General features: G+C 35.9%; 1 protein-coding gene across 1 annotated transcript; it reads left to right on the plus strand.

The window, feature by feature from the left end:
* Positions 1 to 285: 285 nt before the first annotated feature.
* LOC121467782 (putative inorganic phosphate cotransporter) lies at positions 286 to 13,992 on the plus strand (the record flags this gene model as incomplete). The annotated part of the gene is made up of 3 exons (XM_041710028.1): positions 286 to 512; positions 572 to 1,645; positions 13,635 to 13,992. Coding segments are annotated over 3 exons (1,520 nt in total), but the record flags the coding sequence as incomplete, so codon positions are not given.
* Between the last annotated feature and the right edge of the window lie 58,097 nt (positions 13,993 to 72,089).

Genomic DNA, 72,089 nt, shown 5'->3' on the forward strand with positions numbered 1-72,089 from the left:
GAAATTTCGTCTTTAAAACATTAAAATTAATCTTTCGCACATTTAACAAATCAAATCTGGTTAAACGAAAATATTTCTTTTTTTTAAGTAGTCTTACCTGACAAATTTTAATTTCGCATACTACATGCTGCTAAAGGTTTTGCCCTAAGACTAGACACTTACCAGAACTGGTATTCTGTTCTAAAGCCTTAAACAGTTTTTAAAAGCAAATATTTAAGATTTTAAACAACAATTGATAAAAAGTTTAGTTTTAGGATTAGTGTTCTGCAGATAAAATCCTTTTAGAATCATCAGCATTTAGTCTTGGGGTAAATAAGAGTGCAGAGTTTACGAACGATGTTATTAATAAATTTTTTTTTCTACGTGTACACATAGGTCCTGTGATCGGCATCCGCCACCTGCAGGCCCTGCTGCTTTTTCTGGCCATCGTCGTGAACTACACAGCCCGCCTCAGCGTGAGTGTGGCCGTGGTGGCCATGACGGATGCAGCTACTACCAATCCGGTCTTTCCGGTGAGTGCGGTTCGATAGGCGGCTGAGTGACTCAGTTCTCACCGAAATCCTTTCTGCAGGAGTACGATTGGACCGGGGCTCAGAAGTCATACGTCCTATCCAGTTTCTACTGGGGCTACATCGTCACCCAGTTTCCGGCCGGATTTCTAGTTCGCCGTTTCGGGGTCAAGGTAGTGCTACTCATTCCAACGCTAGCCACAGCGTTCCTCAGCAGTCTCACGCCTTACTGTGTGGCCTGGGGCGGCTGGCAGGCCTTTAGCACCATCCGCTTCGTGGAGGGCCTCTTCCAGGGCTTAATATTTCCGTGCATACACGAGCACCTGGCGAAGTGGTCTCCGCCTGAGGACCGCAACCGGTTGGGCGCCTTCGCGTACTCGGGAGCCGACTGCGGGTCGGTTTTGGCCATGGCCAGCAGCGGCCTAATTGCGAACGGGTCCATGGGCTGGCCAGGAATCTTCTATGTTTCGGCGGGCACCTGCGGGCTGTGGTGCCTTCTCTGGGTGACACTCGGCGCAAACAACGCTCCCAGCTCGCGTCTGATCGGCGCAACAGAACGGGAGCACATCGAGCGCTCGATGAAGCGGCCTGATGGCTTCCACGCCCAAAACATACCCATCCCGTGGCGGGCCATCTGGACATCAGTTCCCTTCTACGCCCTGCTGATCGTGCGAAGTGCCCAGGGCTGGGCCAACTCGACAATGCAGCTGCAGACACCTTCCTACATGCACGGCGTCCTGGAGATGGACATCAAAAGTAACGCGCTCTACTCGGCCCTGCCCTTCCTGGCCATGTGGGGCATGTCCTATGTTTACCTGGTCTTCGCGGATGTGGCCCTGTCGCGGAATTGGATGTCACTGACCACGCTGCGCAAGTCAATAAACACAGTATCCTACTGGGGACCGGCGGCGGCGCTCATCGGAATCGGGTTCCTGGACAAAAGCCAGGCCAGTCTGGCCATCGCCCTGATGACAATCAACGCCGGATTAAACGCCGGCTCTGGGATTGGTAGCATCCTGACAATCATCGACATGTCGCCTAACCACTCGGGCATGCTTATGGCCATTGTAAACGGCATTGGCAACATCTTTCCGCTTTTAACGCCGCTCTTAGTGGGCGTTATTGTCACCGAACCGGTGAGTACTCCGAAAAAAAACCGTTACATTTTTCCCCTTTTGAGTATGAGTCTCTAATAATAAGATCATCAAGGCAAGACCTACTGGGTTCAAACTGATATTTTGAAATTATGTACCTTTGGGTGTCAATATACCATTACCCATTATGCTTCAAGTATTAATATTGTGCTGATTTGAGGAGTTTCTAGGATATTTTTTGAGTCAAATTGATACATGCCCCAAATAGATTTTATGATCAATATGACACCCAAAAAAATGTTTGATATTCCTTAAAGGTGTGCTGTCTTTGCTTAGTCATTATCAAGCCGCTCAAGTATTACATAGTTTATGAGAATCGTGAGTCTCTTATGCATTCTTGAAAAACGTTAGAGCAAGCATAGGATTACAATATTTCTGTGTAAAAATATATTGTTTAGTAAACTTTATATGCAACCGAAACTAAAGGAAAAAGGAAACCAAATACTGAGCTGCGGAAGCAAAACCTTAGACCAAAATATCGTGTAACACGGCATGGGAGGTATGATGACTTGGGACTGCATTTCCACAAAAGGAGTACAAAATTTAGTATTTTTTTGATGACATAATGAAACAACCCAAGTTCTTAGAAAATTTGAAGAGTCGGATGAAAAAAAGGGAATTGGCAATATATTTAATTTGTATCAGGACTATTACTCTAAGTGCAAAGCCCACAATGGCAAGTTCTGGTTGCTTTTTAACTGCCCAAAAGTCTTGGAAACGCCGTCCAATCGCCTGATCTCAATCCTATTGAGTATTTGTGAATTGAGTAGCACCGCCGTGTACACAAAACGCTAGGATCGGCCGTTTCGGACTAAAAGAAACTGCTTCGGGAAGCGTCGGCAAAAATGCTAAAACATGTATCATACCAAATACTAAATAAGAATAATAAGAAAACAAGAAAGGAAGCAAACTTCGGCAAGCCGAAGTTCATATAGCCTTGCAGCTATTGCAAGAATTAAATATTTTTGAAAACATTAAAATTAAGATTTACTTGCGTATATGTTTAAAACATTGAAGCTATGATGATTTGCAGCTCAATTATTAGATATTTGTTTTATATATTTATATTATTTCTATGGGAGCTATATAATATAGCCGTCCGATTTGATGAAATTTATACCGTAATTCTGAAATATTTAACCATTACTATATGTCGAAGAACTAATAAAAAACTATAATTTTTTTGTATTTTTTTCCGATTGTTCCTATGGGAGCTATATGATATAGTCGTCCGATTTTGATCAAATTTTACCGTAATTCTGAAATAGTTAACCATTGCTATATGTCGAAAAACTAATAGAAAAATTTAAAAACGGCAAAGTTATAATTTTTCTTGTATATTTTTTTGTATTTTTTTTCGATTGATCCTATGGGAGCTATATGATATAGTCGTCCGATTTTGATTAAATTTAAATCGTAATTCTGAAATATTTAACCATTACTATATGTCGAAGAAATAAAAAAATTAAAATACAGCAAAGTTATAATTTTTTTTTATTTTTTTTTTCGATTGTTCCTATGGGAGCTATATGCTATAGTCGTCCGATCCGGCTCGTTCCGACTTATATACTACCTGCAATAGAAAGACAACTTTTGGGAAAGTTTCATGCAGATAGCTTTAAAACTGAGAGACTAGTTTCCATAGAAACGGACGGATAGACGGACAGACGGACGGAGAGACGGACATGGCTAGATCGACTCTGCTAGTGATCCTGATCAAGAATATATATACTTTATAGGGTCGGAGATGTCTCCCTTCACTGCGTTGCAAACTTCTGGCTGAAATTATAATACCCTCTGCAAGGGTATAAAAACGAGTATTAAAATAACCCAACATTTGAGTTTTTTTAATTATATTTTTACTTTTAATTTTAATTACAACCTTAATATATGTACCTACATGAATAGGTGCATAAACAAACTTTAAATTTCCACTTTTAAATTAGTTTCTGTTAGGTTTAAACATTTTATTCGCTTTTGAAGCAACGTAATCAGGCTACAAAAAGAACTTCAAAAAACAAGAAAACATTTTTAGACAATTATTTCTTAAGGGATCTGCTAGGTAATTTCATTGTTATCGGTTTACGGCCACACTGGGTAAACCGAAACAAGAAATGGGGATATTTTACTTTTAAAACGTATAAAAACTAAAGATATTATGAATTATGTTTCTACAGTATTATTATTAATTTATTGAATTGTGCATTTTGTTGGCTATGACTTCCCAATCCCCTTTGATTGCGTTATTTTCAATATGTTTGCGCTATGACTTTCAACGCAATAGACTAATGAAAACAAGGAAAGAATCAAACTTCGGCAAGCCGAAGTTTATATACCCTTGCAGCTATTGCAAAAATTAAATATTCTTATAAAACATTCAAATTATGAATTACTTGTAGCGTATATGTTCAAAAACATTGAAAACAGGTAGTAACATACGTCGGAACGAACGAATATAGCATATAGCTGCCATAGGATCAATCGGTAAAATAATTGAAAAGAAATTATGTCTGTTGTTTTTTTTTCAAGTTAATTCCTAATAATTTAAATTAAATCTTAATGTATTAGGGATAATTGTTTACGACAGTAATGCTAATATGCAATATTTTATGTTTGAATTTTCCGTGTGAAAAACATGGTGTGCTCAAATCTAAAGCACAAACCGACATCGTTTGACTTTGGGACTTATTAATAGTCATTGCAAACGCCAATCTAATCGCATACTAAATACGTTTAAGTTGAATTGGCACATCTGTAGTTATAATAGGGATTCGTTGTATTAATATAATTTCACCTCCGAACTTGTAATTTACACATGCTGTCTTCAATAACGTTTTTCATTAATTTTCGTATGACACCACGTTTCCGGCAACAACTATTTTATCTTCCAATTTAAATTGTCAACGTCCACATTTTTTGCTGGATGTGTGCAACAATTCAGTCAATAAGGCATCCAGTTCGCCAACGATCCGTCTGGCAAAAAATGAATCAATGTTATTGTAGCCACAACGTGCATCCACACGATTGGCAAGTGCGCTTCCCGAATCCTCGCCGCCCATAAAGTAGTAGGTTGGCATTGGCAGCAATGGGCCCATTTTATGATAAACTTGACTTCTGATTTTGAATGTAGAATTATATTGTTGACCATATGCATTAGTGTTTTGTACTATTACTGCTGCTCCGAATGATGTCATTTGAAAGCAAGAATTCAATTTTAGAATTGGCTTAAGTAAAAAATAAGAATCTGGATCCGTGCCGTTAAGTAAATCATTTAATTTCTCATTTTGTGCTTAAATTTTAGATAGTTTTAGAGCATTCCTTGTTAATAGCACCAATTACCACTTTTGAATGAGCATAATATTCAATATCGGGCTGATACTAAGTGCTCGATGTACCTGTTGGCGTTGTTGGTCATTTGTTTTCCGTCTATTGACTGTGAAATGTCGTGATTGTCGTTGTTCTATGCGTCTTACGTCATTGCATTCAGCTCGCGTATCTTTTGATTGTTCTGGAAGCACTTGCGTAATGCTCGCACGCAGGATTTGGCTCTTCTATTTTGCATGCTTCTTGATATACTTGTATTACGACTCAAGTTAGCAGCTTTGCTTTTTGTTCAATGTACAAAATACAAACAAAAATAATTAATCGAATTACCTAATGATGAAACAAATTATACAAAAAGCGAAATCATGTAAAAATTTATTCGGTGAAGCGATAAAATACAAGAAAGAAAGCAAACTTCGGCAAGCCGAAGTTCATATACCCTTGCAGCTATTGCAAGAATTAAACATTTTTGAAAACATTAAAATTTTGATTTACTTGCGAATATTTTTAAAAACATTGAAGCTATGATGACTTGCAGCTCAATTATTTGATAGTTATTTTATATATTTTTATTATTTCTATGGGAGCTATATGATATAGACGTCCGATTTTGATAAAATTTAAACCATAATTCTGAAATATTTAACCATTGCTATATGTCGAAGAACTAAACAAAAAATTAAAAAACAGAAAAGTTATAATTTTTTTCATTTATTTTTCCGACTGTTTCTATGGGAGCTATATGCTATAGTCGACCGATTTTGATGAAATTTAAATCGTAAATCGGAAATATTTAACCATTACTAAATAAAAAATTAAAAAACAGCAAAGTTATAATTTTTTTTCATTTATTTTTCCGATTGTTCCTATGGGAGCTATATGCTATAGTCGTCCGATCCGGCTCGTTCCGACCTATATACTACCTGCAATAGAAAGACAGCTTTTGGAAAAGTTTCATGCACATAGCTTTAAAACTGAGAGACTAGTTTGCGTAGAAACGGACGGACAGACGGACAGACTGACAGACGGACAGACGGACGGACAGACGGACATGGCTAGATCGACTCTCCTAGTGATGCTGATCAAGAATATATATACTTTATAGGGTCGGAGATGTCTCCTTCACTGCGTTGCAAACTTCTGACTGAAATTATAATACCCTCTGCAAGGGTATAAAAATAAAAAAAAAATTTACCCTTCGGTATAGAAATGAAACTACAAAGTATAGGCCTTATTTCATTTAGTATTTAATTAATACTCATAGTTTAATACTGTCAGTTTATTTTAAAACGCCCTCTTTATCTAACGATCAAATTGCCAGCAAAATTTGTAACGTACATACAAAAAAAAAAATACTAACAGAAAGTAAACTATTATTACAAGATTTTTCAACTGTTGGGTAATACAAATTTTCAATAAGATGAATTAATTTAATATTCAATACCACAAAAGTAATATAATAAAACTTATGTGGCTTAAAAGTAAATCCTCAAAGACAAAAGTATAGGGGCTTATTATTAGTATTGAATTAGTACTTATACTTTAATACTTTCTGTAGTTTAATAACAAAGGTTTCCGCAAACTTATTGAAACTAAACTTTCTTTTTTTTGGGTTTTTATTGACACTCAGAGATTATTTTTGGGTTATACAGAACACAAACTGCGTTGTCATTGGTGCAATTTTTTTTAGGATTATGGTTTTGAACAAAACAACTCTGTTTCAAGCAAAGCTATTGCAATCAATCTGGATTACTTTTGGGACAAACCTTTAAATAATGCAATTAACGTAACCATCTTTCGGGATCAACTTTTTTCCTGTAGCCTGAAATTTTTTATTATTTTTGTATTTTTTTAACAAAACTTTTTACGAATTGAGGCATGACGTTTAAAAAAGAAATATTTTACCACCATGTAGATGGATCATGCCGTCCCGATTCAAAGAAAAACCTTGTCATTTATATGTATTATATCGAACTGTTTGTTTTTGGATTTATTAACAGCACTTTAGTTGACTTCTTACTAAATTGTAAATAAAAACATTTGGAATTGCCTCATCAACAGGCTGATTACAGCTGGGACATTTCGGTTTCAAATTTCCACTTTCACCATCTTCAATGTCATTATTTTTCAAGGAATTAAGCCGCAGATATTTACATGATTACATGGTCGCAGCCAAAACAGATTTAGACGTTTGGACAATAGCAGTATCCGACAACTGACTTAAATTAAAAGCAACTGAGGAAATAGATGATATTGAAGAATTAAGCTCAGCCGAATTAGTTTCCGTGTCATCCACACTGTTAAAGATATCCTGCTTCTGAAGAGGATCGTTTAGCGAAACCGTGCGAGGTAAAAATCCCTGAATATATACATATATATATATTCTCCATTCTCAAACAGTTCCATTGCACGGTTGCGCCCATAGGCCAAAATTCAAAAAATCGACAGTACAAAAAATTATCGAAAAGTATACAATTTGTCTCAAAAATGACCATGCTTCTAATGGCAAACCGGATTTATCTGGAAATCTAACGGGACTTTCTAAAAATAAATCACAAAGCGTGAACACTTGTTAAATTTTGCAGAGCAGCGGCGTTACTTTAGCATTTCGTCAAAACAAAGTTGCACTTTAAAGTGGTCAAACGTTCGCAAGAGAGGTGCGAGTTAGTTTATTTAAAATTAACTTTAAAGTTTCAGGTATTTACTTTAAAAAGTTATTTTTGTGAAATTAATGTTTGATTTGTTTTTTTTTTGTGTATGTTTGAATATTAATTTTTTATTTATGTATTATGTGTACGTCATTTTCATGTTTATATAGACTTTTAGATATGTTACCCCCTGATCCCCCCTTTAGGAGTGTTATCAGCGTATTTGTCAATGTTTGAAGGTAATAAAAACGTTAAGTTTATCTGCTAATACTTGCTAATTTGTGTGTATTCTATTCATTAATAAACTTATGCTGTCTTACTGTTTTCAGAGTCTGCTGCTCTTCCTTTGCTTTTGTGATGTTACTTTTCTGTTCGTCATTTGTGTCTGTAGACAATTTTTGATATTCTTTTTTTCGCTCATTTGTATATTATCATTTTCCATAGGCGCTTCTTGTAACTGCGAATTTTCACGCATGTACATCTTTGATCTTTGGTGCACAGAAGAGGGAAAAATGCCGAAAAAACTCGAAGAGTAGAGAGCATTAAGAACAAGGGATACGCAGTTGACATGATAACACATAAGAACTGCATTAGTTACATTTGCAGAAAATTATTCCCTTTTCGACTAAATACAAGCGTATTAAAAGTTTAATTGTTCAATATCACTCTAATTGGCTGAACACTATTGAAACAATTATAATTGAGCCTCCTCATCGAAGGGTTTACGGTGCTGAACGTGGACGACCCAAAACTGATTTTGCCGAGTCCTCAAAAAGGACAAAACGTCGTCGGCTAGCCCTACTAGAAACACATGATGAGTTAGCAGCTTCTGTTTTGCGCTCATCCGATTTTCCACCGATCCTAAAGTCATCCGAACCAAATATTGAAAAGGTTTTATCGCTTTTAATGAAAACTGGAATCACGAAACACCAATACTTGCTCATTCGTGAAATCATAAATAGTGAAGCCCCATGCAATATATTGCCAAGTTATGAGAAAATTCTCAAATTTAAGAATTCAAGATATCCGAAAGACATAACAGTAGCTGAAACATGTGCAGAAGTCGAGCTGCAGAGTCTACCAGACAACACATCTTTAAGTGTTTTACAGCTCCAAAAAACTGTAACTGAAAATTGTCTTGACAAAGAGACACATTAAAATTAATTGGAAAATGGGGATTTTATGGCAGTACTGGGCACAGTGAATACAAGCAAAAGTTTTCAAACTGTAATGACGATGATAGAAGTCTATTTTAACATCGTACGTCCCACTTCAGCTAATAATAATGATAATAATGAAAGTAACTCCAAAATAATATGGAAAAATCCTAGACCATAATCTACACGCTATTGTAGGCCAATCAGACTTCAATTTAAAAAGGAAACAGCCATACTATCCGTTGAAGAAGAAGTCTACTTCAAAATTAAATACACAACTTAATACCAACCGAATTTCAAATTCCCGATAAAAATTATTAATAAATCATGACCTGCACCTTACTATGGTGGATGGTAAAGTGTGCAACGCGTTAAGGAACACGTCGTCTATGAAATTCTTTATTTGCGGTGCGAAACCCACCGAAATGAACGATTTGGAAAAATGTCTCCAAAAAAAAAGTTAATAAAAAGTATTTTGAATTTGGCTTATCACCACTTCATTCTTACATACGCTCTATTGAGCACTTTTTACACATTTCATTCAGAATTGTTATTTTTACAAAAGATTTTTACTTTCAGAAACTGTCAAAATATTTATAACTTTAATTGGTTTCCAAGCACATCATATAAGTATCCAATAAGAATGAGCCTGATGAAGAAATATGAAGGCTTTTTACAAAAAAAATCGATAATAATACACTGTAGAGCAGCGATCTAAAAATTACTACACAAATATAAACAGAATGTCATTATGTATGTGTTTGCCGACCGCTGCTTCATTGTGAACTATTCCACGTACTATTCTATGTACGAATGTACAGTGGCTCACAGCTTATTTGATGCAGAGCCTATTTAAAAATGTATTCGGCTGTTACTTTTGAACATAAAGATTTATGTTAAACAAGAAAGAAAGCAAACTTCGGCAAGCCGAAGTTCATATACCCTTGCAGCTATTGCAAGAATTAAACATTTTTGAAAACATTAAAATTATAATTTACTTGCGTATAAGTTTAAAAACATTGAAGCTATGATGATTTGCAGCTCAATTATTTGATAGTTATTTTATATATTTTTATTGTTCCTATGGGAGCTATATGATATAGTCGTCCGGCTTTGATGAAACTTAAACCGAAAATTGGAAATATTTAACCATTACTAAATGTCGAAGAACTAAACAAAAAATTAAAAAACAGAAAAGTTATAATTTTTTTTCATTTATTTCTCCGATTGTTCCTATGGGAGCTATATGCTATAGTCGTCCGATTTTGATGAAATTTTTACCATAATTCTGAAATATTTAACCATTGCTTTATGTCGAAGAAGAAAACAAAAAATTAAAAAACAGCAAAGCTAAAATTTTTTTTCAATTATTTTTCCGATTGTTCCTATGGGAGCTATATGCTATAGTCGTCCGATTTTGATGAAATTTAAACCATAATTCTGAAATATTTAACCATTGCTATATGTCGAAGAACTAAACAAAAAATTAAAAAACAGCAAAGTTATATTTTTTTTTCATTTATTTTTCCGATTGTTCCTATGGGAGCTATATGCTATAGTCGTCCGATCCGGCTCGTTCCGACTTATATACTACCTGCAATAGAAAGACAACTTTTGGGAAAGTTTCATGCAGATAGCTTTAAAACTGAGAGACTAGTTTGCATATAAACGGACGGACAGACGGACGGACAGACGGACATGGCTAGATCGACTCCCCTAGTGATGCTGATCAAGAATATATATACTTTATAGGGTCGGAGATGTCTCCTTCACTGCGTTGCAAACTTCTGACTGAAATTATAATACCCTCTGCAAGGGTATAAAAATTGATTGGCTAATAATAGATTTATAAATCTAGTGTAATAAAGGAGCATCATTTATTACATACGAATATGTCAATGGGTTAATATAACAAAAAACAAACATTTTCCAATAGTATTAGGTCACAGCTTAAATGATGCACTTCATATTTAGTCTTAAATAATTAACATAAAAATCTTAAAAATATTTTCAGTATTTTGTATGATATCCCTTGGCTTTAATGACCGCATTTAGGCGTGATGGCATTGAATCACCAGTTTCTGGGTCGTTTCTGAACCTATTTTGGACCACTCATCCAAAAGGGCCTTATTTAGCTGTTCCTTGCTGGAAAATTGTGTTTCCGTATGTTGTTATCAAGTAAAGCTAACAAATTCTCTATAACATTCATATCTGGTCACTGTGCAGGCAGCGTCTCTATATGAGGACAGTTATATACCAGCCACGTACTATTCTATGTATGTATTACTCACTAAGCAAGAACATCATTTAACACTTATTTTATGTCCGAATTTGTATAATCTTGGAATTTTTGTTTAAATTCTGATAGCGCACCGAGTTTTGTCATTTCGCAACTCTGGGACGGATGATTAGCACCATATTATTAGCATTAGAAAAAGCATGTGTTTTATCTGAACTTAAATATTGTCTGGCTTTGCAGCTTTCCACGCGGCAGACGTATGCTATATTACCGAGCTACAATATTTTATTTTTCACAAATAACTGCTCATTACACATCGAAAACAAAAGTTGTAAGCCCTTGCGTCTTCCTTCCCGAATTTTTAAATTTAATGTTTTCAAAGTCTATTATTAGGTCAACTGCTCGCTGTGAACAGAACGGTAAAATGCAATTTTGGCGAGTGCCACATCACCTCTCTCTTCATATAGTACAGTGATACAAAACATTTCGATTCCCAAAAATGGAAATATATTTATATTTGTATTTAATAGTAACTTTTAAAATTATTAAAATATTTTTTTGTTTTTTCATAATGATTAAAATATTTGTATTTGAACTAGATTTAATCCAAAAATAATTTTTAATTTGCCTTTTTTTCACTGTTTCACACATAGGATATCAAATTCAAAAGGGAAGGTGACAAAATATATATGTGTGCTCTATAATCTGTCCTGATTTTAGCACAAATATGAATATGTATTAAACATGAGTATGTACATATATATAAAAAAATCAACTTTGTAGGTATTAAAACTTACCACGGAGATGTCCTTCTACAAGCGACATATCTCCGCGCAGAGATAAGACGTTTGAAAACGACATATCTCAGCGCGAAAATATTTCGTTTTTAAACGACATGTACATATCTCCGCCGACTAAATAGACTGGGCGGAGATATGACGGCGGTAATATTTCGTTATCCCGACCATCCCATCAACGGTTGGTGGAAGGTCGATGGATCTCTTTGCAAATAGACTATAAGCCGTTTACAACTGGTTTTACAATTCAATTTGACACGAAAGATTTAATTATCGTTAGACAAATGCAATCACAACTTTTCAAATAAGAAAGTTATATGAAATCCCCTTGTCGCTCACCACACCCAATTGGATTGACTACCCAATACGTTCTCTAGTGCGTCGACATTGCACATATTAAGATTTTCATCGGATTTTTCTTGTCTTTAACTGTTTTTCGCCGATTAACTTCTCTTTCTTTAATTTACTTTCATCTAACTCCATCGTAGATGGTTCCTAATGTTTTAACGGACAGTTATTTTAATTTTTCTAGGATTTTAAGTCCCGGACGAGCCCCCAATTATTTGTAGGGTATTACAAATTGAATATGGTTTTTTTTTTATTTCGGGTGTTTCTCAAGGATTCATATTAAACAATTAAGGAACAATATTCGGGTTTAACGACTTTCGCCAATCAATCAGCACAGACATAGAGTATGAAATATTTGGAGACATTATATGTTCTCTTGATGCCGCTCTGCCAGTGATGCCAAATTGTTTTTCAAAATATAAACTTACTTAAACTAAACTTAAAGCATGATAATGACATGATTAAGATATTTCATTGGATTATCCAATAGAAAAATTGTAGATTTAAACTTTTTTTAAATTTAAAACTAAATTTTTGCATGCCCAAAAATAAAAATGAAAGTTTAACACACTTTGATTTAAATATAATACCCCTCGAGGCTAAATCAGAACCGAAAATATTTATTTCAAAGTGAAAATATTTAGATTTACTATAATTTTTCTCTGGGTGTAGTCGAGTTCTGCGACTATTATATAGCCGGTTACTAGGTATATTGATTTCGTTGAAAAGTATGCAACAGGAAAAAGGAAGCGTTTTCGACCCTATAAAGTATATATTCTTGATAAGGATCAATAGCCGTGTCGATCTAGCCATGTCCGTTTGTCTGTCCTTATAAACGTCAATCTTGGCCAGAGATCTGAGACTTGGCATCCTGATTCTATTTATGCCTAAGCAACGCAACGTAACGCCAATAAATCGCAAGACTTTGGACAGACGTTGTAGAGGCCAGGTATTGGGCGGAATATGTTTATTTGGTTGATATCTATTGACGCACCAAACAGTTTCCAAATCAAACAAATATTACAGAAGCTGTTAAGAAATTAAAGTCAAACTTAATCAGTGACGTCTCTATTGCAAGCGGTTGGATTTGACTAAATGGTTTGCTGGCGAAAATAATTGCTGAAGCCATCTCCAGGAGGCAATTGTAAGCAATTTCTTATGCATTGAAAGACAATACCTTTTTAAATATTTAATTATTAAATATTATTAATATAAAATATTTAATTATTAATATTTGTGCCTCTTAATGCAAACGATAATTAATAATAATATAAATCCCCTCGAAAATTAGTTTAATTAAATTTCCCTGTTAATAACTTTTTGAAAAGCAAGAACATTTTACCAATTACATTCGTATTTTATAAATACAATATATATAATAAATTGCTGCTTATATCCTTGCGCCACTTTCACTTAAAACGTAATAAATTAATTCGTGTTTATTTTTTATTTACGCAGGGTTCGCGGAGCCAGTGGCAGATTGTGTTTGGAATGACCGCCGTGGTTTTCTTCTTTGGCAACCTGGTTTACCTCATTTGGGGCACTACTGAACAGCAGGTCTGGGATGCCGAAGACTTTCTGACTCCCCGGGACTCGGAGTGCATACCAAATGGCCCCCAAATCGATCTCAAGCCCATGGCGAATACAGTTGCTAAACCAGATATAAAGACAACATGATGAACTCAGGAAATTCAGGATTGCTGGCAACGAGTCGTATGCGCAATAAGTGTGGAATGAAAAGTTGATTTGACCAGCACTGATTAAACGAGTATTGGGCCCAGCGTTTGCCGTTTTAATTAAAAATTCTTAAAATGTCCGTGGCGCCCTTGTATTTTAATTTCTTGTTTGTACGCATTTCTTTTCCTGGCCGCGGAAATTTAATAGAAAATTCTGGCTGTTTCTTTGAATGAATTCATTTTCTATTTCTGCCCGCATTTGCATGCCACCAGCATAGCATAGTAGAGCAAAGCAGAGGAGAGCAAACCTACACTCATCGCCTACTGAACCGGTTTGGAATTTAAAAAATCTCAATAAAAATCGAAAAAAATGTTAAATTTTGTTTTCTTTTAAATATGTTTTTGCATTATTAAAATTATTTTCTAAGGTTAAAAACCTTTAATAAATCAATCCTCTTATTGTGCGTGTAAGTGTTTAATGACAACGATTAAATTATTTTAATAATGTTCAAATAAATTTCTTTATACAAATTAAAAAACATATTTGTATAAGTACACTCATAGAAAAAATTCAGTATTTCGGTGTCAAATCAAGTACAAACGGTGTCAAAAGTATTCCCTTTTATTTTCATTCAAGTACGAAAAAAAATATTCAAGTACAAATTATTCAATCCCGAAATGTAGAATTTGAGAATGAACGTTCTCAGTCCAAGTACTTAAAAGTGCTGGAAGGAATTAGGAAAGATATTGGTTAGAGTACGAAAAATTATTTATGCAATTATAAAAGTTACTTAATTTAAGTTGTGTAAGTGAACAACTTAAGCACACAGAGGGAAACATTTTTTTCTGGGAACATTTTTGTACAAAAAAATGTACATTTTAAGAACGGAATGTTCTTGTTTTAAATTAATAGTAATTTTTTTTCTTTCTTAAATTAATAGTTTTCAATTGATTTTACTAATAATTCTGGTATTTTTTATAAACACTATACGCAGGATTAAAGCAAAAAAGATCGTTTTGTCTGTGTATTAAAATAAATTTAAATATTATTATCAAGTACGATCTGTTCTTAATCTGTACGTTCGTCCGATTTTCAAGTGCGTCCGTACTAAAATTTAAATATTAGTACTACATTTTTCTGGGTGTATGTAATTTAACAAAGTAAATATCAAATTAAAACAATTCTGACGTGCTCCTGTTTCTACTTTCATATTATCTTTGTGTTTTAAGTTTCTAAACAAAAAAAGTGCTTGGGAAAAACGAGAGGTTATTTGTGTATTAAAAACGGCAAAGTTGTCTTACCGTTCTAAAAAGTAGTTTGCCCTTCCTTTCTAAAATCGGAACATATATGTAAAAATATATGATTTGAATTGATGATGATCTTTTTCTAAAATACAAATCGAACTGTGCCAGACTTCGCCAATTATCAGATATTTATCGCTATTTTTGTTTTCAGTGCAGTCAAGGCAACAGACTCCAGCTCCGGCTTACCAATCGTACGAACGCCCCCCTCGGAACCTTAACTTTATTCCCATCTGCATGCTTATCCTTGTCCTCGTCCTGGGCAGTCAGTCAGCGCTGAGCGGCGGCAGGCAAACAACAAGAAAAAAACTTTGCACACAAATCAGAAAAATGGACACTTGGTAGAATTTATGCACGAACGCGTGCGCCCAGTACGTCGCATGGCCATATTCGCATGGTCTTGCGGTGGAATTGTTTGCCACCCGACGGCAGAAGGCGACTGGCCGAAGGGGCAGAGGCGCGGACTGCGAGCCAAAAGAGGCTTATGGCCAGCAAGTGGCAGCGGCGCGTATTTCTGGACCAGACAAAACCAAAACCGAAACCAAAACGAAAATGTTTTTCAATTAAAAACGCTGTGGAGCGAGCGCAAAAATTCATTTGAATTGCCCCATCGCTGTCGTGTCCCGCGTCCTCTACCTTCTTCTCCCCACTCCTCGCAAAAGCCACCAAACGGCGCTGCCTCAATGAAAAGTCATAAATGGCCTTCGCACGCACATCCGGGAGCAGATATGTACATTAGGGCGGTCCAAATTTGGATAAAAATTTGGTGTGTGATATAGTGTGTGATTTTCTGCATTTAAGGCATACGAAAAAAAACTGGTTGAAGAAAAATTTGTAATTTCAAAATTAAATAAAAAACTTAAAATTATAAAAGTTCAATTTTTTTTAATATTGCTCCCATGGGAGCTATTTGATATAAATCAAGTTTAAACCATAATTTAGAAATAATAAAGAATTTCTCTTTCTTGAAGAACTAAAACAAAATTAAAAAACAATGTTACAGTTTTTTTTGCCTTTTTCTCGTCGATTACCATAAGGTAACCTTAAATAATAATAAATAATTGTATCGGTCAAATTTAATTTGCGAAAATATTAAGGTACTCATTTAAACAAGAATATTAAAATACATATTTATTATGTTAATTCTATTTAATAATTGTAAAATTAGTCTTTCAATCTTATATCGATACATAAATGGTCTTTGTGAAACTAGTTTGGCGCTTTCTGAGACAATTTGCTTGAAAATCCCGAGCCCATTTCGTTTTCAATAAAATTTTTTTGCTCCCCAAAATCGATTTTATTGGACCACCCTATTGTTCATAAATATGTGTGTACATGGCTCGCTGACCAAGGAGCAGATGAAGCTTCTGAATCGGACTGTGGGGAGCCACTCCATCCATGCGCTGAGTTCATATGCAGAAACAACTCTTTAAAATCATGGAAATTAATACAATCATGTACTAAGCGGATAAAGTTGATCTGCTCACGTGGAGAGGCTTTATTATGTTGCGACTTTTTTTTTAATTGTCCTAACTTTTATAAATGTATATAAAGTAAATCGTAGTGGTATAGCCGGATTCCATTGGCGCATTAAAACGCATTTAGCCCAATTCGCTTTTATTTACACAGGGAAATCCATAAGGCTAAATGCCGCATTTAAATATTTGCGATAAATAAATGCGATTAAAAATCATTCGCCCCGAACGTATTAAGAAAAATACTAGAAAATACCGATATTTAACGATATTTCCTTAGTGTCCCCACTACAACATCTGGCTTTTTTTGGCGCAATTGTTGATTTCTTTCGAAATTAAGATCTATTTTGCATTAAAATGGCTGAAAACAAGAGCACACGCAGCAAATCCTGGTCGCAGTACCACACAACAATACATTACTGCAGGATCTCTGGCAGGAAATTATTCCCACATATAGGGGGATCCTTGCTCTTTTTCAATACTTTGGTGGTCTCCCATCATACAACATTATCAGCTTTCCTTTCTTGTCCCCCATGTTGGCAAATGCCTCGGTCGCATTATGGATGTCCTGCTGAGCATTAAAGATATTCGTAAAACTCGCTTATATTCATGATTTTTAATTCAGTTCCTTTTTATTTGCGACAATTCAAAAGTAAACAAACCCAAATCAGCTGTTCCTGCCACTCACATGTCGGAGTAGCATTAGCTAAGTGCTAATGCGCCAAAAGAATCAGGCACATTTAAAAAGTCAACTATGCGGCAATGGAATCAGGCTATTATACTCTGTATTAGATTGGTCGCATTGGTTAAATCCGCTAATAAAACTTATCGATTCTTCAACGCACTTAATAGTAAATCTACCCACCAAATCGTTAATGGATAGTGGATAATTAGCTACGTCATAAATATGTGCATTGGCTTCAGAAAACAACAACAACGCAAATATTTGTTTTTATCGGCCTGTTGCCACGTTCGTTTTTTTGTAATTATATTTTGTCATTAACATATTTTATGAGCACGAATTATAGTTATTTTATTTATTCTTGCCTTTGCTGCGGTCTTATAAATTTAAAAATTTAACTTTTAGGTCAATTTGTTTAATTGTATTGGATTAAAGTTCCACGAACCATTCCTTCTGAAAAAAGGCCAAAGAATATTAAATATTCCCCTTTCTCGTAAAGTAAAAGAGTAGCGGGACCACGCACACTTAAACGCCAACCAAAAACAAAAGCCTGACATTTCACTCTGAGACATGTTAGACCTTAGTTATTGAGCTGTGTGCGTGGGTCTCGTTCATATCTATCAGTAGACTCAAACAACTTTTTAAAATCGACCTATTACACTAGTTTAATTCAAATCGATGAAATCTTCCAGAGATCAAACCTTGATAACATCAACATTTTTTGTTTGGTGCCATTGTATCAAAAGTGTAAATAACGTTTTTCCCCTGTTTTCATGTCAATAAGGATTGGTTTCCTTATAAAGATGCTAGAACTCGACAAAGTTTGAATAAATTGCCAAAACGCATTTTCATCATAAAGGGGCAGAATTTTAAAATATATTTATACGTTTATTACAAGTCAGTCAAACCTATAGATGTGTTAAAAAAATAAATGTTTTGATGCTGTCTTTTTTTCCACTTGTTTACACCGGCTACGCTGGTATACATGACTTTATCTTTATAAAAACGTAAAATGTTCGCCGCTAACTTTAATTAATTTATACGGCTTTCACAGAGGTTGTGCCAACTTGCATGCATTTTCATTAGAAGGGTCACAATTTTTACCTATTTATATATTTATTACAAGTCATTCAAAACGATAGATGTCTCAGAAATAAATTGTCTTTAATTGTGGTTTAGCCGGCTGCGCCAGCTGGAAATGTTGCCATCCATGAAACATCATTTTTAATTTTAAATTTAAATTAATTACTGCGGCTTTCACAGACGTTGTACCAACCTGCACGCTATCTCATTTATGCGGCGCCCAAAGCTTTAAAAACCAAACCGCGTCGAGCATGATAATGGACTTATACGGGTATGACAGTACAACTCATTCATTGACGGTTTCATTGGAGCTTAGAAAGAGTCAACTATTTATGACGATATTGAGATTTTTATTTTAAAGCGTACGGTCACATTGAAACGAAACAGCAAGAGTTTTCAGATGAAATGATGATGTGATGAATGTGATTCCATCTGGAACCATGTCAGGCCCCATGTATAAAATTATGAAAGTGAAAGTGGATTTTTGGCACCAAGTTGCGGAGGAACTTAATTCAATGTTCTCGCCGCTAGTTCCCGTCCAGTCAGGTTGGTCAGGTTTTATATAAAATTAGTTAAATATGAATTTAATGTACTACCAAACTAATAGCTGACTGTAGCCGCAAACGGAACAATTCAAAAACATATTTCAATCATGAGAGTCAAAAATGGTTGAAAGCAAAGTAGAGCGGTGTCGATGCAGAAAGTACAGGGCCAAAGTGGAGTTTTTGGAGTTTTAACACAAGTAAGAATATTTTAAATAACTAACTGATAGATGCTCAACAATTCCAACTCGGATCTGGAGGACTCGCTTATAGATGCGGAGTTAAGTTCTTTGTCAAGTGGGTTTGCAGGCCCATCATCCAGCTCCACTGCTGGAAAACACTAGCCACAAAGAAAAGTCGGCCTTGAAACGAAAATGAAGAGACCGTTGCCAAATCTTTTGTGGAATCAACCAAAAGCAAAAAAAAGAATCGGTCGATAACAGTCTACTCCATTTTACGCAGTAAGAGAATCTTCTCTGACAACATTTTGGAGTTGGAGACCGATCCGGAAAGGAATCATGGAAACATTTTCAATAATTAAAAAGTCGTATATATGTTATAAACTTTTATTCAAATAGTTGATTTGTTCTGAACTATCGGTGAAATATTTTTTAAATTGGACTCTAATATGCTCGGCTTTTTTTGTAGGCCCAACTCTTCTACCATTAAGGTAGAAGGTCATTTTGATTTAAAAAATTTGATGTCATCTGGTCTTCTACGTTCTCCTCCATTAAAAAGTTGTGCAAGCAAACATAAGAGATGACAATCTGTGCAGATTCCTTAGGTGTTCGGTGGATTGGTTGAAAGAAAACTAAAAACCGATTTGCCAGGATCCCAAAGGCGTTTTCGACCACACGACGACAACTTGACTTCATATAATTATATTTTATTTCATATAATTATATTTTATCTATCAGTAGACTCAAACAACTTTTTAAAATCGACCTATTACACTAGTTTAATTCAAATCGATGAAATCTTCCAGAGATCAAACCTTGATAACATCAACATTTTTTGTTTGGTGCCATTGTATCAAAAGTGTAAATAACGTTTTTCCCCTGTTTTCATGTCAATAAGGATTGGTTTCCTTATAAAGATGCTAGAACTCGACAAAGTTTGAATAAATTGCCAAAACGCATTTTCATCATAAAGGGGCAGAATTTTAAAATATATTTATACGTTTATTACAAGTCAGTCAAACCTATAGATGTGTTAAAAAAATAAATGTTTTGATGCTGTCTTTTTTTCCACTTGTTTACACCGGCTACGCTGGTATACATGACTTTATCTTTATAAAAACGTAAAATGTTCGCCGCTAACTTTAATTAATTTATACGGCTTTCACAGAGGTTGTGCCAACTTGCATGCATTTTCATTAGAAGGGTCACAATTTTTACCTATTTATATATTTATTACAAGTCATTCAAAACGATAGATGTCTCAGAAATAAATTGTCTTTAATTGTGGTTTAGCCGGCTGCGCCAGCTGGAAATGTTGCCATCCATGAAACATCATTTTTAATTTTAAATTTAAATTAATTACTGCGGCTTTCACAGACGTTGTACCAACCTGCACGCTATCTCATTTATGCGGCGCCCAAAGCTTTAAAAACCAAACCGCGTCGAGCATGATAATGGACTTATACGGGTATGACAGTACAACTCATTCATTGACGGTTTCATTGGAGCTTAGAAAGAGTCAACTATTTATGACGATATTGAGATTTTTATTTTAAAGCGTACGGTCACATTGAAACGAAACAGCAAGAGTTTTCAGATGAAATGATGATGTGATGAATGTGATTCCATCTGGAACCATGTCAGGCCCCATGTATAAAATTATGAAAGTGAAAGTGGATTTTTGGCACCAAGTTGCGGAGGAACTTAATCCAATGTTCTCGCCGCTAGTTCCCGTCCAGTCAGGTTGGTCAGGTTTTATATAAAATTAGTTAAATATGAATTTAATGTACTACCAAACTAATAGCTGACTGTAGCCGCAAACGGTTGAAAGCAAAGTGGAGCGGTGTCGATGCAGAAAGTACAGGGCCAAAGTGGAGTTTTTGGAGTTTTAACACAAGTAAGAATATTTTAAATAACTAACTGATAGATGCTCAACAATTCCAACTCGGATCTGGAGGACTCGCTTATAGATGCGGAGTTAAGTTCTTTGTCAAGTGGGTTTGCAGGCCCATCATCCAGCTCCACTGCTGGAAAACACTAGCCACAAAGAAAAGTCGGCCTTGAAACGAAAATGAAGAGACCGTTGCCAAATCTTTTGTGGAATCAACCAAAAGCAAAAAAAAGAATCGGTCGATAACAGTCTACTCCATTTTACGCAGTAAGAGAATCTTCTCTGACAACATTTTGGAGTTGGAGACCGATCCGGAAAGGAATCATGGAAACATTTTCAATAATTAAAAAGTCGTATATATGTTATAAACTTTTATTCAAATAGTTGATTTGTTCTGAACTATCGGTGAAATATTTTTTTAAATTGGACTCTAATATGCTCGGCTTTTTTTGTAGGCCCAACTCTTCTACCATTAAGGTAGAAGGTCATTTTGATTTAAAAAATTTGATGTCATCTGGTCTTCTACGTTCTCCTCCATTAAAAAGTTGTGCAAGCAAACATAAGAGATGACAATCTGTGCAGATTCCTTAGGTGTTCGGTGGATTGGTTGAAAGAAAACTAAAAACCGATTTGCCAGGATCCCAAAGGCGTTTTCGACCACACGACGACAACTTGACTTCATATAATTATATTTTATAGCCGGGTTCTATTGTCGCATTAAAACGCATTTAGCCTAATGCGTTCTTATTTACACAGGGAATCCCATAAGGTTAAATGCCGCATTTAAAATAAACGCGATTAAAAATCATTCGCTTCGACCATTTTTAGAAAAAATACCGGAAAATACAGATTTTAAACGATATTTCGTTAGTGCCACCACAATAGCAGCTGTGTTTTATGCAAGAATGGCGCAATATTTGATTTCTTTTGATTATTAAATCAATTTTGCGTAAAAATTACTGAAAACAATAGCAAGCGTAGCAAATCCTGCTTGCAGGTCGACAATTCATTACTGCTACATCTATGGCAGGAAAATACTCCCACATATACTCCCAAATGCTCTTTTTTTAGAAACTGTGTTGCTCTCCTTTGCAAATCCGTCAAACAACACCATCAGCTTCCCTTTTTTGATTTCATGATTTTTAGTTCTATTCGTTTTGATTTGCGACAATTCAAAAGAAAACAGGCCCAGATCAGCTGTTCGTGCCACTTATATGTCGGAGTAGCATTAGCTAAATGCTAATGCGCCAATGGAATCATGCACATTTAAAAAATTTACTAATGCGGCAATAGAATCAGGCTATAAATCGACTAGAACAATACGAAAAAATATATCAAAATTGAAATGAATTGAGTGGAACAAAAAACAGCTAAAAAGGTCTTATGTCGGGTTTGTAACAGAAGACTGCATTCTTTTTGATGTTTTAAATTTGTCAAATACGAGAAACATTCTTGACCCAATTTGTAAAGGCCTCAAAACTACAGATGACAAAATAATAACATTGCATGCAAACTGTTCGTACCACTCACATGTTTTAAGAAAAAATCAAAAACATCGTTAGGTTTGGTTTATTTTTGGGCATTCTTCATATTTTTGCATGCTCTGACAAAGATTTGGTTGTTCACTGGAATATCAGTTTTTGGTTTTCTTCGCCGAAAAGTGCGAAAGAATTTGTAATTTAAAACATAGAGAGTTTACATTTATTTGACAATTCATGATGAGATAATGGACCGAAATTAAAGCATTGACATATTAAAAAACGTTATGTTGCATATGACAGTTAGAATACGCCCTTAAAATGCACGGTTCAAAAGGGTAAGAAAACAAAAAACACTTGGAAATAAGAAAAAAGAGGTTTTGCATTTCATACCATTATGGTCTTTATATAAGAATTAATTTTTTTTTAACTAACAAGTGCCCATTAAGTGGAAGTACAGGGACAATAAGTCTGCAATACAACTATTATTAACATTTTCTAATAAGTGCATCGCAATGTTATTAGCGGCTGTCGTGCATTTTTGAAAGGAATCAAAAAAAGTCTATTGGATCAGAAAGATGACGTTGGAAATCAATCCTAGTAATTCCATTAGGCACAAAGAAATTGGGGTGACCCAGTAACTAGGGAATGAGCAATGAATGAGGCCAACATTGTAGTGTCATAACCCCATTATAACACTACATTGTTAGCCTCCTTCCTTGCTCATTTTTTTTAACTATACGATTTAACTAAGGTACGAGCAGGCCAAACGTACGACGATTCCAATGAACAATGAATGAAGAAAATTGACAGAATCCGATACCCGATAGCAAAATACTAGACGGAATATATTCGATAGAGTAATGTATACTTTCTTAGGACCTTCAATTGTAAAAAAATCTAATCTGTTTTGCTGAAGTTTTTTTTAAAAACATCCACGAAAGGTTTCAAAAAAACCTCGCTTCCATATTTGTTTGTTTAGAATAGGCAGCCACAAAAAAATTTGGAAAGTAGACGCTGCAATGGTACGGGTGTTATACACCCACAAACGTAATCAACGCCTGCGTGAATTGAAAATATAAACAAAATTTCGGTAAAACAATATTGTATTCGAAGTGAGTGACCCTTTCTTTGAAATAACTTCATTTACAAAATTAATTATATTCATGAATGGCCTTATATTTTTTAATGTGGTCTTTATTTGTACTAAGAATACTGCAGCAGGCAGATCGAAAAATTTATATGAAGCCGCCTTTTATGTTGTTTTTCATTATTGATGTTAAATACAGTATGCATTTCAAAACATATATTAGTACTCAACTACAGATGTCGTCTAAATCTACAATTATATCATATTCAACATTGTTGTCGCTTGAAGTAATTATATGTACCCTTTTGAGGTGGGCCCTAAATCTATGAAAGGAGTACTGTTGGTCGCAATTGACTTCGGCATACTTACAGATATATACAGTGGGCAAATCCAGCTTACGAACATTTTATAAGAAGATTAAGTGCAAAGTGTACTTAAACTTTTTGTGCCCATTCTATCTACTTCCTTTAAACGATGTTGATGCTTTAAATAACATGATAAATAATAATAATACCTTATTCTAAGGTGTTATTATTATTTAAGATAAAAATTAATAATCTTAAAAATTAAGATTTGTAAAGCAATTAATTTGTCGGATCAAAAAGTGGGCGGAAAAAAACAAAAATACTCCGAAAAATGTTCAACAATAATAAAATGTTGACGACAAAATATTCCCGATTTATTCAAATGCCACTGTTGTTGAACGCGCCCCAAAATAATTCTGAAAACATTTATAAAGATTGTTATTCACAATTTTAAATTGTTAAATATTACATATACATAGACAGTATATATATTTGTAGGCTGGCGGGCTTATTTTGAATTGGTTTCTGTTTGTTAATAAGCCCATCAGACTGACAGTAAGACAATAAGAGCAAAGCTTCAGTCACACTAGAAAGAATAAACGCTGGCGTATTCCCGATTTATTCAAATGCCACTTTTGTTGAACGCGTCCCAAAATAGTTCTGAAAACATTTATAAAGATTGTAATTCATAATTTTATATTATTAAGTATTACATATACATTGACAGTATTGACAATGATTAAATATATTTGCAGGTTGGCGGGCTTAATTTGAATTGGTTTCTGTTGGTAAATAAGCCCATCAGACTGACAGTGAGACAATAAGACCAAAACTTCAATCACACTAAAAAGAATAAACGCTGACGTAACTATTCGTCAATCTGAGTACGCCGGTTATTTGCCTCTAGCTCTCTCTCATAGCTGGCGTACGGATTTTGTCGATCTGAGTACTAGGCTTAAAGCCTAGGCTTAAAAAAAATACCAGAAAATTGCAAAGCGTTGCCAGATTTCTCTGGCATAAAAAATTTAATTTTTTTGAGGTTTGAGTTGGACCAAAAAATGAACGAAAAATCCCAAAAAACTCAGCAAAATATATTCTAAAATAATACAATGTCGGCGATTAAACATTCCCGATCCTTTTATATGCCACTTTTGTTGAACGCGGTCCAAAATATAGCTGAATAAATTTATAAAGATTGTTATTCACAATTTACATTGTTAAATAATACATATTCATTTACAGTGATTAAATATAGTTGCAAGCTGGCGGCCTAAGGTTGAATTGTTTTCCGTTTATATAAACGACGCCAGAGTTAAATTTGGTATTATAATGGTGGCAGATACGCGTCGTTTTCGTGTTTTTGCCGTTTTTCCCTCCATCAACAACACCAACGAATAAATTTTTTATTCTTTTCGCCAGGACCTGATAAACATTCATCGAGAGTTTATCCCAGACGTCTGGCAACATTTCTAGTATTGTTTTCGTCGATCTGAGTACCGACGTGCAAAAAGGCAATGTGGAAAGTTTCCACCGGTTATTTGCCTCTCGTTCTCTCTCATATGCGGCGAACGGTTTTCGTCGATCTGAGTACTAGGCTTAAGAACAAAACTTCTGTTACACAAGAAAGAATAAATTATTTGCGCTGGCGTAACTGTTCGTCGATATGAGCACTAGGTTTTAAGGGGGGAAGTACCCAAAGACGTTTCAAAAAATTGATTTTATTTTATTGTCTTAATCAATAAGAATTAGCTTATTCTGGCATAATTTTAAAAGCCTATCTTAAAAATTATGGAAGATATGGTACTTGACAGTTTTTGGCGCTTAGGTTCCTTTTTTCTTGACCGTAAACTTTAAACGGCATTTTTTCAAAACCATGTTTTTCGTATTGGCGTAAAGAATTGCAAAAAAAGTATTGAACCGATTTTAACATAGATTTAGATATTTCGGTGTGATGGTCTTATAACCGCGTGCAAAAGGATGAATACAATTCAGACTATTGAGCCTACGATAATAAACAAAATAATATTATAAGACCTACGCCCAGAAAAAAGTAGAACGAATAATTTTAGCACGAACGTTCTTGAAAATCGGCCGAATAATTCTTAAAATTTTTAGGACGAACGTGTACAGAATAATACTTGATAATAATATTTTGAAATTTTTTTTTTAATACACAGAGGAAATATATTTTATAGCTTTAATTCTGATTATAATGTCTATAAATAATATCAGAATTATAAAAAAAAACATTTAAATCTATAAATTAAGCATTGTTTCACTAGCAGTCGTACGATTATACGTTAATTTTATACAATCGAGCACATTTGTGTATATCGATACACATCAGTGCTATCGGTCGATATCTTCTTTGGGCTAATCGATCGCAAAGCTGCCTTACTTTAAAAACATCGCGTAAAAACAATGGAAAGAAAATCGCCCAATGGTTTAAGTTTACAGAATGTTATGCGTGGCGCAGTGTTGTTAAATGCAACCGTGTGTGGTTGCTACATAATTTCAGTTACGTTAAATTCAAATTCAAAACTTAGAATTATAACAATAGATCTCCTCCGACAAGCGCTTTACCGTTCCTTTTTGTTTTCTATTCCTCTTTTTCGGAACTCAGTGCGGTACAGTTGCAATTTTTTTCTTAGTAAAAAAAGAAGGAGTTAAAAAGAACTGTAAATTCGCGTGCACACATGTACATGCATACGTTTGCTGTTTGTTGCTGTTTTTTTTTAGTTCGTGTATTGGTATTTGCTTCTTAGAAAAATCATTTTAATTGTTCTTATATTAATTTCATACAGAAGCTGGAATGACTTTGTCACTATTAGAAAGTGTGACAGAGGAAGCTTAAAGCTAAAGGAAGCAGTTCCCCAATTGGAACTGCGTATGCTGTTCAAGCGGAAACTTACAATTTGGAGAGAAAAAAATGTAAGTTTAATAATAGACATTTTTTAGAGTAGTTGCTAACACACTATTTTATTTAGAAAATTTAATTTGGAATATATAAAATGAACAATTTATTTTTGTTGCAGAGCATTCGTTCGATTATAGAGGCGATGGAGCATGGAAAAAGGGAATAAAGGGAATCTTGTTGAGGTGGATAGAATCTGGCTGATCAACGCAATAGTTGAGGAAGCCATCAACAGTAATTTAATAATTTTAATAATTTGTTAAAGGAAAAGTCTTCGGACTGCAACAAATTCCATTTGTATGATATCTTAATTTTTAAAGGAACTCGGTACAAAATCAATTACTACTTGGTGTCATATAAAGTGTCTTTGATATATTTAAAATTAAATTCTTTACTGTCTACAACAACGAAGCTTACGTTATGTGCCAACAAATTGGAATTACAAACTTTGATAAACATTTTCTCGCATACGTAATTGGCTCTGCTAATGAGTATTGTATTAGAAAGTTAAGTGAATTCGACACTGCTCCTTTGCATTTATATCCTGTAAATAATGATAAAACTCTTGTTCGTATTAAATATGTATAAGCTTCTTAAGACAAATTGTTCTTATGTATGTCAAAATATACAATACAAAAGTTGAACTTTTAAATATTAAGAAGTGAATCAGATGTAATACTGAAATACCTTTCATTATGAAATTATATTCTTAAGATAAAAACGTTTTGTACTTAAGAAAATAATTGTTTATTCTCCAAATAAATATTAATTTCTTGAATAAAAAATGATTTGTTCTTAAATTAAAAATATTCATAATTCGTTATTGAAAATGAGAGTATTCATTCTTTAAATTAAAACTATTCGTACTTAAATTAAGAACTGTTCATGCTTAAACGAACGTTTTTTATACTTAATTTGTTCACTTGCACAACTTAAACTAAGACACTTTAATACTTGAATAAAGAATTTTTCGTACTCAAACCAATATCTTTCGCACTTTCTTCAAGCACTTTTGAGTACTTGAACTGATGACGTTCGTTCTTAAATATAGAACTTCGGGATTGAATATAGTCTTTCGTTCTTGAATCAAAAAAATTCGAATTTACCCTACTTTTGACATCGTTCGTTCTTGATCTGACATCGAAATTCTTGATTTTTTCTATAAGTGTACTTACTTGGACTAAGAGATTTTTCATAAGAACTTAAAAGGTTTTTTTTATAAAACTTCTCCTTCACATAAGTGCATAAATAAGACGCAGTTTAGGGACTGTTTCCTCCCACTTTGTCGTTAGACAAGAATGACGATTTGGATACAATTCGTTGAAATCCTGTTCCAGCTAAAAGTGTAAGTGAAAAGTAAATGAATAAAAACAATAAAAGTGATTTTAAACATAAAATACAATTACGAAACATCACAAACAGCTAGAACCCTGAATTTGGGCATAATGCTTACAAATTCCTTAACAACTGCATCTGAACAGTTTTCTGGACTACCGAGGAAGTTCTTAATAAGCGCATAGGCAGCGGCCCATAGCTCCATTGCGTCCTTCTCGTTTCCAACGCAAAACTGTAATTTTGTAACGCAATCTAACATTCCACTGCTTGCTACGAGGTTTTATTGTCATCTGCTACTGAGCCAATATTTTTGTGGATGCCGTTTTTATACCCTTGCAGAGGGTATTATAATTTCAGTCAGAAGCTTGCAACGCAGTGAAGGAGACGTTTCCGACCCTATAAAGTATATATATTCTTGATCAGGATCACTAGCAGAGTCGATCTAGGCATGTCCGTCTCTCCGTCCGTCTGTCCGTCCGTTTCTACGCAAACTAGTCTCTCAGTTTTAAAGCTATCTGCATCCCAAAAGTTGTCTTTCTATTGCAGGTAGTATATAAGTCGGAACGAGTCGGATCTGACGACTATAGCATATAGCTCCCATAGGAACAATCGGAAAAATAAATGAAAAACAAGAAAGAAAGCAAACTTCGGCAAGCCGAAGTTCATATACCCTTGCAGCTATCGCAAGAATTAAATATTTTTGAAAACATTAAAATTATGATTTACTTGCGTATATGTTTAAAAACATTGAAGCTATGACGATTTGCAGCTTAATTATTTGATTGTTCTTTTATATATTTTTTTTATTTGTATGGGAGCTATATGATATAGTCGTCCGATTTTGATGAAATTTAAACCATAATTCTGAAATATTTAACCATTGCTATATGTCGAAGAACTAAAAAAAAAATTAAAAAACAGCAAAGTTATAATTTTTTTTCAATTATTTTTCCGATTGTTCCTATGGGAGCTATGTGCTATAGTCGTCCGATTTTGATGAAATTTAAACCGTAAATCGAAAATATTTAACCATTACTAAATGTCGAAGAACTAAACAAAAAATTAAAAAACAGCAAAGTTATAATTTTTTTTCATTTATTTTTCCGATTGTTCCTATTGGAGCTATATGCTATAGTCGTCCGATCCGGCTCGTTCCGACTTATATACTACCTGCAATAGAAAGACAACTTTTGGAAAAGTTTCATGCAGATAGCTTTAAAACTGAGAGACTATAAACGGACGGACAGACGGACAGACGGACGGACAGACGGACATGGCTAGATCGACTCGCCTAGTGATGCTGATCAAGAATATATATACTTTATAGGGTCGGAAACGTCTCCTTCACTGCGTTGCAAACTTCTGACTGAAATTATAATACCCTCTGCAAGGGTATAAAAATTATTACTTTGCTGTTTTTTTTATTATTTGTTCAGATCTTCAAAATTTAGTAATGGTTAAATATTTCCGATTTACGATATAAATTTCATCAAAATCGGACGACTATAGCTATAGCTCCCTTAGGAACAATCGGAAAAATAATTGAAAAAAAATTATAACTTTGCTGTTTTTTAATTTTTTGTTTAGTTCTTCGACATATAGCCATGGTTAAATACTTCAGAATTATGGTTTAAATTTTATCAAAATCGGACGACTATATCATATAGCTCCCATAGAAATATTAAAAATATATAAAATAACTATCCAATAATTAAGCTGCAAATCATCATAGCTTTAATGTTTTTAAACATATACGCAAGTAAATCATAATTTTAATATTTTCAAAAATGTTTAATTCTTGCAATAGCTGCAAGGGTATATGAACTTCGGCTTGCCGAAGTTTGCTTTCTTTCTTGTTTTAGAAATGATTCAAAAGGTGAGGGGACAATTCTGTCAACCCGAGTGCACATTTAAAAATATGAATTTTTTAAAAATAAAAAAACAACTTATTTATTGATTGCAACCCCGCGCGTTTGATGCACAATCGCAAAGTATTTTCAAAAAGTTACAGTATAACCTCGGGAAACTGCGCAATTAACTGATGTGTACAAAACATTCTGCAACCTTAGATTTCAATAATCTGTTTTTACTGTCACTTAACCTTTTCCAACTGCTCTTATTACGTTGTTATCGGCAAAAATAATGTCCTCCACCTTGAACTAACAAACCATGTTACACGGTCCTATCTTTATTTTTTATATTTTTCTAAACTTTTTATTTTGTTTTGTTGTTATACTCTTGCAGAGGGTATTATAATTTCAGTCAGAAGTTTGAAGTGAAGGAGACATTTTCGACCCTATAAAGTATATATATTCTTGATCAGTATCACTAGGCGATTCGATCTAGCAATGTCCGTCTGTCCATTAGTCCGTCTGTCAGTCCGTCCGTTTCTACGTAAACTAGTCTCTTAGGTAAAAATCTATCTGCATGAAACTTTACTAAAAGTTGTCTTCGTATTAAAAGTAGTACATAAGTGGGAAGGAGCCCGATCGGACGACTATAGCATATAGCTCCCATAGGAACAAAAAGTTATAACTTTGCGGTTTTTTAAATTTTTTTTTGGTTCTTAGAATTTAAATATTTCCGAATTATGGTTTAGATTTCATTAAAATCGGACTACTATATCATATAGCTCACAAGAAAACAATAAAACTATAACTTTTTTTTTTTTTAATTGTAACTTTTTTATTTTTTAATTCTTTTAAGAATTATTTTTGACTTATTAATAATTTAAGGGTTCAGAATTACGCTTTTTATTCTATTAATATCGGGAAAACGATGTCGTATAGCTGTTATAACAACTATCGAATAATTGAGCTGCAAATCATCATAGCTTCAATGCTTTTAAACATATACGCAAGTAAATAATAATTTTAATGTTTTCAAGAATATTTAATTTTTGAAAAAGCGGCAAGGGTATATGAATTTCGGCTTGCCGAAGATGGCTTCCATTCTTGATTTTAATAAATTTTGATTGAATTTAAAACAACTCAAAAATAAAGAAACCCAGATCAGCTGCTCGTGCCATTCAGACGTCGGTGTAGTCGGTCAATGGAATCAGGCAAACTTAAAATGTTCACTATTGCGCCAAAGGAATCAGACTATAACACTGTTAAACTTTGTGCAACCGAAGCTTAAACTATTGTGCGACCTGGTTTTGGGGATCGCTTGTTTTCTAGCCCTTTGAAGTTTTAAAGTTTGTCAGCCAGCTGCATAATTAATGTACTTTGCAAACAAGAGGCCCATTTGAGTGCCTGCTGATTGATTTACCTGTAGCCCTAGCAACAGGTTACTATTAGCAGCCCAGCCAGCGCACGGTTGATTAGCTTTAAGCACTTTAAACACAAACAGTACTTTGGCAAATGACATTCTGCAAGGACCCAAAGAAACAGAAGCAAGTTGTGAAAAGGAGCACACACAGCAGACACAGAAAAAAGAAAAGACTGGAAAAATGCAAAATTAATTACCAGAATGCAAATTAATTGCTGTCCGTTTGCTTGCTTGCAGCCTGGCAAGCGCATAAATCTCTTGTCTGGGCTTCAGCCATCGCTGACGATTGCCTCCAGGGGAGGATGGCAACTACGCAAAACGTATCATGCAAAAGAAAACGGAGACGCCCCCATACCCACATATGTGTACACTGTAAAAAACCGGTTACTGGTAAATAATGTCAACTGACGTTTATAACTGGTATGTCACTAAAAACTAAGGCCTTTTTCAGTTTTGACTTAGAAGAGGGTTTCGTAAAATTTACGGATTTCCCTTTTGGAGGCAGTGCTGTGTAACAGCATGCAGGAGGAAAATTTTGTCGAGGCCTTTATTTAATTTTCCTAGACAAAGCTTTTCGGACAAATACGACACTTGATTTGGCAGCACTCGCCAAAAAAACGCTCTTTCAGTCAAATGCAAAGCTGATTTTAACAATGCGGTTACAGGAAGAACATAGATTCGGCAATGTTCTTTTGGAAGTGAGCCTCAGAACAATTTTGGGCCTTGGGGTAGTTCTGAGTAAAATAAATCCGATAAATCCTTGAGCTGGGCCGACATATATTGTTTCTTAATAATATGCACATATTTATTTAATTTTTTTTCGATAAAATAATTACTCTGTCTTAAATGTTATTTCCAGGTGAAACAATTTAAAGGTTCACCATTTACATAATTTTGTTCAAAATTAAATCTTAGTTCAAGCTGAACATATACTCTTTCTAATCTAATTAATTTAATTTTTAATTTTGTTTCTGATTTTCCTGTGCGGAAAATGAGAAGCATATAAAAAGAAACACTTTACTCCATACACACAAATGGTCATTTGAAATTGTAATCGAGAATTGTCTCTTTATACTATTATACTCTTTATATTATAAAAAAGTTATGAAACACAGTGAAGGAGAAATTACAACCTTATAAAAAACCAGACGATATATATCAAATATACCGTACCGAGTTCAGGCTTTAAGGCTAGAAACTTGAAACTTTTGCAATCGTATTATTATGCGTATACGCAGATCAAGTTTGGAAACGGCGCAGATGGGACGCCTATATCCTATAGCTGCTATAAGAATAATCGTATTATTAGCTTATTTAGGTTGTTTTCGAAAAACTATAGGATAAGATAGTTTTATATATTTTAATTGAATGCATAATATTAGGAGGTCTATATTTTTCAGTGTTTCAATACATACACCAAACACACACGCATTGCAATGACAAACAAATTGCCTAATGCCGCAGCAGCAGCTGAAGCAGCAACGAACCAACCAAAAATCTAGTTGTGGCTGGCGGCTCAGTCTGGTATGGTGATGGGTGATGGGTGTAGGGGTGCGCATGGACTGGCAGAGCGGACAAATGAATTGCGTGCCGTACGAGCTGCACATGAAATGAAGCAACGCAACTCCACTTCTAACCACCGCGCTAGGCAAACCCAGATCCGGCACTGGCACTGGCACTGGCGGCAGCTCACGTCCGTTGTCAGCGCTAAAAGTGCCAATTGTGTGGGGTTATTTGCCAAAAACTTGAAAGGAATTAGCTGGGGAAGTGAGATTTTTAAAAGCCAGGAATGCTTTATCGGAAAGAGCAGATAAGGAAAATGAATGAATGGGACGGGATGGGATGGTGCAGAGAATAAAGTGGATGTAACAAGAAACAACTGAAATCCTCTTAGCCATTAAACGGAATCAATTTATTTTAAGCTGAATATTTAAACATTCAGGCATTTTGTTGATTGCAAATTGAAAGATATTTTAATTTACGGTTGCCTATGAAATGTATAACTGTTCATATTTTTTTTGATCTAATCACTATTTATACTGACTTAAATAATAAAGAAGAGCACTGACTATAATGGCGACATTGTAATTTCATAAAATCGTTTTTTGTTACTGAAGAGCACGAGGTATGATTTAAATTACTAAAGACTCTAGAATGGGGTCGGTATATAAAAGTGTTTTTATACCCTTGCAGAGGGTATTATAATTTCAGTCAGAAGTTTGCAACGCAGTGAAGGAGACATCTCCGACCCTATAAAGTATATATATTCTTGATCAGCATCACTAGGCGAGTAGATCTAGCCATGTCCGTCTGTCCGTCCGTCTGTCCGTCCGTCTGTCCGTCTGTCCGTCTGTCCGTCCGTTTATATGCAAACTAGTCTCTCAGTTTTAAAGCTATCTGCATGAAACTTTCCCAAAAGTTGTCTTTCTATTGCAGGTAGTATATAAGTCGGAACGAGCCGGATCGGACGACTATAGCATATAGCTCCCATAGGAACAATCGGAAAAATAAATGAAAAAAAATTATAACTTTGCTGTTTTTTAATTATACCCTTGCAGAGGGTATTATAATTTCAGTCAGAAGTTTGCAACGCAGTGAAGGAGACGTTTCCGACCCTATAAAGTATATATATTCTTGATCAGCATCACTAGTAGAGTCGATCTAGCCATGTCCGTCTGTCCGTCCGTCTGTCCGTCCGTCTGTCCGTCCGTCTGTCCGTCTGTCCGTCTGTCCGTCCGTTTATATGCAAACTAGTCTCTCAGTTTTAAAGCTATCTGCATGAAACTTTCCCAAAAGTTGTCTTCCTATTGCAGGTAGTATATAAGTCGGAACGAGCCGGATCGGACGACTATAGCATATAGCTCCCATAGGAACAATCGGAAAAATAATTGAAAAAAAATTATAACTTTGCTGTTTTTTAATTTTTTGTTTAGTTCTTCGACATATAGCAATGGTTAAATATTTCAGAATTATGGTTTAAATTTCATTAAAATCGGACGACTATAGCATATAGCTCCCATAGGAACAATCGGAAAAATAATTGAAAAAAAATTATAACTTTGCTGTTTTTTTAATTTTTTGTTTTGTTCTTCGATATAAAGCAATGGTTAAATATTTCAGAATTATGGTTAAAATTTCATCAAAATCGGACGACTATAGCATATAGCTCCCATAGGAACAATCGGAAAAATGATTGAAAAAAAATTATAACTTTGCTGTTTTTTAATTTTTTTTTAGTTCTTCGACATATAGCAATGGTTAAATATTTCAGAATTATGGTTTAAATTTCATCAAAATCGGACGACTATATCATATAGCTCCCATACAAATAATAAAAATATATAAAAGAACAATCAAATAATTAAGCTGCAAATCGTCATAGCTTCAATGTTTTTAAACATATACGCAAGTAAATCATAATTTTAATGTTTTCAAAAATATTTAATTCTTGCGATAGCTGCAAGGGTATATGAACTTCGGCTTGCCGAAGTTTGTTTTCTTTCTTGTTTTTTGTTTAGTTCTTCGACATTTAGTAATGGTTAAATATTTCCGATTTACGGTTTAAATTTCATCAAAATCGGACGACTATAGCATATAGCTCCCATAGGAACAATCGGAAAAATAAATGAAAAAAATTATAACTTTGCTGTTTTTTAATTTTTTGTTTAGTTCTTCGACATTTAGTAATGGTTAAATATTTCCGATTTACGGTTTAAATTTCATCAAAATCGGACGACTATAGCATATAGCTCCCATAGGAACAATCGGAAAAATAAATGAAAAAAATTATAACTTTTCTGTTTTTTAATTTTTTGTTTAGTTCTTCGACATTTAGTGATGGTTAAATATTTCAGAATTATGGTTTAAATTTTATCAAAATCGGACGACTTTATCATATAGCTCCCTTAGAAATAATAAAAATATATAAAATAACTATCAAATAATTGAGCTGCAAATCATCATAGCTTCAATGTTTTTAAACATATACGAAAGTGAATCATAATTTTAATGTTTTCAAAAATGTTTAATTCTTGCAATAGCTGCAAGGGTATATGAACTTCGGCTTGCCGAAGTTTGCTTTCTTTCTTGTTTTAACTCAAATGGTTACTTTACTTGCAGCTAATGCAAAAATTAAGTGTTTTTTATGTTGACGTTGATGGACTATAAGTCAGTACAAACAAGTGGTCCTTAGAGCTTGGAGTTTATTATAGTTTATACATAGTACTCTAAAAGGTTCATGCTTATCATAGATTGATCGACAATGGTTTTTTAAATAAGAGGAATATAATTTCGAGTAATTCTGTTAGGCACAGAGAAATGTGGGCGACCCAGTAACTCGGGACTCTCCTCTTCTTCGCGATAAGTTTACGAATAAAAGTAAAACCAAGCATCGTTCTAAGGTAAGCTTAAGTTGGTAAATTTATTAGAAGAAGACTACTAGGGTAAGATGTTATGATTAGGTTTGCATCCCAGTTAAGGTCCAGTTAAGTTATTTTGCACAGACTCTATTCGGTCTATATGAACACCATAATGGGGACTCCAAACCGGAGAGCAATACTTCAGGATTAGAAGAACTTTTGGGTCTAAAAGAACGCCAAGGTCATCAATATGTCTAATTCTATTCAACTCACGTGACATCATGTGGGTTAACACGATAAAATATTATTACTTTGCATTTTGCGCTATTTAACATTAACGACAAAAGCTGCATCTAAGAAGATGCTCAAGAACCAGAAGTGTACGGCAGCACCATAATTGCAAAGCTTCTGATTGAGCCTAAGAGAAGTTTTAGACGTTTAGATAGCTGAGAGTCTGCGGTGACCTGCAAACATTTCGGCTTATCCTATCTGTGTCCGGTCCGAAAGTTATCAAAAAATTGTGTTTTAAGGATTTATAACCAACTATGACCTCGAGTTTTTCACTTCGATGTATGTAAATGACGTATTACCTAATGCTCTAGACTTCAAGCCTAACACCCAGCCTGTATATCCCATTACTCCATTTGTCAAATAAAACATTCCAGTGCCTACTATAGGAGTTATTCAAATCAATCAGACATAACATTAGACATGAACATTTAACACGCTTTTACCAACGACAGCAGACATAAACAAATTATAAACTTTTAAACAAATGGTACAGCATGAACACCCATTCATCAGCATAAGAGCTTTGACCAATCACAATTTAATAAAATAAAGATGCAGTCTAAAAGCCCATTCATCAGACCACCATTTCAACCAATCGAAATCTTCTGATCGAAGTTCACTTTCGCTGCTAGCGTCGCTGTCACCGATGAAAACTATAGTCATAAGAATAATGCAATTGTAAAATCAGTTCAAATTTGGGAATCTAACTATATAGACTAAACCAATAAAACTCCACTGAACATGAAAATAAAAACGTTTTTTTAATATATTGTAACGAACATTGATAAAATTTTGTTTTGCGGCCTGATGTTGGGTTTGATCACTGAGCGCACGCAATGTCTACCTCGGCTCTGGCTCGTCAGCAATTGGGGGTGTTGTTCTTGCTCAGAAATCAAGGCGGCCTAACTAATTATTAACAAATTCAATTTGCGTGCTGCGACAAGCAAAAAAAAACTACTTCGAACACATCCTACATTTTTGGGCTATTGCAGTTGGCCAAGAGAGGCCAGGCACTTAACTCGATCTACTACCGCATCTCCACCTCTGCTGTTAATGAGGCTGGCTTTGCCCACCCTTCCATCGGCCGTTCCCCCTTCCCTTCACTCCCGGAACAGCCCCTTGCGGCATTGGTTAATTAAGGCATCGTCCGCCGAGGACAAACATTAAAATTTAAAACATTATAAAATTTTATTTATCGACTAGAAAAACAGTAAGCTAACGTTTGGGAGCACTTCATGATTTCTTAATAGATACACACATATATTAATAAGAGACAAATAGCAAAAATTATAAAATGTAAGATAAGGTATAATAGACAATATAAATTATGATTTGGGTGCAGATCTTAATAATAATGTGATGTTCTAATTTAATTTAGCTCGTAATTACCTAAGGTATTTGATTTATCAAAATTAAATATATCTTTACGGAGGAGGCAAAAAAATTAATTTAGTTAGCTAAGAACCTGACCATTTACGATATTCGCCTACCAGAATGCAGGGTGACTCGAGTTACTTTGTCTCTTCCCACTCGAATTCCACTCAATAGTTTTAGTTATACTTTTTCTTCCATTTCTTTCTATCTTCCTTTTGAAAGTTAAAAAAAAATTACCTTTTCTATTTTTTTCTTAAATCTATATTCTCTTTGCTTTTCTTTTACTCCTTTAATAGCTTTCCTCGCGATTTTGTACTGCACCACGAAATCATTATGCTTTTCATCTTTTTTCAAACAATTAAATAAAAATGTATATGTTTTCGCTCACCATTATTGTCGCTGCGGATCCAACGAAGAAAGCGCTTTCTTGAAGGTCGCTGAAACGCTGCAAAAGAATTCACTTTTTTTTTGGTAAAACAAATCGTGGGGCAGACAAGTCTGGGGATTATTTCTCCTCTTTTTCTTTCACTTTCAAAAGGGAACTGGAGGCGAATTAAAATTTTTTTTTTACATCGGCGTAAAATGACCAACAAACTCAAATCACTCTCACATGTACAAATATAAAAGAAATATTAAAACTGAATCTTAATAACTAAATTTTATAACTATTTTTTTTACACATGCTTTTTTTCTCCTTCTTTTTTTTTTTTTTTTTTTTTTTAGATTTTCTTTTATCTCGTTTTTCTCTTCTTTTTTTTTTTTCCTCTTGAACTTTAAATTTTCTACATTTCTGGGTTACTTTCTTCCCTTATTTTTTTTTTGCTTTTCGTTTCCCTTTTTTACACCGCCGAATTTGCACTGCCGATATTTCTTTTTTTTTCTGCCACCACGGGCCACAATTACTTTTAACGCCTTAGTTCGGGTCGGGACATGGGGAATTACATTACATTACATAAAATTCAATTATTTAGCACTTTCCGTCGATCTCCTCCGCTCGCTTTGCGAGGCGGTCGCGTTACCACTGTTTCCCTTCCCTCGAAGAACTCCAGGCGTAGGTGGATTTCGACGATCGGCTTGAGTGTTCCCACTTCGTTCGGGTGTTGCAAAAAAAAAAATACAGCAAAGCTGCAGGCCTAATGTGAACAAATAAATTTCTTATATTTTTGCCATCACATTTTTTTTCTTTTTTTTTTTTCCTATGCAAGTGTCTACTAAAAAAAAATCTTTTTAACCGCCCTTTACCCCAATAACTCACCTAGTTTCGTTGCCTTTATCTGCACTTTGAATTATTGGCTGTGTGCTATACACCGCCTCTCTTCCTTCCGATCGAATATTTCTAGCACCATAAATAAAACTTTTCACTGTGGTAACAACCGCTCTGGTGGAAGGCTCAAAAGGAAAAGAACGCTGATGCCGCCCAATTATGGCGAAAGAATAGAAATGCTCTCTCCAGATCAGTGCTTGACACTTAGCCCTGTTGACCCGCCACATTTGCCACGAACTGATACCGCCACCTGCTCGTAGATGGCGCCAGAAACTGGGTTCAGTTTATGCTACCAGCGCTACAAAAGCCCCCCCTTAAGATCTGGACTGGGGTCCGACAACCCCAAAACAGATCCAACCAAAGCTGGTAGCAACGCTTCGTTACTGTTTTAGATCTTTGGCATGGAAACGTCCTACTGATCGCCCTTGCAAATCCTCTAACTCATAGCAGGCATTTACAAGTTTTTTTCGGACTCTGGCCTTAAGATAAGCGGGCCCTAACTTAGAACTGTATCCTCCCATGAAACTGCTTACCTTCCTGGTAAGACACCTTAAGTTATACTGCCGCTCGTTCTTCTCATTCTGTTTCTGCATCACCTCCCGGGCTTTTCGACGCACCAATTCCAAGGAGTCTTCTTGCGTAAATCTCGCGGTTCTTTCCTCCAACATACCCAGCGATCTCAATAATTGATATGTTGAACCGGATGAAATAAAATGTTGCCCAAACACCATATAACACGGCGTAGTCCCTATTCCAGAATGCACTGATGATCGCTCAAAAGCTCATCCCAATCTTTCTGGTCGTCCCGAATATAAGACCTTATGGCCGCAATAACTGAACGATTGACTCGCTCAGACGCATTAGCTTGTGGCGCATAGACTGCTGTCAAACTATGGTTAACCCTATATTGCCTCAACAACTTTTGAAACGGTTCTGATTTGAATTGAGAGCCATTATCTGACACAATTGTTTCGGGAATTCCAAAAGTATGAAACAAGTCTTGTTGCAGATACTTTATTACGACGTCGGCCGTCATTTTCTTCACTGCCTTTAGGAACACAAACTTTGAGTAGTGGTCCAGCACTATAAATATGGCCACATTACCAGATCGAGACCTAGGGTATGGCCCGAGGAAATCAATATAAAGCCGCTGGAAAAATCTCTGCGTCTCGGGAGCGGTACCCATCGGCGGTCGCTGTACTCTATTTGGCGCTTTTGTACTCTTACAGACATCGCAATTACCAATGTATTCTTTTACATCTGCCACTAGTCCTGGCCAAAAGTAATACCTACGTATTCGTTCTAAAGTCTTGTGTACGCCTCCATGCGATGCAAGTGGGTTGTCGTGTGCTTTCTTTAAAACCTCTGGAATCAAATCGCTTGGAATCCAAAGCTTCCACGCGAAGGTGTCATGCATAAGCTCTCCTGTCTCATGCTGAGTCCTGCGGTACAACAAACCATCCACAACCCTTAAATCTGGAAATTTATCGCTGTTGGCACTGACTTTTTCCTGCATTTCCAAGTAATCACTTCCCTTAAACGCCGGAGATTGCAAATCTACTAATAATCCGTGGCTGGCATCTACAACCGCCACTTCCTGCTCGTTCACTCTGGACAACGCGTCGGGAACAACATTTAGTTTGCCACTACGATGCTCAATCTTAAAATTAAAGCCTTGGAGCTTTAATGCCCACCGAGCCAGACGACTATTTAGATCCGTCTGAGACATAAGCCATTTAAGGGATGCGTGATCGGTGATCACCGTAAACTCATGTCCTTCTATGTACGCGCGGAATCTTTTGATGCAGATAATTGAGGCCAAGCATTCCTGTTCAGAAATCGAGTACGCTCTCTGACATCTATTTAATTTCTTTGACACGAAGGCAATTGGATATTCATCCCCTTCATCCGTTTTCTGAACCAGGACTCCACCCACACCGGACTTGCTGGCATCACACTGCACAAAAAACGGTTTTGTAAAGTCTGGGCTCCGAAGCACTGGTGCGGAACACAGCATCTCTTTCAGTTTCTCAAATGCTTCCTGGCCCTCAATAGTCATTTCAAACTTTTTCTTTGGCTTTAGCAGATCAGTAAGCGGAGCTGCCACCGAAGCGAAATTATTAATAAATTTCCTATACCACCCCACCATGCCGAGAAAACTTCTGAGTGCTTTTAAGGATTTGGGCAATGGGAAATCCTTCATGGCGGATACCTTTTCAGGATCTGTGCGAATCACGCCTTCTCCAACTATATGCCCCAAATACTTGACCGATCGCATACAAAATTTGCTTTTCTCAACATTTAGAGTTAATCCAGCGGAGCGAACATGATCAGCAACTGTACTCAAAACCCTCATATGAGCTTCAAATGTATCTGACACAACCAGCAGGTCATCCAGATACACAAAGACTTCATTTCTCAGCGATGGAGGAATTACCTTATCCATGAGCCGGGTCATTGTTTGGGATGCGTTTGTCAACCCAAATGGCATGACCTTTACTGATACAGCGGCTTTCCGGGAATGGTAAAAGCTGTCTTCTCTCTGGAACTAGGCTCTAGCGGTATTTGCCAATAAGCATCCTTTAAGTCCAAGCTGGAAATGTATACTGCCTTGGGTAGTCTGCCTAATATACCATCGATTTGTGGAAGAGGATACGCGTCCTTTTTCGTCACAGCATTGACTTTCCTGCTGTCGAGACATAATCTCACCTTGCCAGGCTTCTGAACAAGGACAACTGGAGAAGACCAAGGACTATTCGATTCCTCAATAACTCCAAGCTTAATCATTCGGTCTACTTCAGCGTACAATAACTTTTCGATTGCTGGAGATACCGGGAAATGGCGCTGTTTAACTGGTTTTGCATCGCCTATATCTATAGAATGCGAAATAAGTGTGGTCTTTCCAAGCCCTGACACAGCAAATGAGGGAAATTCAGCGACTACCTTTTCCAAACGAGCCTTCTGTTCCGCAGATAACTCATGAGAATCGGACGAAATTTCATTTATTTGCATATCCGGAGGAAGAAGACTAAAATTTTCCCAAAAATCGATTCCTAAATATAAATCTTGGTTTAAAGAAGGTATTATTTTTAAATCTAAATCTTTACTAATATTCTTATAAGTAACTAATGTGCGCAATCGCCCAACCACTTCCTGCTTTTTCCCATCTGCCGTGCAAGCTGCTGACATAACCGGCTTAAAAGGTCTCTACTTCGAATAATTTGCTTTGCCAAATTTCCGCCGATCACGCTGATTGCTGCTCCTGTATCCAACAGCCCTGTAATTATCCTGTCCAACAACCGAACCTCAGCATAAGGTCGTTTATCATTCCCTTTGAACCGGATTGTATTTATAGTTTTTACGGATCGCCAATATGATCGCATGCGTTTTGCCTGCCTAGATACGGGTTTAGCTGGAGCTGCAACATTACTATCAATAAGCTGAGCTTCGATTAGTTGAGGGCAAACCAAGTGCTTAGTTTTCGCCCCGCTCGAATCCTTCGGAAAAATGTTTATGCTACTTGACGGTTCTATTGGCTCAGCTCTGTATTCGTGCTTTTGTTTTTCGGAGCACCCAGTTGCTGGCGGTACTGCGTGCCCTTTTTCACGTTTTTTTGGCATCGAACACAGAAAGGCTTAAAAATATTTTTCGCCCCACAGCCATAGCAAAAGATCCTTCTCTTATCCTCGCAGTCTTGGTATCGGTGACCCTCTTTATGGCAATTCCAACATATTAATGCTAGAGCGCCGATTTCTTCTTCATCGTCGACATCTGAAAATTCTACAGGCTCATCCAACTGCATTTCCTCGACCAACTCCGTCACTTGCTTGCGAAAAGGAACTGTCTTTTGATAGCCCTGATTTTTCCTGACCTCATCCAGAAAGCTTTCACGACGGCGACAAATTTCCCTTAACCGATCTACCGAATGAATGGATAAATTCAAAATCTCGTGCCTTATTTCGGGTCTAAAATTCCTCTTGAGAATCTCAACCACGGTATACTCGTCTATAGGCACCTCTAAGCCATCCATCATCTGCATAATGGCTTCATAAAAACTGTCGAAATTCTCTCTCTCCTTTTGCTTTCGATCACGAATTGCCTCCCGAATGTCAACGTCGCTTCGAGTATCCCTAATCTGTTTCCTCAAAGCTTGGCAAAGAAAATCCCAACCCCATGGCATTGGAGCCGTCTTGTGGAACCGCCAATAAAAGTCTCGGGCTTTACCCTCGAACAGAATGCTTGCATTACCACAAAGTGTGTTGAAATCCGATACCAGGGTCTGTCGTGTAAGAGCTTCGACTCTATAGATAAATTATCAATATTAAGTCCGTCTTCGTTTCCACTGAAGCGAATTTTCCACCCATTCATAATATGAGCAACCTTATCAGGCCTTTGCGATAGCTCGGAAACTCCGCTTCTATGGGATCCGTGTGCAGACCCGGGACCAGGACCAGCATCCAAATCGATATTCCCTAGACCAAAAGGAGACGCATTACCAGCCCCTACAAGCCCCCCTCTTTGAGACAGGTTTTCATTAAGCGGCCGCAAATGCTCAGAAATATTTGTTTGAATTAATTGAGCCATTTGCGCCGACAATTGAGCTAATAAATCATTCTGCATTGCTCGAACTGCTCGAGATACGGCATTCGCTATTACATCCGACTGCACTGCGTTACTTTCTTGTATTTGACCAGACGCAGACGGAGCTGGTGAACTCTCTTGGTTTGATCGAGTTTGCCCCCTTGTATTTGGAGGCGGAGGTTTTTCAAAACAAACAACATTGCAAGATGGGCATGTGGTTTTCTTTTTGGAATGCGCTAAGATACAAGCTTTATGAAATTCGTGCATGCATTTGTTTCTAAACGTGGTGGTTACGGTTAAAGTTTTTCCACAGAGCGCGCAAATCGCTACTGGGGTCTCGGGAACAACTTCCTCATCACCCATTTTCATTAAATACTTAAATATAGTTTTAAAGATGAATAATATTTAATTATATATAATTATATCCAAAAATATATTTTAATAACTAACCTACCCTAACAAAAACAGCCTCTGCCAATTGCTTTTAATTCTCTCCTTTCGTTTTATCTACCTAAAGTTCAATGCCCTCAGTGGTCGAACAGCTGATCGAACTCCTTTCGCTTTGCTCTAAAGATCTCTGCTTAAAGCTTATTTAGTATGTATGCAGACTTCGCGACGAGAACATTGAATAAAAGTGAGAAGCAAGTGAGAATTAAAAGAATTTTGCTTAAAGAAAAACCGGAACGAAATAAAATATAATTCAATATAAACAAATTCGGAAACAATATTAATTTGCCTCTAGCGTGACTAATCCCTCAAAAAAACCAAATTGAAACATAAACCGAGTCAAGTGCATAAAGAATAAAAAAAACGAGAAAAAAACAACAACGGCTTTGTCTTGGGCATGCGTACGGACTGCGCTTATCTGTAGTCAAACGACAACAACAACGATAGCGATTGTGGTCAGCGAGCGGTCGCTCTAACTGTTATCCAAGCAATTTCGTACACGCACCCTTTACAATCAATTAAAGTATACCATGAACGTGGCCACTTGACTTAAATTTGTTTTTTTTTTTTATAAGTTTTTTAAAAGTGTATCCAAGCGTTCGACAAGTGACTGATTCTACTCTTTTTTTTCGGAATGAGTATTTAGTGTTTTACTACAGACGTGGCTAGGCAAACTGTTGAAAAAAAAACTGTGGGCCTATGAATCCTATGCGGCTGAAAGAAAACATGATTTTGCTACTCTTCTTCTTCAGCCGTGGTCGGTACCAAAACTGTTTTGTTTAATTTTGGTTACCGCTGTCCGATGCGCCTGAGTCAGTGTTAAGCAAAAACAAGAATAAGTGAAAAACATGAAGGTAAGAATTTGTCAAGACAACATTTACACCCTTTGTGGATAAAAGTGAATATTTGTGTAGGTGTGTCTGGGTACTGCACTGAAAAAAAATCAGCCCCACGTTGGGCGCCAGAATAATTTTAATAATTGTGATATAATGAATAATAATTTATAAATGTAACGAACATTGATAAATTTTTGTTTTGCGGCCTGATGTTGGGCTTGATCACTGAGCGCACGCAATGTCTACCTCGGCTCTGGCTCGTCAGCAATTGGGGGTGTTGTTCTTGCTCAGAAATCAAGGCGGCCTAACTAATTATTAACAAATTCAATTTGCGTGCTGCGACAAGCAAAAAAAAACTACTTCGAACACATCCTACATTTTTGGGCTATTGCAGTTGGCCAAGAGAGGCCAGGCACTTAACTCGATCTACTACCGCATCTCCACCTCTGCTGTTAATGAGGCTGGCTTTGCCCACCCTTCCATCGGCCGTTCCCCCTTCCCTTCACTCCCGGAACAGCCCCTTGCGGCATTGGTTAATTAAGGCATCGTCCGCCGAGGACAAACATTAAAATTTAAAACATTATAAAATTTAATTTATCGACTAACGTTTGGGAGCACTTCATGATTTCTTAATAGATACACACATATATTAATAAGAGACAAATAGCAAAAATTATAAAATGTAAGATAAGGTATAATAGACAATGTAAATTATGATTTGGGTGCAGATCTTAATAATAATGTGATGTTCTAATTTAATTTAGCTCGTAATTACCTAAGGTATTTGATTTAACAAAATTAAATATATCTTTACGGAGGAGGCAAAAAAATTAATTTAGTTAGCTAAGAACCTGACCATTTACGATATTCGCCTACCAGAATGCAGGGTGACTCGAGTTACTTTGTCTCTTCCCACTCGAATTCCACTCAATAGTTTTAGTTATACTTTTTCTTCCATTTCTTTCTATCTTCCTTTTGAAAGTTAAAAAAAAATTACCTTTTTTATTTTTTTTCTTAAATCTATATTCTCTTTGCTTTTCTTTTACTCCTTTAATAGCTTTCCTCGCGATTTTGTACTGCACCACGAAATCATTATGCTTTTCATCTTTTTTTCAAACAATTAAATAAAAATGTATATGTTTTCGCTCACCATTATTGTCGCTGCGGATCCAACGAAGAAAGCGCTTTCTTGAAGGTCGCTGGAACGCTGCAAAAGAATTCACTTTTTTTTTGGTAAAACAAATCGTGGGGCAGACAAGTCTGGGGATTATTTCTCCTCTTTTTCTTTCACTTTCAAAAGGGAACTGGAGGCGAATTTACATTTTTTTTTACATCGGCGTAAAATGACCAACAAACTCAAATCACTCTCACATGTACAAATATAAAAGAAATATTAAAACTGAATCTTAATAACTAAATTTTATAACAATTTTTTTTACACATGCTTTTTTTCTCCTTCTTCTTTTTTTTTTTTTTTTAGATTTTCTTTTATCTCCTTTTTCTCTTCTTTTTTTTTTTCCTCTTGAACTTTAAATTTTCTACATTTCTGGGTTACTTTCTTCCCTTATTTTTTTTTTTGCTTTTCGTTTCCCTTTTTTACACCGCCGAATTTGCACTGCCGATATTTCTTTTTTTTCTGCCACCACGGGCCACAATTACTTTTAACGCCTTAGTTCGGGTCGGGACATGGGGAATTACATAATTTAAAATTCAATTATTTAGCACTTTCCGTCGATCTCCTCCGCTCGCTTTGCGAGGCGGTCGCGTTACCACTGTTTCCCTTCCCTCGAAGAACTCCAGGCGTAGGTGGATTTCGACGATCGGCTTGAGTGTTCCCACTTCGTTCGGGTGTTGCAAAAAAAAAATACAGCAAAGCTGCAGGCCTAATGTGAACAAATAAATTTCGTATATTTTTGCCATCACATTTTTTTTCTTATGCAAGCGTCTACTAAAAAAAATCTTTTTAACCGCCCTTTACCCCAATAACTCACCTAGTTTCGTTGCCTTTATCTGCACTTTGAATTATTGGCTGTGTGCTATACACCGCCTCTCTTCCTTCCGATCGAATATTTCTAGCACCATAAATAAAACTTTTCACTGTGGTAACAACCGCTCTGGTGGAAGACTCAAAAGGAAAAGAACGCTGATGCCGCCCAATTATGGCGGCAAGCCCCTTAACAGCGAAAGAATAGAAATGCTCTCTCCAGATCAGTGCTTGACACTTAGCCCTGTTGACCCGCCACATTTGCCACGAACTGAACCGCCACCTGCTCGTAGATGGCGCCAGAAACTGGGTTCAGTTTATGCTACCAGCGCTACAATATTTCAAAGTGAAAAACCTAATTGGCCCAGCCGATAGGATACAAGTAATATCCTCGCGAGTGACTACCTAAAAAGGACTTATAAAATCACTTTGTCAAACAAATTTATTAATATCCGCCAAACGAACTTACTTAAAACTATTTGAAAAAAAAAAAACGTATGTCAAATCACGAATGAGGATTTCTAGTGTCTAAACCAGCGATAATAATAACTCATATATTTCCTTAAAAACCAAAATTTTAATTTGTATAACCTTGCCGAGGGTATTATAATTTGAGTCAGAAGTTTAAAACACAGTGGAGGAGACATTTCCGACCCTATAAAGTATATATATTCTTGATCACCATCACTAGGTGAGTCGATCTAGCCATGTCCGTCTGTCCGTCCGTCCGTACGTCCGTCCGTTCGTCCGTTTCTGCGCAAACTAGTCTCTCAGTTTTAAAGCTATCTGCATAAAACTTTCCCAAAAGTTGTTCTTGTATTGCAGGTAGTACATAAGTCGGAACGAGCCGGATCGGTCGACTATAGCATATAGCTCCCATAGGAACAATGGGAAAAAGAAATGAAAAAAAAAATAAGGGCTTGCTGTATTTTAATATTTATTTTTTAGTTTTTCGACATTATTAACCATTCAAATATTTAAATTTCATTAAAATCGGACGACTATTACATTAAGCTTCCATACAAACAATAGAAATAAAAACAAACATTTTTTAAATCTTTTATGACTCATTAACAATTTGACAGTTCAGAATTACGCATTTTATTTCATTAATAGCGGAAAGCGATATCATATTTCATATATTTGACGAGGATTCATTATCCGAGTCTTTGACCGGACTTTCGGCGAAACGTTTTCTGGCGCGTGGCATGTTGATTGAATTTCACAACTCGACTCCCTCTTTAATTCATGTCGATCCCTTTTCCATTCCTTCTCACCCTCCAATACACACGCACAGTGTGGTGAGTTATGACGAGCACTATCTGTCTCACTCATGCCCACGGCCAGACTACGTTGACAGAACTATGTATCTGCCTCGCACGAAAGAAAGGGGAACCACAAAGAAATAAAACAAATGTGTACCAACAAATAATCGTTATAATTTGAATGTTTAAATTATTCTGCGACACGGCCTTCCTGACCTATCTCACGTCCTCGTGAGTTTACAATATAAAGGTTTTTACAAAATATCCTCTTATTATTATTATTATTATTATTTTCCTTTTAATACAAATTCAAATTCAAGCAGGTTTCGCAAAAATACATTTTTCTTCTTAATAAAAATTGAACAAATTATTTCTTACTCTTATACAACGTTTGCCATGAGATTCGGATTACCACCAACTTAAATTCAAACAATTAAAATTATTCAGCCTTTTCTTTCATAAGGCGACCATATTCTTCATTTCATTTACAAAAATCATGCCAACAACTAGCACACAGTCATTAACAAAATAAACTGGCCAGCCAATAAACAAGTTAATTTAGCCCACAGCTTATATCCAGACAAACCGGCCATCGCAAATAGCTCACAGTTTAATTTATAAGCCGGCCAAATAACTGACGTCCGATCATTACCAAAATTTCAATATTAATGCAGCAAATGGAGAACCACATAACTCGGGCGCTCACCTCTACAGAAAGTCATGAAACATGGAACCGATCCGGAAAGGTCTTTATTCTATTTCAAGATCACAGCCCTCGCCGGCTTGATCTGTGGCATCTTCATCACTGACTTCATCATTTAGTTCTGTGATTTCTTCATCATCACACTCATCATCCAACTCCGTGGTAATCCCCTTCTCAGGCATACGCCTCAAAAATTCGTGAGAATATTTATATGTTCTATTATTAGTTAGTGCCTTAAGTTTATACCGATCTCCTTCCAATATTTCGGTTACTAAAAACGGTCCTCTAAACTTAGGGTCTAATTTTGTCTGATGTCGCTCTTCGTTCTTAAGCAAAACGTGATCACCAACTTTATGTCTTACAATAGTAGCCTTATCTTTATCAAATCTAGCCTTATCATAATTGGCATTCTTTTCCATGTTTTGCTTAGCCATTTCTCTAACTTTATCAATATCAACATCGTTCTTATTTTCAACAACAGGTACGAGACCAAACGGCCTTGCTTCTTTGCCAATAAGTAGTTCTAAAGGGCTAACCTTAGTCACTCTATTGGGCGTACAATTAAGAGCCAGTTGAATTTCGCATAAAGCATCTTGCCATGACCCCTGACCTGTCTCAACCGCTGTTAGCATGGACTTTAGAGTACTCATAACTCGCTCTACTTGGCCATTGGCCCGACTAGCACCCGTGGCGATCAGATGCAAATCTATCTTTTGAACCGAACAGAAATCACGGAATGCTGTGCTTGAAAAACTACGTCCCTGATCTGCGATCAGACGAGAGGGTACGCCGAACAATGATATTTGTGATCTTAATGCCTTAATACAGCTCTCGGTGTCTAACCTCGATGTATGAGATAAAAAGACAAACTTCGTGAAGGCGTCTATTGACACGATTATGTATTCCTTCTGTTCATTTTTACCACTAAGCTTCCCTGTGATGTCGATGTGGACTGTATGCCACGGGATGTTAACCTTTGGTATGGGATGCAATTCCGCTTGTACCCTACCAGATGGGGGCTTTGACAATCTGCATATAATACAGTTGTCGACAAATTTGCGAACGTATTTGGACATCTTGTCAAACCAATAGTATTCGTACATTTTCTCAAGGGTTTTTTCCCAACCAAGGTGCATAATTGACTCGTGCACATTGTTTACAGCTGACCACCTAAATGGCTTTGGGATGATAGGGAGACAACGAGTCTTTCCGTTTCTTTGAATTTTCCTATACAGCGTTCCTGCCCTTAACTCGAACGTTTTGGCCAAATCCTCAGAAAGATCATCGTTACGCAATTTAGAAACAATAGACGACGTTTCTACGTCTCGTTGCTGCTCAGCTAACAACCATTTGTCAGTAATCTCTGCCAAATTTATATGTTTCTCCACTGTACCTTTTGACTGGATGCGATCTTTTGATATGGGATTTCGAGACAGAAAATCTACATGAGCCATTCGTTCGCCTGGCCTATACTGAATGTCAAGCTCAAAAGATTGCATGTACGACCACCACCTATGGACTCTTGGAGTCAGTTCCGCTTTTGTGCGAGATGCCTTGAGAGAATTGCAATCGGTAAAAACGATAAAATGTCGACCATGCAAGTAATGGCGAAAGTGCTTAATAGAATTGAAAACTGCAAGTGTTTCCAACTCATACGAGTGATAACGCGATTCCGCTGACGAAGTCCGTTTACTAAAGTATTCGATAACTCGTGGCTTGTTTTCGATTTTGTGCAACAAAATTGCGCCATAGCCATCGGCACTCGCATCTGTATGAAGCTCAATAGGAAATTGTGGATCAAAAATAGTAAGAACAGGTTCACTAGTCAGGATTGAAATTACCTTCTGTCGTATTTGCTCGTGCTCTAATTCCCATGAAAATGACATGCTTTTTGAAGTTAGAGCATAGAGTGGTTTCAGTAACTGTGAAAACTTGGGTACAAACTGACGAAAATACGAGACCAGTCCAATAAATTGTCTCAGTTGAGTCACAGATTGCGGAGGCGGTAAATCTGTAAGAGCTTGTATTTTTCTAGGATTCGGTCGAATTTCACCTGCTCTAACTTCGAAGCCCAAATATTCTACACAAGATTTAAGAAAGGAGCATTTTTTAATGTTGAAAGAAAATCCTGCTTCGACGAGTGCTTGTAGAGTTATTTTTAGCCTGTCAAAAGCTTCCTCCTTTGTGCGTGCAACTATCATTACATCGTCCATATAAACGATGGCATATGTATGAGTCAGATCGCCTAGGGCACGATTAATGGCCCTCTGAAATACAGAAGGCGCATTTTTAAGCCCAAAAGGCATAGCCAAGTATTCATACTGCCCTTCTGGGGTTACAAACGCTGTCCGTTCAATAGAGCTTGGATGTATTGGGATCTGATGGAAGCCACTCGCCATGTCAATGCACGTGAAAAACCTAGCACCACTCAACCTAGCTATCTGGTCAGATATAAGTGGCAATGGGTACTTGTCGGAAACGGTATTGGCATTAAGCTCACGATAATCAACACACAGACGGTCTGTACCATTTTTCTTGCGGACAAGTAACATCGGACTCGCGAAAGGAGAGGAACTGTGTCTTATTATGTTTGCTTCCAACAGCTCTTGAATGGAATGTCTAACCTTTTCTTTTTCTTCCACACTCAATCGATAAGGGCGTCTCTGAACCGTCTTATTCTGATCAATCAAGCGAATCTCTAACTGTCCCGTAGTCACGCGACTCTGTGGTATACCGTTTATAAAAGAATTTGAATACCCCTGTAATATTGAGAGCAGTTTGTCTTTATCCTGTCCATGTAAATCGGTATCGACACCAGCCAGGTCAGGAGTGCATTCGGAGACTACGACAGGTAATACAGACTTTTCGTTAAACATAGTAAGCGCGCTTGATGTAATTGTCACGCCGATGCCCTGGCTCAAAATTTCCCGGCCAATCAGAGCGTCGTATTTGATATGATTGTCTAAAACTACGTGAAACAAGATTTCGAAAGAACGCTCACAAATTAAAACATTCGCCAATATCTGTAAAGTGCTGCAAACAGAGTTGCCACCTATACCCCTCAATGTCACTACGTTGTTTATTCTAGTGCCGGATAATCTCAGTGATACAGTCTCTTTGATGAGTGAACATTCGGCTCCGGAGTCGAAGTAAAATTGGAACGACTCACCAAACTGCAGCAACGTTCCTAAGGGCTCAAGTACTGTGCATATGTTTACGTCTTTGATGGTATTGCTCTTCATCGGCGGACGCTCCTGACGATCTGGGCACACAGTAGATACATGTCCAGCTTTTCCACATTTATAGCAGATCACGGATGATCGATCTTTTGCTCCAAATTGTTGATTACGGGGCTGCTGACGCTGAGTTGCCTCTTTATTAAAGCGACATTCCGCCTTCTTGTGTCCGGGTTTGCCACAATTATGACACGTGATGTGAGACATAGTCCTGACTCTTTTTCCTTGGGGTGCTGATAAGTTGTCACTCGAATGCTGGTTCTGTCTAGTGTCGAACGAAAAGGCTTTGAGTTCCTGATGCAGCTCGTTTCTGGTTTTGATATCCGTCGTAAAAACCAAACGGCGCAATCGTTTGTCTATCCCAGCTGCATGTGCCAACGTAACGGATACTGCAATCTGCTCGACGCTAAGTGACTTCCAGCGGGCCATAAGTGATGTGACCATTCTGCTTCCATACAGCGACAAGCACTCTCCTTCGTTTGGGCGTGCATTTAGCAAATTCATAACGGTTGCGGCCAAAGTCTCCGTTCCAGAAAAATATTGCAAAAATAATTCTCGGAACTGCGTCCACGCAATGCCGGGAAAACATGTCTGCGAGAGCCAGTGAGATGCGGTGCCTTCCAGTGATTTGCTGAGGGACATTACAAGAGCGCTGCCCACTAGCTGGTTTTCGGACAAGATGTAGTCGACCGTTGAACACCAGGAGAGAGCGTCTGATCCTGCACGATCAGGGTTGAACTTTGGCAGAACAATGTTTTTGGCATCTTTTGGTTCATTTTGAGAGCACTGCACTTGTTTTATTAGCTCAGCGAAATTACGATTTTGCATCTCCAAAATTGACAAAAGATTTGCATCGTCGGCTGGAGGCGGAGGAAATCCCACTTCTGATGACGAGGATTCATTATCCGAGTCTTTGACCGGACTTTCGGCGAAACGTTTTCTGGCGCGTGGCATGTTGATTGAATTTCACAACTCGACTCCCTCTTTAATTCATGTCGATCCCTTTTCCATTCCTTCTCAACCTCCAAAACACACGCACAGTGTGGTGAGTTATGACGAGCACTATCTGTCTCACTCATGCCCACGGCCAGACTACGTTGACAGAACTATGTATCTGCCTCGCACGAAAGAAAGGGGAACCACAAAGAAATAAAACAAATGTGTACCAACAAATAATCGTTATAATTTGAATGTTTAAATTATTCTGCGACATATTCATATATCATCATTTACATATAGTAAATGCCATAGGAACTATTGAATATTTGAGCTGCAAATCATCAGAGCTTCAATGTTTTTAAACAAATTCGCAAGTAAATCATTATTTTAATGTTTTCAAGAATATAAAATTTATGCAATAGCTGCAAGGGTATATGAACTTCGGCTTGCCGAAGTTTGCTGCCTTTCTTGTTTGCTTACACATTTTTAAAATTGTAGAAACCGATTTTTGTTTAACCTTACTCCATGAGACTCCTAAACTTTTGGTATATAACAAGTTCTGCATGAATGTTTTCGAAAGCTATTAAGCAACAAAAACTGCAACTTTTCCCAGTTTAGTGTAGTTAACGCTTCCTGGCAAGAATTTTCTACTAAAAGTGTTCAGCACCAATTTGGTGAGGAAAATGATATAAAAACAAGAAAGAAAGCAAACTCCGGCAAGCCGAAGTTCATATACCCTTGCAGCTATTGCAAGAATTAAATACTTTTGAAAACATTAAAATTGCGTATATCTTGAAAAACATTGAAGCTATGATGACTTGCAGCTCAATTATTAGATATTTATTTTATATATTTTTATTATTTCTTTGGGAGCTATGTGATATAGTCGTCCGATTTTGATGAAATGTAAACCGTAATTCTGAAATAATTAACCAATACTATATGTCGAAGAACTAAAAAAAAAATTAAAAAACAGCTAAATTATAATTTTTTTTTCCGTTATTTTTCCGATTGTTCCTATGGGAGCTATTTGATATAGTCGTCCGATTTTGATAAAATTTAAATCGTAATTCTGAAATAATTAACCAATACTATATGTCGAAGAACTAAGAAAAAAATTAAAAAACAGCTAAGTTATAATTTTTTTTCTTTTTTTTCCGATTGTTCCTATGGGAGCTATATGATATAGTCGTCCGATTTTGATGAAATTTAAACCGTAATTCTGAAATATTTAACCAATACTATATGTCGAAGAACTAAAAAAAAAATTAAAAAACAGCTAAATTATAATTTTTTTTCCGTTATTTTTATACCCTTGCAGAGGGTATTATAATTTCAGTCAGAAGTTTGCAACGCAGTGAAGGAGACATCTCCGACCCTATAAAGTATATATATTCTTGATCAGCATCACTAGACGAGTCGATCTAGCCATGTCCGTCTGTCCGTCTGTCCGTCCGTCTGTCCGTCTGTCCGTCCGTTTATATGCGAACTAGTCTCTCAGTTTTAAAGCTATCTGCATGAAACTTTCCCAAAAGTTGTCTTTCTATTGCAGGTAGTATATAAGTCGGAACGAGCCGGATCGGACGACTATAGCATATAGCTCCCATAGGAACAATCGAAAAAAATAAATGAAAAAAAATTATAACTTTTCTGTTTTTTAATTTTTTGTTTTGTTCTTCGACATAAAGCAATGGTTAAATATTTCAGAATTATGGTAAAAATTTCATCAAAATCGGACGACTATAGCATATAGCTCCCATAGGAACAATCGGAAAAATAAATGAGAAAAAAATTATAACTTTTCTGTTTTTTAATTTTTTGTTTAGTTCTTCGACATTTAGTAATGGTTAAATATTTTCGATTTACGGTTTAAATTTCATCAAAATCGGACGACTATATCATATAGCTCCCATACAAATAATAAAAATATATAAAAGAACAATCAAATAATTAAGCTGCAAATCGTCATAGCTTCAATGTTTTTAAACATATACGCAAGTAAATCATAATTTTAATGTTTTCAAAAATATTTAATTCTTGCGGTAGCTGCAAGGGTATATGAACTTCGGCTTGCCGAAGTTTGCTTTCTTTCTTGTTCCGATTGTTCCTATGGGAGCTATATGATATAGTCGTCCGATTTTGATGAAATTTAAACCGTAATTCTGAAATATTTAACCAATACTATACGTCGAAGAACTAAAAAAAAAAATGAAAAACAGCAAAGTTATAATTTTTATACCCTTGCAGAGGGTATTATAATTTCAGTCAGAAGTTTGCAACGGAGACATCTCCGACCCTATATAGTATATATATTCATGATCAGCATCACTAGGAGAGTCGATCTAGCCATGTCCGTCTGTCCGTCTGATCGTCCGTTTCTACGCAAACAAGTCTCTCAGTTTTAAAGCTATCTGCATGAAACTTTCGCAAAAGCTGTCTTTCTGTTGCAGGTAGTATATAAGGCGGAACGAGCCGGATCGGACAACTATAGCATATAGCTCCCATAAGAACAATCATAAAAATAAAAAAAAAAAATTATAGCTTTGTTGTTTTTGAATTTTTTTTTTAGTTCTTGAAGATATAGTAATGGTTAAATATTTCAGAATTACGGTTTAAATTTCATCAAAATCGGACGACTATAGCATATAGCTACCATAGGAACAATCATAAAAATAAATAAAAAATTATAACTTTGTTGTTTTTCAATTTTTTTTTGTTCTTCGAGATATAGTAATGGGTAAATATTTCAGAATACGGTTTAGCTCCCATAGGAACAATCGTAATGCTGCCATAGGAACTATCGAATAATTAAGCTGCAAATCATCATAGTTTCAATGTTTTTAAACATACACGCAAGTAAATCATAATTTAAAAGTTTTAAAGAATATTTAGTTTTTGAAATAGCTGCAAGGGTATATAAACTTCGGCTTGCCGAAGTTTGCTTCCTTTCTTGTTTTTTAATATTTTTGACTTATTAATAATTTGATAGTTCAGAATTACGCTTTTAATTTTATTAAAATCAGAAAACGATATCGTATAGCTGTCTTAAGAGCTATCGAATAATTGTGCTGCAAATCATCATAGCTTCAAGGTTTTTAAACATAAACGCAAGTCAATCATAATTTTAATGTTTTAAAGAATTTTTAATTTGTGCAATAGCTGCAAGGGTATATGAAATTTGGCTTGCCGAAGTTGGCTTCCATTCTTGTTATTTTATTAAAATCAGAAAACGATATCGTTTAGCTGTCATAAGAACTACCGAATAATTGAGCTGCAAAGTCATCATAGATTCAATGTTTTTAAACATATTCGTAAGTAAATCGTAATTTTAATGCTTTTAAGAATATTTAATTTTTGCAAAAGCTGCAAGGGTATATCAACTTCGGCTTACCGAAGTTTGCTTCCTTTCTTGTTTATTGTTACTTTAGGGACTGATAGGCAATTAGCTTGCTGCCTTTTTATCTGCTAGAAATAAGCCGGCTACTGACTGAATGGAAATTTAAATATAATTTTTGAGCCTTATTATTTACGAAGCTAAAAGTCGCTTTCTTGATTTTATAATCCGTTCCTTCCAGCTACAAATTTCCGTAGCATTGCATTATTTCTTGAAATTATGTCCAATTATAATACTAATGCGTCAATGTCAAGGGCTGTTTGCATATTTGGTTTTCTACTTGCAGGAATTAGGTTCATTTGGGGAGCAGGGAATAGCTTATAGAATATTTTTTGAATAAATGTTTTAAAGTCTCAGCCACACTCAAACAATTTTTATTATAATTTCAGTCAGAATTTGCAGTGAAGGAGACTTTTCCGACCCTATAAAGTACATATATTCTTGATCGGCTTCACTAGGAGAGTCGATCTAGCCATGTCCGTTTGTCCGTCCGTTTGTCCGTCCGTCTGTCCGTCCGTTTCTACGCAAACTAGTCTCTCAGTTTTAAAGCTATCTGCATGAAACTTTCCCAAAAGTTGTTCTTGTATTGCAGGTAGTACATCTGTCGGAACCAGCCGGATGGGACGACTATAGCATATAGCTCCATAGGAACAACCACAAAAAAAATACAAACAATTATTACTTTGCTGTTTTTTTTTAGTTCTTCGACATATAGTAATAATGGTTGAATATTTCAGAATTACGGTTTCATTTTCATAAAAATCGGACGACTATATCATATAGTTTCCATGAAAACAAAAAAAGAAAATTTTTTTTAACTTTTAACTTTTAACTTTTTATTTTTTTTTTTTAATTCTTTTTGACTTATTAATAATTTGACAGTTCAGAATTACGCTTTTAATTTTATTAAAATCGGAACACGATATCCTATAGCTCCCATAGGAACAATCGGAAAAAGAAATGAAAAAAAAAATTATAGGTTTGCAGTATTTTAATATTTTTTTTTTAGTTTTTCGATATTATGTAATGGTTAAATATTTTAGAATTACAGTTTAAATTTCATCAAAGTCGGACGACTATAACATAAAGCTCCCAATGGGAACAAAAAAAATATTTCAAAAAATATTTTAAATAAATGTAACTTGTCTATTTCGTAATAGAAAACGATATCATATTGCTTCCATAGGAACTATCGAATAATTGAGATGCAATTAATCAAAGCTTCAATGTTTTTTAACATACACGCAAGTAAATCATTATTTTCATGTTCTCAAGAATATTTAATTTTTGCAATAGCTGCAAGGGTATTGAACTTCGGCATGCCGAAGTGTACTTCCTTTCTTGTTTTCTTTAATATAGAAACATTTTATTCTTCCTACATTTAAAAAAAATATCTAAAGTAAGAAAAATATTTTCTGTTTTATAGTAAATTCTTAAATATTTTTTTTCTAAGCTAAAATTGCTTTAAATTTAAATCAATTTGAACACATATAGAAATCTATTTTTGTATAATGTATAAATTTTGTTTTAAACAGTCCCTAATATTTATGGCTTAAATTAACAATTGTGACCTTGAAATTAGAAAAGAATATTATACAATTTTTAGCCTATTGGGTTAGTCTGTGAATATCAAACATTGCGGAGCTATTTCGAACCCGGGTTCAAATCCCCTACTTAGTATTTATATGATCATATTGTATTCGTTGCAACAGGAAGAAGTTAGCGTTTCCGACCATATAAATTATAAGATCAATAGCCGAGTCGATCTAGCCATGTCCGTCTGTCTTTCCGTCTGTCCGCCTGTATGAACGTCGAAATCTTGAAAACTACAAAAGCTAGATATTTGGATTTGGCATGCAAATTCTAGTTTTTCCTACGCAGCTCAAGTTTATTTCAAAACGGAGCCACGCCCACTCTAACGCCCACAAATCGCAAAACACTTAACACGTCTGAGACATGTTAGACTGTAGGTATTGAAATCCGTGTGCGTGTTTCGGTCATATCTATCGGACGACGCTCTGCAGCGCCTCCGCCGTGCTTCTAGTTTTGTCTATGCAGTTATATAAATGGCGCCACTTAAACTTCGATCTTTTTGTAGGATGAATACTTTGTTTGAAGTTTGTTGGCTGAGTATCGGGTATCTAACAGTCGGGAAACTCGACAATAGCATTCTTTCTTGTTTTTTTTTGGAAACAGAACAGAAAAACCGAACATTTTTATTTATATTTTATACTGGGCTGACTTTTAAAGACAACTAAGCAAAAGCAATTTTATTGCATACTTTTTTCTTTGAATTCTTATATATTCTCTTGGCCCGAAAAAGAAGTAGGTTTATTTTCACTTTCTTTCATAACATTATAATTTATCGTATTTCCTTTCCTTTTTTTCGTGTTACAGAGGGCTGGTTCAAGGAGTTGGCACATAACAAAATTAATATAATCTAAAATAACAGATTTTAAAATAGAAACCAGTCACCAGCCCGCTTCCCACCAAGCTTTAGCTTGGTTTGGGTTATTTTTTGGAAAATCTTTTTTCTAAAATATAGAAAATTATTTCTATGCTTTAGAAAAATGTAGCCCTATATTTTAAAAACTTTCTTTCTGTAATGTGGACAAAATCTCCCATAATTCCAAATCGTAGACGATTTTCTAAATACAATGGCCAATTTCTGTTTAAGTAAAAAAATTTTCGAGTGCAGGAATCTCCGTACCATTGTCCCAAGAGAGTGCTGCTAGGACCAATGCACACTGGCCAGCAGGTCCGAGTTTTGGCCAAAAGTCTTTTTTATTAGACGAAAAAGTATTAAGCATTCAACTTATTAAGTATACATTTTAAACATTTTTTATTCGTCTCGCTCCAACAAAGCTTCTTATCTACACAGGTATATATTTGAAAAAAATCGCTAAAAATTTGAATACAAAATCTATTTTTGATTATAATTTCGTAATTATTAAACTTAAAGAAATTATGCTTAGAAAACCGAATTAGCCTTTAAAAATAACTTTTCAACGATACCCGTAGCTTAAGTAGTTTGGAAGTCGTGGGCGTTATCTGATTATCTGATTGATTATCTGATTGAGATGACCTACAGCTTCACTATAAGAACAACATTTTTAAAGATTCAATTTCAAGCAAATTTGAATAAAAAATTCTAGTGAAAAGAGATGAATACTTAGCTGATCGAACTTCTTGTGAAGTAATTGAAATTGATTAAAATGTCAAGCAAAAACTGTAATTTAGCTAGATTTCTTTCTTATTTATGAAACATCGAGAAAAACATTGAAAATTATGCACTTTTTACTTAAGGGTACCCTCTGGAAATGTTGTTATTCCTTTAAAAATAAGTTCTTTGATCAATTACCTAGTTACCTAGTTTTCGAGAATCGCGAGCTTAAGAATAAAATTAATTTGAAAAGAAGGCGGATTTAGAAGTCTAGTGCAGCCCACTGCAGCCCAAAAGTATGCTGCATTCCTTATATCTCCTGATATGAAAACTAAAATACATACACAAAAAATTGATGCGTACACTAAATTGCCGTACGACGTCATCATCAATCACTTTAAATATTTAAGAAACAAATAACTGTTTTTTAAACTTTAAGTGATGCATGTGCAAAAATATATATAAAAAAAATTGTATATAAATTTTGGTTGCCTCGATTATTTTACTTATATTGGCACTAAACGATGTTTTCTTTTTTAAATTAATAAGGATTAAGCCACTAATATTTTTTAGAGGTTACAATTTTTTTTTGATTGTTTGTATCTTATACTAATATGTGTGTTTAAATGAATTGTGTGCCTTTTTTCTCGAAATGAAGTATGCGTAAATATATGTTGAATTCTATGTTAAATATGTTGAAAATATCAAAGAACAATCTGCATTATTTCAGCTTACTAGCTGGCTTACTAGCTGTAGGTTAAGAAATCCCAGATTTTTGGCGAAAAAATTAGATTTCTGTCCCAGTGTGCAATGTTAAGAGTTGTTCGCTTTGTTAATTCCATTACCTGGAAACGTTTCAATCAGCTAGGGAACAGGGAAATTTAAGCCGTGGCAATCGCTTAGTATATATATATTTTGCAATTACTGCTTAAGTGTTACTTTATATGAATGTAACAGAGTTTGATAACGTAGGCCAACAAATGTTTTGTGCAGGCCCAATCTCCTTAAACCAAAGTCTGTAAACATGCTGTTGTGTTTAGAAAAATATCAATGTCTTTCAGACTGCTACAACAGGTAAAACACTGATAGTACCTTTAATTTAATTATTTCTTTTGTTTTTGTATGCGACACAAAATGTACTGAAGTACTTTTTTGTTTTTGAATGTTTTTGTTTTATACATAAACATAAGTTTATACTAAGGTTACTATTTCGATCAATTTTGGGAAATGTAAAATGGTCAAAAAAAAATTTCGATGTTTTCATCGATATATCGATGATTTGAAACATCGATGTACTCACTCACAACTCTATGGCAAGTGCTGATCATTGAGTCTGAAAGTGATGACCATGACAAAGAAGGTGATTGAAAATATTTTTGCAATATTGCAGGTGCAGTGCTGCGTGGATCCCAGAGGCCGAGTTAACGCGCATTGGAACAAGACTTTTTCGCAGCGGCGCATTTGTTTGCGACGAAAAACAATAATCTTCAAGTAATCGCAAACGAATGAATCCTTAATGAGTTATTGGTTAAGACTAATTTCATTTAATTAATCTTAAGAAAATATGTAGCCCATCTATCCATATCCATAGCTTTAACTGAAAAACCTATTTTAAACCTCAACTATTTTAATTAATAATATTTGGCATATCTTGCCAGAAATTATTAGTAAAAATTAAAAACAGTAATCTGCAAGAATTAAGATTATGTTTAAAGGTTATAACTCATTGCAATTAAATATCCAAAGTCTTAACAAAAAAGCCTATGTTAAGCCTAAACTATTTTAGTTAATAATATAAAGTTTTTCTTGCCAGAAAAAATAAAAATCATTTTTTAATTTCAGTTAGTGTGAAATTGGGCTGGGGCACCTCATATTAAATTACTCTATTACCTAATTTTAAAGTAATTCTGCTCAATTGTTAAGGTAATACGGATAGCTTATTTTACCTAAAATGTTAGTCCATAATGACCGATTCTTTAACTCACGAATTACCTAAAATTCAAGTCCTGGCATAACTTAATTTTAGGCCAGCATGGCCTTGGCGCCCTTTTTATTTAAATTTTCCTTAAATTGTAGGTAATTTTAGCACTTTTTTGGACATGCGTTATTCTGGTTGTGGCTTAGTATTTCCGAATTACGCTTATAATTTTATTGATGTATGACGAATATTTATATTTAGCAAATGAAGTTTAAAATTTTTAAAAGTGGAAAACAAAGTTGAGCAATCATACACCCAGAGAAATAGTAGACTTATTTTAAGGTGAAAAAAATCAACTACTTTAAGAGCTTTGAAAGATTAATTATGGGAAGGTGACAAAAAGCAACTACTTTAAAAGCTTTGAAAGATTAAGGCCCCTCAACTGTATACAACTTTGATTATATAATTAAAACAATGCTAATTTTCTTAAGCCTGTATTCTACCATTAAGTAAATAGAAAGGTATCGCATTACCTAAAACTCTCAGAATATGGATTAATTTCCTTCTTTTAAGATTATGGGTGGACTATTTTTTTAGGTCAATTGCCTTATTAAAAGTAGTCCATTTGACCGAAAAATTTCTAGCTGTTTTCAAACCATTTCTGTGAAACATTTTGATAAAATATTATTGGTGAACAATACAATGCATGAATAAGTTGCTTATTGTTATACAGTTAATAATTTAAGGAATTATTTTAAGTTTAACTTCGCTTAAATGTTATACTGTAAGATGTATGCTAGAGGTGGGCGATATTTCGATAGATAGATTTCTGGAAAATGTAAAGCTATCGTTATCGTCTTAAAATCGGTTTCATGCCATCACTTAGAGAAAGAACGCGCATTTCGCAAAGTTTCTTGAAAGTGCAAGTGCAAATGAAGTGTTTTGAAGAGTAAGTAATGCGAAATCACTTTGTTGTATATGCATTTAATCGGGCAGTACTGGTTTCTTAATTTTAAGAAAATATTTTTTTAAAACAAGATATTTTCGTGGTCGCCACTTATTCACATCCATACACACATATGTACATATACAATAGAGCATTTGAGACAAAATCTCATTAAAATAAATTTTCCTGGAATCAAACTACTACGCATTTACCATAGAAAGTATGCGCAAGTGGTAATTTATGTTTGTATGTACATATGCATTCGGTGAGGCGTGCATTTCATATTTATTATTAAATATGTTTAGTTGTTGAGTTGAAATATCCCGACGCAGAACTCAGTTTGGAAAATAAGTGGATTACATTCCGAACAAAGTTTAAACAGTTGGATCAAGAAAGGATAAAGGAGCATTACAGTCTGGAAAGGTAAACAAATTAAAAGATGATATAGGCGAAGGTAAGTTTTTCTGTCCCTATACATTTTCGTATTAATATGTCTATATTTGCAGATGCGCTAAATGTTGGGAGATTATTTTGTTATAAATAAATAAACGCGATTAATTTGTAATAATTAATTAGGATAAAATTAATTTTAAACAAATAAAACAATAAAAATAATAAAAATTAAACTATTTTTATGGTCATCTTTGATTGATTTTTTAGGTCGTAAGTGACCTTAATTCGGACTGGGAGTTTTCTCAAGTTTATAGGTCGCTATTTTTTACCCAAAATTTAAGGTCTTGAGTAGCCTAAATCTGTTCTACAAATTTTAGATGTTAAATGTTAATGTTAAATTTGTTATGTTTGTAGTAGCACTGTTCTGCATTACGAAGTACAGTTTATGCGCAACCTGTCAATTAGTTTGTTTACAGTCGCTGGGTACGTCAGTCTATGTATGTTCTTATTTGATTACTTTATTTTTCCGATTGTTCCTATGGGAGCTATATGCTATAGTCGTTCGATTTGGCTTGTTAGGACAATTAAACTACCTATAATAGAAAGACAACTTTAAGGGTATAAAAGGGTATAAAAACATAACATATTTTCCATATTTTAGAATTTTTTTTAAATGTAGGAAAATTATTTTTTTCTATATTTAAAAAAAATGTTTGAGTGTAGTACGGTACTATAAACAACCCAGAAAAACTCAACTGCATTTAGTCACTGACCTAAAATCGCGCCAGATTGGCCTAAAAATATTTTTTAGATGGATCGGCCTTTTGAATGGAAACATCGGATTCAACAACTTCACGGCGAAGAAGAAACAGATAAACAGATTTAGGTCCATTTGCGCACCGCTAGCAAGCACAACATATTCGTGAGACAAAAGATATCGTTTCCTAAAATCTAGGGATATAGTGTCCATTTTTATTGAAATTCATTTGCACTCATTGTACTCATAGTCTTTTTTCTGTTTTTGAAAGTTTTAACTAATGCCTAACTCCTGTTCAATAAAATGCGGATATTTTGTTTCTTAAGTTTACGACGAAGTTTTTGAGGAAACCAAACGCCCAGCCCATAAATTTGCATCGCAAGCTTCTAAGGAAAATTACACACTACAGATTAAGGCATTATAAGCTCATATGTGCTCATTTATCTGGGGCTTATTATCATAAGTAAATTGCTATTCGCGCCTTTGTTGTTGCTGCAACGCTGTTAAAATAATAAAAACAACAACCAGGGCAAAGACAAATAACATAAGCCGTAGCAAATTTAAATACACATGTCGCTGCCATTGCAGTTGTTATTCCTGCTGCGGTTGTTGTTGCCGCTACCACTGCTGCTGGGTATTTATGTGGCCTTATGCGGCAGTTGCCGTTGTTCAGCCGCTGCTGTCGGTGTTGCTCGGCGGAAATTGTATTGCGGCCAATATGGTAAATTGCCTTGAATCTACCTTAAAACCATATTTCAGCACTAGATTACAGGAACAGGCAGCAGCCGAAGCAGAAGTGGGAGAGGCGGCTGTGCTGAAAGCTACAATGCGGTAAGCCATTACACCAAAATACTATCATAAAATTTCGCGCAAGCGTGTGTCTCGGCATTTTAACCAAAACGGGGGTTTGGCCCAGCCATGGCACAACGTGCTCCTGTGAACAGGCCGCACACACCCAGCAACGCATCCCTACACGACCATGGCCAGTACATAAAGTGCACACATGCAAGTCAGGATTGTTGCCGTTGATGTTGTTACGGGTTGCGGTTGCGCTTAAATGCGCCATTAAAGCCACGGGCGGCAAAAACAGGGCGAGATTTCCCGGCAAGGGAGCGAAAAGCTTAGATTTGGGCAACGAAGTGACCGGCAAAAAAACAGATCCCCACACATTGCGGCCATATAAATCAAGTCTGAGCGAGCTGACAGATATCGCCGTTTTTGTGCCGACTGAAAATCATTCATGGTATAAGGGCCACAAGAATATTTTACAAAACAAATGCCTCATTAGCATGTTTCCACACCCCCAGTCCAGCACTTGCACACATCCCTTCAGACCTTTTGCCTGAATCTCTGGCTTAATTTTCTTGTTGCTGGCTTTCTTTCTTTTGGCATTGTAATTCGTTTGCTTTTTGTCATCATCAGAGCTGCATTTTTGCATAGAAAATTGAGCTTTCCCAAACTAACGATGAACTAAAGTATGCAAATTTATTTAACATTCCCAAGCACAGAACGGAATGGAGCGATTCATTGAGCGTGGAGAATATAGTGCAATGGGAAGAACACGTGGCTAAAAACTTGCAAACAAATGTATGCAACAGAAAGTACATAAACAATCATCGGGATCACGAAGTTCCCTTGCCAGAACAGTTGAAACAAAAAATATATTTCTTTGAAAGTGCAACCATTAACTGTTAACGAAGTTAATATACCCTTGAAGCTAATGCAAAAATTAAATATTCTTAAAAACAATAAAATTATGATTTACTTGCGTATATGTTTAAAAACATTAAAGCTATGATGATTTGCAGCTCAATTATCCGATAGTTCCTATGGAAACTATGAAAAGAGTAATTCTGGACTGAGCGTAATTCTAAATTACTAATAAGTCAAAAAAATTAAAAAAAAAAATTATAAAATAGAAGTTACATTTACTCAAAAGATTTTTTTTTTTATATTTTTATTGTTCCTTTGGGAGTTTCATGTTATAGTCGTCCGATTTTCATGAAATGTAAACCGTAATTCTGAAAAATTTAACCATTACTATACGTAGTTCTGAAAAATTTAACCATTACTATATGTCAAACTAATTTTATTTTTTTCATTTATTTTTTCGATTGTTCTTATGGGAGCTATATGCTATGGTCGTCCGATCCGGCTCGTTCCGACTTATGTACTACCCTGTAATAGGAAGACAACTTTGGGAACATTTCATGCAGATAGCTTTAAAACCGAGAGACTGGTTTGCGTAGAAACGGAAGGACAGTCGGACAGAAGGACAGACGGACATGATTAAATCGACTCTACGACATACTTCAACGTAAGTATATCCCCTACAAAACAATCTAAGTTTAGGTGGCGCCATCTGTCGAACTGCATATCCAACACTAGAAGCTAAGAGAGAGCAGCACCCCACCCTCCTCTAACAGTTATTTATTTCTCTCTCTCTCTCTCTTTCTTTCTCGCTCTCATCTGCTAGTAGCGGCAGAACAGCGACAGATCAGTGGCTAAGCAGCGACAGAGGGGCGGCAGAGAACTTTATAAACCCCATACTCCTAAAATTAAGGCTCAATTTTGAAAAATTTTGATCTACCGATAGATATGACCGAAACGCACACACACCAACCTGCTAACATGTCTCAGAGTGACAGTACATACTTTTACGATTTGTGGGCGTAAGAGTGAGCGTGGCTCCATTTTGAAATAAACGTGCACTGCTTAGGAACTACCGAAATCAATGTACATGCCAAGTCTAAAATATCTAGCTCTTATAGTTTCCGAGATCGCGACGTTCATACAGACGAACATGGCTAGATCGACTCGGCTATTGATCCTGGTCAAGAATATATATACTTTATATGGTCGGAAACTCTTCCTTTTACCTGTTACATTCTTTTCAACGAACACAATATACACTTTTACTTTATGAGTAACGAATATAGCAAGTGTATTTGTGCTTATTGTTCGGCGTTGCTTATGTGCTTCCTTTGTTCATGTTGTATCGATATTTCACCCATCGATATACTTATTTTTGTACCCTCCATTGTCGCTGATCATAACGGATGAATGTTTTGCATTTTTATCAGTAGTCGTACACTTTTATAACTACTATTGATAGAACGCCAGCAGTGATCAGTAGGCATGTTGTTCTGGAGAACAACAGAGTTAGAGATAACAGTTTAAATTATTTTGTAATACAATCCCCTATCCCAAGCAAATCACAAGTAATCTATTAAATTATATATTAACGGGACATACATATATAATATGAATAGTAGGTTGTTCAATCTGGCGTTTACCAGTTTTGATAAAGTCGACTTTTTCTTATAGTACAGCACTGTTCTGTGTTCAGGCCGTTAAGGACCGCTCTTCGTTTTTATGTTCTGTTGGCCATGGAATATCGTGCACAGAATTGTAAATAAGACTAGAAGGAAAGCAAAAGTCGAGTTCCCCGACTGTTAGATACGCGTTAGTCAGCTACCAAAATATGAATAAATATGCCCCCTAAAAACAATTGTGTTTTAGTTTGTGCAATCTCCCGAAAATGGTATATTTATGTTTAAAACTTCTGTCTCATAGTGACTTTCTTGATTTGTGGGCGTTTGAGTTTAAATAAGCATAAGTTTAAATCTGCATGCTAACTCCCAAACATCTGGCTTCTATAGTTTCCCATGGCGAGATCAACCCGGCTATTGATCCTGATCAAGAATATACATATGTATATGTTAGTGCCGTGAGTGTATTTCAACCTAATATTTAAGAAAGTGAAAAAATGTATATAGTAACAGGAAATCATTATTGTTATTATTGTATTTTAAAAGTAGATGAGCAAATGAAGCAGGGACTGTCAACATATTTGGCTAGTCTCTTGTTTCTGATCAAGATTACGCTTACTTGACATGATCAGATTTATCTCTAGAGCAAAACTAACTATTAGTTGGTGCTTAATCGGGGAGCAGGAAAAGATTTGCCATTCTATGAACACACTTCCTGCAGTCACTGTATCCCAATCAGCAGGCAAAGCGAGCGAACAAGAATCTGCCAGAGTCGCGCACATTTCATATTGTCGGCACCCAAGAGCAGACTTCAGAGGCGGCAGGGAGAAATGAAAGGGGCGTGGCGCACGCTCACAGATGCACGGTGCAGTGCGGCTGTTTGTTTGTGCTGGTGGCGCACATGCATATGAAAACCGCTTTCGTTTCCGTTGCGAGAAACGACTTGAAAATGGGGCACGGCATGGCGTCGCCCGCCATTGTTGCTGCTGGTGCTGCTTGTTGTTGCTGCCGCCATCAGATAGGTACATACACACATTCATACACTCATACATACATACATACATAGGTACAAACATACAGAGGTGCAAAAAAGTAGCAACTCCAGCTTAACAAGAGTGGGAGAGAAGATGACAATCAGGCTGGCAGACAGGCGAAAGGAGACTGGCGGGGAATCGCCGGGAGTTGACAACAAGATATACAGCCAAAAAAAAGAAAGTGAAATGGAAAATGGATAACGGAAAATACAAAATGCAAGCAACAAAGGTTCGTGCGAGCTGAGAAATAAACAGAGCCCAGGTTTTTTATTTGCCATCGCTGCTGAATCCACTTGTCGCCCGCTGATGTTGTTGCTGTTGCCTGGCTGTCGCCCCCTTTTTTGATGCCATCTTGTAGGTAAGTAAATTATGCGACGTGCAAAATCAATAAATCAACACGTTTATTGCTGTAAACGTATTTGAGTCCCTGGGTGGAACTTGCGGATTGGGGGTTTGAGGTGCACTGAGTAAATGGCAGCTGCTGCAGTTCGCAAGAAGGAAAAGAAGGAAAAGCGGTTCAGCTCGGTTCGTATGATAATGCGTTTATAGCCACGAATTAAATTTAAACAAATTGCTCACAGACACAAGGCATGCTATATGTATGTACATACATAGCTATTTCATGAAACAGGATCACATGCTGACAGGATACACACGCCAATGAATTGAGAATCCGGGCCAAGCATTCCCGCGTTTGCTACTGATGCTGTTGGTGCGGCAATGTCAATGCAACAGCTGCAATTCATTACAAATGTGATTTCCTTGCCAGCAGCAACGAGTGCGGAAAACTTGTTGAAGTTTTACGCGCATTTTCAAGCTTGTCGCCAGTGCAAACCAATCCTGATTCCGGACCCACATACAACTCAAGCTCACAGCCCTGAACTAAGGGGGAATGAGTTTTCCCGTCTCCATGGGCTGCAGTGTGTGTTCGGCATGCCTTCGCTTTGCTTTGGCACATCGCACAGCCTGAGTGCTTTATTGTTATGTTTTAAAATTCAATGAATTCTAAAAATTCACCACCCCGCCGCCCCAGATATCTGGTGGTCAGGTTGCCAGCAACAACGACAAATGCAAGGATGGCGACAAGTCGACAGAATTTGCAGCCAGGGCATTAACAATGGCAAAGTGTTTTCTTTCCAACAGCGCTTGGCTACGATCTGCAGCCCTTATCTATGTAAGCCATATGGCAAAGGTGGCAAAGACTCAGAGGCAAGGACAAAGCCGTGGACGGGCGGCAAGCGGCAACTGGACAGAGACAAATGGATGCAGTGAGAGTGTAATTCAAACGTAAATGCAAATGAGAGTTCAAGCAAAATGGTGTCAGAAACAACACTGATTAAAGCTATCCGGGCACAAAAACTTATGTATTAAATCCACTTTAAACAAGAACAGGTTTAAATTTCGGCAAGCCGAAGTTTACATACCATTGAATTCTTAAAAACATCTAAATCTCGATTTATAGCCGTGCTTTTTTCAAAACATTGAAGCTATGATGATTTTTAGCTCAATTATTCGAACGTTCCTATGATTTTAATAAAATTAAAAGCGTAGTTCAGAAATTTTAAACCACTACTATTTTTATACCCTTGCAGAGGGTATTATAATTTCAGTCAGAAGTTTGCAACGCAGTGAAGGAGACATCTCCGACCCTATAAAGTATATATATTCTTGATCAGCATCACTAGACGAGTCGATCTAGCCATGTCCGTCTGTCCGTCCGTCTGTCCGTCCGTCTGTCCGTCCATTTCTACGCAAACTAGTCTCTCAGTTTTAAAGCTTGCATGAAATTTTCCCAAAAGTTGTCTTTCTATTGCAAGTAGTATATAAGTCGGAATGAGCCGGATCGGACGACTATAGCATATAGCTCCCATAGGAACAATCGGAAAAATAAATAAAAAAAAATTATAACTTTGCTGTTTTTTAATTTTTTGTTTAGTTCTTCGACATTTAGTAATAGTTAAATATTTCAGAATTGCGGTTTAAATTTCATCAAAATCGGACGACTATAACATAAAGCTCTTATGGGACCAATAAAAATATTTAAAAAAAAAATTAATTTTTTTTTTTAGACGGATGGACAGACGGACGGACAGACGGACGGACAGACAGACGGACAGACGGACGGACAGACGGACATGGCTAGATCTAATCTTCTAGTGATACTGATCAAGAATATATATACCTTATAGGGTAGGAAATGTCTCCTTCACTGCGTGGCAAACTTCTGACTGAAATTATAATACCCTCTCCAAGGGTATAAGGTTGGTCCAAAAATATTTTAATGAAATTTTTTGGAGTGCAAGAAATATGTTAGAAAACAAAACTAAAAAGAATTTTAAGACTTCGCCGTTAAAGAAAAATGTATTGTTTGCTACGACTATTAGGTACCCGAAAGTCCGTTAACAAACAATACATCCTCAACAGATTGCACCATTTGCAATTCACTTGGCGCTTTAAACAAAAAGGATGCGGAGCCATCAGGTGGAATGGTTAATCTGCTAGACGTTCATGTCCAGGTGCTGCGTTGGCACCGCTATTTGCGGCAAACATGGATACTTTCCATGTAAACGAACGACATTTGCAGGGGCCCCAAGGTTTTTGGCAGCTTTTCGCGACCAATGCTGGGTTTATATGATTATTTTAAAAATTGAAATTGGACCTGAATACAAACAAAATGGCCGTAAAAAATTTCTTTTTGTTAAGGAGAAATGCGATTAATGCTAATAAATGATTTTTCTAGTGAAAACTGGAAAAGAGCATATTAGTTGTTTTTAACATATAGTCATTTACTCCGAGATATATTAAAACAAAAATATTTTAAAAAATAGTTTTTTTTTATTAAAAATGTAACTTATCTTTATTGATATTGTTTTTTTTTTAGTTCTTTTTGACTTATTAATAATATGACTGTTCAGAATTACATTTTTAGTTATATTAAAATCGGAAAACGATATCATATAGCTTCCATAGGAACTTCCTTTCTTGTTATTTATTTATCACATTTATTTTGAACTATTATCGCTTGATAAGTATTTTTGCAACTTTAGAAACAATGAACTACTTCGTATATAATACACTGCTACAATGATTAATACAAAATTTTAATATTAATGGGTCATTTTAAATGAAACAATGCTGTATAATTTTTATGCATTTTCAGAACTGTGTGCTATGGATTTTTCAAGAGTCAAGTCATTCAGAGCCGACTCATGGTTTTGGAGCTTTGCGGTAATAAGACTAAAGTTTAAAATTAAAAAATACATCGTTATAAAATCAAATATATTGTTTAAGTATTCCGTTTTTATAAGAATCAGCAACTACTTTGTAAAGTTTTTATAAGAAACAGAAACTACTTTGTAAAGTTTTGTGCCGATTCTTTTTAACGGAAATTGATGAGATATCTGAAAACAAGTATCAAAAGTAAGCCACCCTTTTAAAAATTCGCGTTTTAATTAACTTTATGTTTTCACCGCACGAACTCTTTATAAGTTTGTCCATTTTCCTCTGAAGAATGGGTTTCTTTGAATACATATAATTTTTAATTTTAAAATTTTTTTTTAGTTCTTCGACATTTAGTAATGGTTAAATATTTCAGAATTACGGTTTAAATTTCATCAACATCGGACGACTATACCATAAAGCTACCATGGGAACAATAAAATTAAAATAAAAATAGATCCATTCTAATCCAATGCCAAGTGCATTCTAGTTTCGGTTTCTTCCAAAATTCTACAAATGTGGGTACATTTTTTTTATGTATATAGAGTTTTAAAGTGTGATAAATTTTCCAATATTTTCCTTTTTGTCCACTGATGGGCATTTTGTCCTTTTTGCAGGGGTCAAAAAAACACCACTCAATGCACTCGATAAACATGAAAGCGCTTCGGTAGCCGGTCACAAAAGAAAGCGATGCATAAATTCCCTCCGTTCGTTGGCAGGACAATAACGTGCCAGCAGCAGCAGAGGAGCCGGACCCGAGACGGGCCGTAATTATGGAGCAACAGCTGCAAACGGATTGGGTCCGGCGCCTGTGCTGCTGCAATATTAATTAAGCGTGCACTCCGTTGAAGGAGAGGCCCGAAAAAGTGAACGAATTTCGGATGCCAGCGACAGCACTCACTAAACTTGACATTGACTTATTGTACCCGCAGGCAGGGCGACTGAGTCCATGTCGGAGCCGGGTCCGGTCAGAAAATGAAGCAGGAGTCGGAGCCAGAGCCGGACATATTGTGTAGGCCACAAGCCGAATGTCTCTTTTATGGCTGTTAATTTCCAGCTATTGTTCGGTCAGCCGACTGGCCGGTCTGGGCCCCAACTGAAAGCTTTGGGCATAAATTTAATTTTAAGCAATCGCTGTGCTTGACGGCACTTGATGTTCACGTTGTTATTACACGCACACATCGAGCAAAAGCTCCCCGGGCTGGACAATAAATACATCATCAGAGCCCGGTCCTCCCTCTACTTGTTCATTGTTGCAGTTACCGCCGCCAGCTGGCTCAGTTCTAGTTTGGAAATGTTCGTTAAGAAGCCAGATTA

Source organism: Drosophila elegans, unplaced genomic scaffold, assembly GCF_018152505.1.
Source record: "Drosophila elegans isolate 14027-0461.03 unplaced genomic scaffold, ASM1815250v1 contig_721, whole genome shotgun sequence".
NCBI lineage: Eukaryota > Metazoa > Arthropoda > Insecta > Diptera > Drosophilidae > Drosophila > Drosophila elegans.